Source organism: Caloenas nicobarica, chromosome 1 (genome assembly GCF_036013445.1).
Source record: "Caloenas nicobarica isolate bCalNic1 chromosome 1, bCalNic1.hap1, whole genome shotgun sequence".
Taxonomy (NCBI): Eukaryota; Metazoa; Chordata; class Aves; order Columbiformes; family Columbidae; genus Caloenas; species Caloenas nicobarica.
Genome location: NC_088245.1, coordinates 115,559,096 through 115,631,184, shown reverse-complemented (window position 1 = coordinate 115,631,184; position 72,089 = coordinate 115,559,096). Strand labels below are relative to the sequence as shown.

General features: G+C 42.0%; 2 protein-coding genes across 2 annotated transcripts; both read right to left on the bottom strand.

Annotated features, from left to right (window-relative positions):
- Positions 1–10,029: 10,029 nt before the first annotated feature.
- On the bottom strand, positions 10,030–26,032 carry XK (X-linked Kx blood group antigen, Kell and VPS13A binding protein). Its single transcript, XM_065658417.1, has 3 exons — positions 25,782–26,032; positions 17,029–17,291; positions 10,030–10,853 (listed from the first exon to the last, which is right to left on the bottom strand). The coding sequence occupies exons 1-3, from the start codon at positions 26,024–26,026 to the stop codon at positions 10,030–10,032; spliced, it is 1,332 nt and encodes a 443-aa protein (XP_065514489.1). The 5' UTR covers positions 26,027–26,032.
- Positions 26,033–33,143: 7,111 nt separating this feature from the next.
- LANCL3 (LanC like family member 3) lies at positions 33,144–69,055 on the bottom strand. The gene is made up of 5 exons (XM_065653907.1): positions 68,486–69,055; positions 39,484–39,607; positions 38,193–38,390; positions 36,020–36,227; positions 33,144–34,850 (listed from the first exon to the last, which is right to left on the bottom strand). Exons 1-5 carry the CDS (start codon positions 69,029–69,031, stop codon positions 34,691–34,693), a joined length of 1,236 nt encoding a protein of 411 aa, XP_065509979.1. The 5' UTR covers positions 69,032–69,055; the 3' UTR covers positions 33,144–34,690.
- Positions 69,056–72,089: the final 3,034 nt, after the last annotated feature.

The window sequence follows — 72,089 nt, the reverse complement described above, 5'->3', positions numbered from 1 at the left end:
GATTCAGCAAGAAGCCTATAGCTGCTGAATCATATTTAAACTGCTTCTTAATATAGAATTACACTGCTTCAGCCACACAATCAGTGAATTTATGTTTGCCTTCACCCATTTGTCATGATAGAGCTTTTTTACTTCTGGATTTGCCCTGATAACTTGGACACTTGTCTGAGTGTAGCTTGCAAAGCCCTACCTGGCCTAAGTTACACTCAAGAGAAACTTGAAGGCATTCATGGGTCCAGATGGGATGCACCCGTGGGTGCTGAGGGAGCTGGCTGAAGTCATTGCTGGACCACTCTCCATCATCTTTGCCAAGTCTTGGGAAACAGGAGAGGTGCCTGAGGACTGGAGGAAAGCAAAAGTCACTCCGGTCTTCAAAAAGGGCAAGAAGGAGGACCCGGGCAACTATAGACCGGTCAGCCTCACCTCCATCCCTGGGCAAGTGATGGAACACCTTATCCTTGGTGCCATCTTAAGACATATCAAGGATAAGAGGGTCATCAGGGACAGTCAACATGGCTTCACCAAGGGGAAGTCGTGTTTGACCAACCTCATAGCCTTTTATGAAGACGTAACAAGGTGGATTGACGATGGCAGAGCAGTGGATGTGGTCTACCTTGACTTCAGCAAAGCATTTGACACCGTCTCCCACAGCATCCTCACGGCAACACTGAGGAAGTGTGGACTGGATGATCGGGTAGTGAGGTGGACTGCAAACTGGATGAAGGAGAGAAGCCAGAGAGTCGTGGTCAATGAGGCGGAGGCTGGTTGGAGGCCTGTATCTAGTGGAGTGCCTCAAGGGTCAGTTCTGGGACCAATACTATTCAATATATTCATCAATGACTTGGATGAGGGAATTGAGTGTACTATCAGCAAGTTTGCTGATGACACCAAGCTGGGAGGAGTGGCTGACACGCCAGAGGGCTGTGCTGCCATCCAGCGAGACCTGGACAGGCTGGAGAGTTGGGCAGGGAAAAATGTAATGAAATATAACAAGGGAAAATGTAGAGTCTTACATCTGGGCAGGAACAACCCCAGGTTCCAGTATAGGTTGGGGAATGACCTATTAGAGAGCAGTGTAGGGGAAAGGGACCTGGGGGTCCTGGTGGACAGCAGGATGACCATGAGCCAGCACTGTGCCCTTGTGGCCAAGAAGGCCAATGGCATCCTGGGGTGTATTAGAAGGGGGGTGGTTAGTAGGTCGAGAGAGGTTCTCCTCCCCCTCTACTCTGCCCTGGTGAGACCTCATCTGGAATATTGTGTCCAGTTCTGGGCCCCTCAGTTCAAGAAAGACAGGGAACTGCTGGAGAGAGTCCAGCGCAGAGCCACAAAGATGATTAACGGAGTGGAGCATCTCCCTTATGAGGAAAGGCTGAGGGAGCTGGGTCTCTTTAGTCTGGAGAAGAGGAGACTGAGGGGTGACCTCATCAATGTTTATAAATATATAAAGGGTGGGTGTCACGAGGATGGAGCCAGGCTCTTCTCGGTGACAACCAATGATAGGACAAGGGGTAATGGGTTCAAGCTGGAACACAAGAAGTTCCACTTAAATGTGAGAAGAAACTTCTTCTCAGTGAGGGTGACGGAACACTGGAACAGGCTGCCCAGGGGGGTTGTGGATTCTCCTTCTCTGGAGACATTCAAAACCCGCCTGGACGCCTTCCTGTGTAACCTCACCTAGGTGTTCCTTTCCTGGCAGGCGGATTGGACTAGATGATCTTTCGAGGTCCCTTCCAATCCCTAACTTTCTGTGATTCTGTGATCCATCTCTTTGGAAAACTTAATGAAGACACAAATGACACACAACCTGGGCTTTGAACTGGGATGACTTTATGCCAGGCTAAATTACCACTGGATTAATAGCTACTGAAGCCTCCTGTTGCAAAACCGTTTACAGCGCTTTATGCATACATACATACTTCCCTCCTGTAATACATTTTTAGCACTTCCAGAGAAACCACTATTAAAAATGAAATTTAAATGAGTGGATCTGATTGTGGAATACAATTTCCACAATGTTATTTATTCATTCTCTTTCTTGCTTTTATGATATTTTCATATAAAATTTGATAGTTTAATGATATTCTGCAATTTTTGTTGCTCAAGCTTTCATGTGAGTAGCAACAGGCTGGAGATATCTCAGTTCTTTCTCAGTTGGATTTAGAGATCCTTCTCCTGCATAGTTTTCTGCCAAAGCTAAGAGAGCTGTGTCCACCTTGGTTGAAATCAGAGCTTTTGACTGCTAATTACAGTGATATCTAACACTTTCTTTTGTATTCTGAGACACCACCCCACCTCACTGAGACTTTTGCTACCTGGCAGGGAGAGTCTGCCAGATCATACTCCCATCCTTTGCCAATATTTTTTTTTCCATACAAATATGCTCTTACACATGCTAAAGTTGCATTTAGTTTTCTAGTACACTAGAAGATCTTGTGAATGAGTGATATGCTTAAGATTATTTAATTTTAGATCTCCCATTAGTAGATGTTCTCTTTTCCTTGCCTTTTTTTTTTTTTTTTTACTTTCTTGCTTTAAGACACTACTGCTCATTTGCTGTTGTACCCTGGAAAGAACAGTGATGTATAGTTTATTAAGACAGCAGCTCAAACATATAAGCCCTTGATTGCTATAGGACAAGTGATTTATAGGTGTTCACTAATGGATTCCTGCTTGGGGCTGTTGGGGGCTTCCATTTAATTTTGTACCAATGACAAATTATGCTGAAGAATCAGGTGTAATTGGCAGTTGAGTTGTTTGATAAGTTAGTGGTACAGCACCCTTTGGCCTTCCCTGAATTTGCCTTACTATCAGTCTTTATGGCACCACATCAACATCATTACTGAGGTCCATGTTACACAGCAAGGCAGAAGTAATTTTTCACTTACTACATGCCTTGCCTGTCCCTACCTGATAACCTGTCTCCTCCGCAATGTTTTCACTTTCCTCTTACTCTAAAGCAGTTTGGTTCATTTCTGATGTACACAGCCAAATTACCATGAATAAGACTTGGCATGTGCAATGTCTTAGGCTCCTCCAATCAATTATATTCTATCTTTCTGTAAGGAACAGACACTGATTTTTTTAGGGCATCACATCTTGTCAGCTGATGAAGAAAATATGATCCAAGCAAAAACGAGTCAGCTACCACATGGTCTTAAAAACTCTCTGATGTATTGCACAGGTCGTTGTTTTTCTTTACATTCATAAGGAAGCTGGAATTAGTCAAGCAAACCGCACATATTATGTCAGTGGTTAGTATTTCTGTTCCGACCATTAGCATAGAAATTGCTGAGATTTGTGCTGAGACGTGGAATCAAAACTAATGTGTGTACTGCAACACATTGTATATCATTAAGACTATACTGATATTAAAACAAACAATAAAGATATTTTTTGAAAAAATGAGGCTATGTCTAGATCAAGGACATCTTCTCAGCTGCCAAGGCTGGGGTAGACACTGCCTGGCTCTACCTGGCATCCTCACTGAGGTTTGCACCATGCACCTCAGAGAACACCAGTGGATAAATCCAGTGCACGCTCAATGCAGCATGTTTCTGAGTTGCCCCACACATTTCTGTGGGTTTGCAGTGACCTTTTATTTTTTTTTTTGGTAAAATATTTATTTTTCTCATGTTTGGTCTTTCTTCTCCATTTTGCTTAAAAAATAAGAAGGGGCAGAGGGTGCGGGGGGAAACCCACAAGAATCCATGAACACAAGGAAAAAAAACCTAATTACTCTGCAGTTGTAAGGCTACCTTGCTTTCCTTGTAGTACCAAAGTTGATGCTACTCTCTTTTGAAAAATCTCCTTTTGAATCTTATTTTTTAAAATGACACTTCCATGCTTTTGAATTACAGTACTGCCCACTACTATTAAAATTTTCAAAGTGGTAACAAAGAATTGACGCACTCCATGAGTTGAGCCCTTTTCAAGGCCATGCAACTTTGGCTCTCAAGAGCACCCCTACTGAAAAAAGCAGCTGAGAGTTTCACTGTGCGTTGTTTCTCCACTTCTGTTTAAAATCACCACCATGAAGCAGCAAAGAGGAGGGAGGAGCAGCTACAACATGTATTCTAAGGAGCATAACTGGTGCTATGAGGGCCACCAACTGCAAAACTAAAGCAACTGCAAGCACCTCTCCCTCCTGAGAGCTGTTGTGTTCAGTGCACATCTTACCACAATGCAGATTTACAAGAACTGCAAATGCACACAAACACAATAAAATGCAACATTGGTACCTTGTCTCAAGGTGCTTTGCTGCTGTTTTGATATTTAGCTCCCACTCTAGAAGACAGATACGAATTAATCTTCACCTTGACAACCTCTGGCATTGCTCTCCATCTGAATCCATCTCCGATCATTTTCCTGACAGTATCTGTGGCTGATTAAAGCTCTGCACTGACAGGGCACATTAATTAGATGAAAAGAATAGCTGATGAAAGAATTTTCAAAAGTAAATATCTGTAATATTTATTCCCTGACATTTTGTTTGCTCTGTCAAAATATGAACTTAAACAATTATGATGGCACAGAACATGTGTTTAGACAGGCTGTTTCTGCTTGATTAAATCAGGTCTCACCTTCAGGGCCAAGAAGTTAAAACTTGTGATGTTCTTCAGGAAATATCTCAGTAAGCAACATCCAACTAATTGGTATCTCTCCCCTGCTTAGATGTGTTTACCCATTAATGCTAGAAGCCTTTACACATAGCAGCATTCCCATCTGAATTTAACATCTGAAAGGCAAAATTTTCATACCTGAGTACAGACACTCATAATTTCTTTAAAATTTAATTTCAGCAGCAAGAGCTTTTCCTTATGACTGTGAGAAATACAGAAAAGGATAAAACTATTCTTTTTTTTCCAGGATATAAAGTTGTCCTTCATTCAAGGGAGAAATTCAGTAAACTTGTACATTGTCATTTTGAAGTAATTACCTTTCATTCTGACTTTAGTTTCGGAGTGAACCCAAGAGGCCTAACTTATTTTTCATGGTCAATAAGAAAGCACATAATCATTAACACCTCTTACTTTTCAAGTCTTCTGTCTCTGGTGACTCAAGCTTACCATCTCTGCCAAATTACTATATATTCATGTTTCTGTGATGATTTCTGAGTGGTTAGTGGCAGCCACTTCAACTGCATTTTAAAATACAGGATTATAAATATGCACTATGATGTTTGGCTTGCAAATATCTCAGGTTCAAAATCTTATTTTGTTTGGTACATAAACCCTTCAAGTAGGTAGAAGTAATATAAAATAGTTTATTGTTTTAGACTAGATATCATCAGCTGTGATAGAAAAAAAATAGGAACTACTGGGAAATTAAAAAAAAAAAATCTCCTTTCCTTTTTTTTTTTTTTTTAAAAAAAATTAGATTACAGTTTACCGACCCTAAGTATTTACCAATTCTAAGCCAGGCTGCAAATGTCACTGGATTGGCTTGCAAGTAATCAATCTTTTTTTTAAAAAGGTTCACTTCAGTTGTCATGCATTTTTAAAGTCTAACAGAACCTCATCTTTTATTAGAATGGTTATAAACTTACTTTAAATAAGTTGTTCTGCAATCAATGGAACAACACAGAAAGTAGAGTCTCCTGCAGAGTCCACACTGCATCCTTCAAACTGAAGTTACTCCTATTACCTCCCATGACTTTACTATGTTGTCCTCCTCCTCTTCCTCTCTGCATGTCTTCATCCCCACAGCTCCTAGTCCTGTTTCATGCCAAGGGCAAGAGGTAGCAGGTGTGTGGATCTCCAGGTGACACACAGGTTTATAACATGCCAGTTGTTTGGCTTGCTAAGTGGCCAGCCAGAAGGCCAAAGCAGATCTCTCGTGCCGAAACCTCTTATCAGTAAGATCATTTTATCAATTCCCATCTTTTCCTCCTGGAAGCTGATAGTCTTCACAAAGCTTGTATATGCCTGTTTTATTTCCTCAGGTATCTGTTCTCAGAAAAATTCAGTTTTAATGTGTCCAGTGAGTTTGATATGTACTGGGGAGAACAAGGCTGACAGAGAAACAGTGTGGTCATATCAGCTTTTCCTTAAGGAACTGTGTTAAAAACAAGTTATCAACATTGTGCCTAAACCTGAAATTTTTCATTGAGGTTTTAATCTACATTTGATTAAAAAAAAATATTCTGGATACACACTTAAAAATCATCCCTAGAGACTAAAAAGAATGTCTGCAAGAAAGGATTAATTACATCCTATGTTTTAGAGAATGCAGCTCTTACTAGCAGATAGTGGTGTCCATTGCCACCAGGACTTCTGAAACCCTTTCTCACTGTTCCTCATTTAAGTGATATGCACGCATTACAACTTGTTACAATGTATCTATTTACACCTATATTTTAAAGCTACATGCATATTATATGTATATTAATTTACAAACACTTAAACATGTTACAAAGTTTTTATGCATTCATATGTCCCCACAGTAGTCCTCAGTGTGGATTTTGCAGGCTATTCCCAAGGTCAGAGACAAGCACATGCTAAATCCAGATGGGCATGAAAGAAGTGTGCAGGAAAAAGTTACAAGATCCTTTATAACGTAATGATTTATTTCCAATTCCCAATGTAAGCCAACTAAATATTCTCATTCTGACAACAAATAACTTACACTGATCTTGTCTGCTAGGACACTGATCTCTTAAACTGCCTGCCTACTACAAAATTTTCTGCTGAGACCCCAACCAGCTGAACAGTATTGGAAGTACCACTGGCTGGATGCAAGGAATTCCCAATCAATCACAGCTCAACTCGGAAAGATTTCTTTCACTGCATGGTAACATGACAGTGTGCTGTATAACCTTTGCCTTGGATTTTTGAAAGCACAGGACTAATACAACTTAAGGGAGGTGTTTCAACATTTTAATTAGAGTTCTTTTACAAGTATAAAATAAAACCTGTGTATCAGACCTTGCATACTCTTATACACATGGATAATCTTTATTGAGCAATCCTTTGTGCGACTCCGGACTACTTAAGTGAGTAGTTTTTAACAGTAGCCCTATATACTTTCACTGAACACATGCGCCTCTAACATTCATTGGGGAGAATAAAACCACAGTTAACTTGCAGCAACAGATCAGTCATTCATACACATTGCATCCTTTGTAGCTAATACCATCCTCTCAGTGCAGCCACCGGGTGTACTGGTAACACCACTGCCTAGACTGTCACTATCCTGAGCAAAACTGCCTCTCCTAGCATTACAGCACACTTTCGAAAAATAAGCTCGTCCTTTAAACACCAGAGTTAACAAAACATCTTTGTGTCTGTGACTCCCTCTCATACGCTCTTTCTAGCAGCAATGGCAGCACAGCTAGATCAACATATACACAGAGCATCAATGCTAGCAGTTAATCTGCCCTCCATGCTGTGGTGACATGAGGGACGGCAAAAGCAACAGCCCTCATGGTCACAGAGTGTTTAAACTGTATTTGGTTAGTCTGCACAACTAAGGCAACACTATATGACAGTAACATAACCCACACTTTTATTTTTTTCTCTCCTAACAGTGATTTAAATATTCAGTTCCCTATGCATGCACTTCATGATATTGGTATAAAAATAGGATGTAATATGGCACATTCTCTAAAAATACGCATATACAGTAGTCTTCATCATTGGCATGTGAAGTTAAACAGCGCTCCCTATGTATACATACGGGACTCCTGGCTGTGTAACTCTCCCACTGTTGACTTCACTGTAGCACAAGCATTTCACTGGCTGAGGTTTGTGAAGCTTCCACTGTTTCCAAATAGCAAAATCACAATGGTACCATCACCTGCAGTATCCAAAGTCTGCTTTAAGGATTTGAGAGCTCTTTCGTCAGGTATGAAGTACTTCTACATATGAAACCACTTTTTTTTTTTTTTTCCAAAGGCTAACATTTCACACCTGGGTACATCCGTAGATAGGCAACAACCATAATTCTCTCATCATTGATAAGCATCCAACTACAAAGTCAGATGCTCAGTTTTAGCTAAGATCAGCTGAAAATTTGGCTCCATGTGCTAAACTCTGCAGGTTTGGAAGCAATGGTTACATTCTCACTTGCTCTTTTAACTCAATACTAAAAAAAAAAAATCTGAAATACTCTTCTACACCTAGAAAAGTACAGAGAAATATTATACTGTACTTCTACATACAGAAGTACAGAGAAATACTGTAGTGTATTCAAAGAGTCATTTCACTGTTCTGTGCTCCTCAGAGAGAGAAATTGGAACTGAGATGTTGGATGCCTTTCGCAGATACGTGAGGTACATTCCAATGGCAAGCTCAGGCAAAAAATTCCCACTGTCACCCACCAATAATTTAATGAGATCTACACACACACACAGACACATATTAAGCAAAATAAAAACATAACTCCATTATAAAACTGAAATATGAAGACATTCATTTACAGTGCAGTAAAGAAAAAAATAAAGCCAGCTTAGCTCTTTGCAGCATTGCACGTGACATATCTCATTATAAATGACCTCAGACCCAAACTTGAGACACTTCTAATATAATGATGCTGATGTCATCCATACTGAAGAACTTCACATCCTCTGTAATGATAAGATGGAGGCTAAGCTTAGGATACTAGGAGATGCTTTGAGTCATGAATTATTTGTTTCCACTAGCAGCCATAATGTGTAATACTCAAAAGAAATGCAAGGTGTTAAGAAAACAAAGTGCAAAAAGCTTTCACATAATTTTTGATTTTTTTGGGTGTATTTCCACTAGATTCTTGGGTGTCCATTTGCTAAGGCTTTCTCAGCAACTTGCAAGATACAGAAACACCATTATCTGTGGTGATATAGTGCACAGAACGAAAGTCAATGACTTCCATTTCCTCTTTCAGATTTCAAGCCTGTGATACGTCCAAGGTAAAGAAGCCAGAGGGTTTTGAACTACTGATATTAAACTAATCATAACATGTCACGGTCTGAAATAGAAGGACTCAGTGTCTTCTGTCCCCACATAACAAGTCACTGAGTTGCCTGCTGGGTGTACTACCAACCCCCTGACAATCAGGGCAGTGCTCATTTCCGAACTTCGGCCATCTGAAAGGGAGACAGCCAAAACTAATTGTCAAGGCATCTGGTTAACACTGACTAATAGGTCTCCAGAGAATTATTTATATCACCTGCCTTAGAGGATGTTTTAAGATGGGTTGAATCACTCCCTGGAGATGTGCTCTGGAGAGTGGCTACATGATTAGTTCACACTATCTGCCCAGCTTCTTGATATTTAAAGTTACATAAAGTGAACACCATCCTAATACCAGAACATCACAGATGAAGTATTAGATACATGATAATGTCAGAAGAAAATAGCTATTCCAGAACATCACAATTCAAGTGTTAAATTTAATTCCCTTACTAACAAGCAGCAAATATGAAGGGTAAAACAGTGCAAAGCCAGTAACCCCTCTGTCTGTTCTCAGTAACAGCATTATTGCTGGCTGGCTACTTGGCTGTTTCTTGGCAACCTAGATTACAATGCATTGCTGAAGTCCAATCCTTATACCACAGAGAGAAATATTATCTCATTACACTGATTAGAGTATAAAAAAGTCTGCAATTTCATCAAAGCAGACCACAGCTACAGTCAATATATAGTCAAGGTCTATGCACTGTTTCCATGTTAGGGTGGCATGCCAGAATGAGATCCTATCTGAAATAAAATGCATTTCCTTCCATCCTCAGATTTCCTGAGTAAGATGAGCATCAGGCCAGTTTTTGAAGGATGTCTCCTATAATGATTTCAAAATAAGCATGTGATAATAAACCTATGTGCAAAAAATTCTGAAATAGAAGTCTATAAACAATGATTGCTCTCTGTACACAAACACACACAGATACACATACTTGTACACTAAGTTTTCCACAAAGGTAGGCTTGTCAGTCGTCATGCAGTGCCACACCTGCAAGAAAGAAATCCCATCCACAAGACACAATGACCAAGAAACACAACCTTCCCAGCAGGTGATCTGCCACCTTCCAAAGGCACCTACTTGCTTTCAGTTGTACTAGGCATTGGAAGAAACACTTTGATGAAGATTCCCCTTTTGAGAATCTATTGTCTTGCTACTGCTCCATGCTTCATCAGTATTTTCAGATTTCACCTCTGCCTTGTTTGTCAGTACGGTGGATTTGGCAGGCTTGCAAATAAAGCAGAGGAACGTGAAACAGGACAGCAAACCTTCAGAAATGCTGGACGAGAAAAGCTTCTTGCATGGGTGGCAGAACTGGTAGAACACCAACATGAAGAGGACAGCCATGCAGTAACTTATGAGGAGCTGCAAGACCAACAATGGGGCGCAGACATACAGGTAGATATCGGTTTTATAAACGTACCACATCAGCAGGAGGAATGCGTTCTCAATGAATCGCAGTATGTAATACACAGTCAGTCGGTACCAGTTCTGGGATTTGTTAATTAAGTCAGGATCATTGAGCTTCACCTGTACTGCCGACCAGCAGAACATGTTAATGCCGGCGTACAGGAAGGTGAGAAGGCACAAGACGATGGTGGTGCCAACCCTGCTCAATGCCTTCTCTATGTTCTCAGGAAATGGGGACTTGCTCTGCCAGAAGAGAATCCATGGGTAGAAGAAAAAGCCAAAGAAATTCATGAGCACAACAGGGAGAATCCAGATTTGAAGGACTGAACTGAAAAGGACCAACACCGTAACCCGCGTAGCAATCTCAAAGCTTCTCCACAGGAATATGCAGAGGTAGGCAGCCGGTTTCACGCTGACATCGTAATCATCATACTTAATTTTAATAGCCAGGATGTTGCAGCGTAAGGCACCATATACAATTGACAGGAGAGAAAGCACCATAAAAACACCTACAAAGAGAAAAGACAATCAGGACCTTCAGCTTAGCAGAAGTTAAAGACATTGCATTAGAGTAGTGCAAAGATGTAGTTGTCTTCACAGCACTCCAGGGGATTCCCAGAAGGGTGCAATGACAAAAAAACCAAACAAACCACAAAAATCCACCCTCCCCAACAAAACAAAAACAAACAACCAAACAAAAAACCAATAAGAAAACAAACAAAAACATTCCTTGTACACACTTCTGGGTTCTTACTGTAACCCTACCTCCTGTTTTGGTCCCCATTTGTTACTTTTCCAAGTAACTAGAAAGAAAAAAAGGCACTTAACAATCACAAGTGTCTCTTCCTCTTCCCCCTGCCCAGGGCTGTTCATACATATACTGTCTTCAATAATTATACAGCTTGGTCATAAGAGTAAGTTGCTCTCAAACTCTCACAGTACCCCATGAGGCACAGGGGTGCTACTCCCTCTCTGCACAGATGATGGACTGTGAAACAGAAGCTGAAATTTTGGAGTTACTTGAGTCTGCAGATACCTCAGTGTTTGTGAAGTTCTATGTTGAAGCAAATTGTCTGAGCTCAAAGAATACATCTGCGATGGAGCTCAGAATTGGAAGCCAAAGGAATTTAAACCCAGAACCATCCGCACTTTTTCTGCCCGTATAGACAGAAATTTGCTCACCCGTCAACACTATGCATTTATTTTCCTTATACATGTATCTATATCACACATTTAAAAACAATACTCCTTTTAAAAATGTCTTTAAATTCAGGTCAACTTTCAGTATCTCCCATCTACCCAGAATCCTCCAAGTGAAGGTTTTACAGCATTTGATTTCTGCAGAAGTGAAGGTGGAAGACAGATGTTACCTGGCTTCCCCTCCAGAAGCAGCAGGAAAAAAGCTTTCTGGCACGGCAGGAGGGAGTCTTGTCTTGCAACATTAAGTAGGTACGGATGTGCAAGAACTCCGGATGCACAGAATAAGCATACATAGAGAAGTACTTTGATGTTCAGAAGTGCTCGCTTTTGCTTATACTTTCTTCACAATTTGTACCAACATGCTGAATAGCTGATTTAGGGGACTAATTTTAGGCACCCCTAATCAATACTTTTAGTTTCAATCTTAGCATTTAGTGCACGCAAGGAACACTTCAAATGCAAATGAGTTAAGCATAGTAAAAATGATTCAGCTGTTTCTTTTAGAAAGTTTCAGTGAAGCAAACTGTGATGCTACAGGGCATTATATTGCATCAGATAAAACAAAATCAAAATTGAAAATTCTTGATTATGTCAATTACTTTTGCAATGCTTAGCAACCAGCACTTTCTGCAGCCTTCAATTAGTTTATGTGTCAATATCCTACAAATGACCTGGATTCTCTGCTTTGCTATAGCTATATAGTTGTAACAATCCTGGGTTTTTTTAAAATTAAAATTATTAATTTCTAAGCATGACTTTGAAAGAAACAAGTGTATTTTATGATCCATAACAACTTTCTAACAGGGTTTTCTCTATGATTTTAGCTAACCTCTCTCCCACCATGATCCTCAAACACCTCTGAACTTTGGAAAAGAATTAATCAATCCTTTATATCTACTTTTCCAACAGCACTCAGTAAGCTGTAGAACATTTGCCATTTTATATGGTAATTTTGTACATGCCAATTTGTTGGTGCGTATATTCTCTGAAAATGGTTATGTATTTGCTTGTTCAACACTTAAATTTTTAATAGGTGTTTTTAAACATTTTTCTTACAGCAACATACTTGATTGGACAATTTTTAAATGTTATGTCTTATAACAACACTGGCTGAAAGCAGAAGAGCAAGTGAATGCAGTCAAGAATACTGCTTGATTTCCTGTGGCTCTTTACAAAAATCTTTCTGTAGTTTTGAGCTGGCTCTAGAACTGTGAAAGAACAAGTTAACTTCTATCAGCTAATGAGGCAAAAGAATATTCTCAGAGTTAAAGAAAAAAAAAGCAAACAAAAACCCCACAACTACCCACTGGGGACAGGATGCTGATGCTCTGGAACTCTGCTTGCTTTCTGCTTTGATAAGCTGAGACATCTATCTTACTACCCAATTTCATTTTAGGGATTCTATATTAATCTCAAACTTGTCTTAAACTCAAGCCTTCAAAATAAGCATTTGTCCGTTGATAGAAACTAGGTCATGCTGACTCTGGTCGTCCCATCCTGCTCCTTTCTCAAAAGCTCAGTACTGCCACCAAACCTTCAGTTCAAATATCACTTTTACATTTGTGAGAAAGATGATTTAAAGCAACCACAAAGGAAAATGTGGGAGGGTGACATTATTGTTGCTTTTACTCATCCTGAGCAAGCAAAGAAGTGAAAATTTAAAAGGCAAAGCATCTTCTCCTGAACAGTCCCAAATCCCATAGCAGTCCTCATAAGGGTGGCATTTCTCTTCTCCCTGCCTACTCCCAGCAGGCTGTACTTTTCTTACAAATCTGAGGTGCACATTCACAGCCATTGAGATAGACACTGTTACTTTTTTATTATGTTTCAAGTCTTTTCAAGACCTGGTCTTTCCCACTTCAGATATTGCTCAGAGAGTGAAATCTGCTCTAGATGAGCTACCTCATAAATATCTATTACTGAAACCTTACATTCAGCTGAAGAATCGTAAGTTATCTATTACATAAACTCTAGTTTTCTAAACTGACAATCAGAACCCTTGAAAAATAAGGGCACTTATTTTGTTACTCAGGGCAAGGCACCTAGACACAATATTTTTTTTTGCCTTAAGATAGAATTTCAATACTTAAAACCAACTATTAATACTCAAAAAGTACTCAAAGTATGTTGTTCATATAATGAGAAAAGTATTCTGCGCTCAGAGCTTTATGAGTTGAGAAGAAGCAACTGTAGAAGCTTGTTAATATATCTGGTAAGACCACCAACAAAGAGCAGTTCACGAACATTAGGAAAGTGACGCTGCCAACACCAGCAAACTGAAACAAATCATAAACCCAAAGCTTCTATTCTTGAAGATGGCAGTCGCGGCTACAAATTCTCACTTAAGAAATTAAAAAGCACCTTTTTCAGCAGAATAATTTTATTTTCAAATAGTAGGAAATCCACCTTTTGAAATTATTTTATGACTGTAAGCAGCACTTGAAAAAGATAACTTGACTGCTGTGAATGGCACAAAAACTTTCAACTTACAAAAACATCACTCTTAACAGAAGCACATCTTCCTCATTCAATACTGCACACAGAGAACTGGCCCTTTTTCAAGGGTGAGAGGCCAAGTCACACATCTCCCATCTCCAGCTAGCTGTTTTTGTAATTAAAGCTAATTCGGGTCTTTTTGATACCTCCTGGCCTTGTGCTTCTCCAGGTGGTACTACTTAAGGGAAGAGGTTCTGATAGCTGCCCAACAATACCTAAGTTGACCGGAGCCTGATGTCAGCCACCCCTCCAAAGCAAGGCTGTAGCTGGCCCAGAGGCAACACATGGTACCAGCAGATGCTGAAGGATTTCGTCCAGGGTGAAGTTCAAATGCGCATCCTTCAGTGTCTGTTCTGGGAGTGGGCATTTCATACAGTGACAAGTCAGGGACTTCTTCCCAGTTATGCTGTAACCAAAGAGCTGAATGTCTAGAACCAGGACTCAGATTAGGCTGTCACATGTGGGTTTCCAATGTTGCATTTCATCCAACAACATTTCTATACATTTCATGAAGAACAGTCACTGAAGCTTTACATCTTTCATCACTAACCTAGAGGCTGTGTCCTGCTTTTGCAATTCTTTTTAGTTCTCTTGATCTTACATTCTTGGCAGACAGTGAAATGACAATTTTGGAGAATGCCAGACACTGGCAAGAATCTGATCATCCAGAAGAAAACATCCAGAGAAATTAATGAATGCCATAAAATACAAGAGAAAGATGCAGAATGGTTCAGGTCGAAAAGGGCTAGGCAAGGACATACACTTTTTTCAGAAATATTCAATTCAATGTTGGAAGCACTAATGAGTTTCAAACAGATCTGAAAGGGACCAACCAGCTATGTAGAATGATGGTGAACAACTTTAGGTTCACAGGTGGTACCAACCAAACAGAATAACAGATGGAGTGGTGTAGGAATCCAGAAAATAAGAGACTGATGAGGACACAAGACAAAAAAGTGTGGAAATCAAAATACAAGAAGACAGTGATAATTATAACACAGATGAATGGAAAAGGGTGTGCACTTTGGAGGACCAGTGTCAAAGAACAGGGAAGCTGAAGACATCTGAAGTGTGGAAGAAGAGTTGGACCAGCTGTTAAATTACTTGGACAATGCTGCAAGATCAAATGGTTGAAGTCATGTCCTTATACATGAGAATCCTTGTGTACACATAAACAACAAGATGAACTGTGCTACGTATCATTCCCATTTACTCTGGAGATTGAATAATACTGGTGGACAAAAAGTACTACTGCAGAAATAAGCTGGCTAAAGAGATTGCAGAAAGTTTCAATATTTCACAAGGTAAAATACACACAAGAGGAATATGGTTAGGACTCTTGTTTTTGTGGGGTTTTTTTTGTTTTTTGTTTTTTTCTGACGAACGAGCTCTAACAGACATTGCCATTGCTCCTAAATCACTGATTTGCTTTTAATTCCTATATTTTAGAATCACACCTGCTATGGAGATGGCTCCTGAGAGACATGAGATTACTGCATTTGCTGGTGGGTTTACTGAACTCCCTGATGAGCCAGATTGTCTCTGGTTGTTTCACTTCACACACAGAAGGTCACTTGTCAGTCTGCGATTCAGAATTTCTCTCAGCAGTGACTGATAAAAATCAGAAGTAATAGGGTGTTACAAATCATTATTAAATATGCAATACCTTAATCATCTGGAACATAGCACTTCTCCTTGGCAATCATGACCAGTAAGGTCAACAACAGTAATAGAAGAAATAATAAAAAGGTGACCTTTCTGCAGCAAATGCCATCTACGCCAAAGTGAACGGAAATTTTGCTAATTGCACCGCTCAGCAATGGATTCAGCTGCTTGGTTCTCATCCTGTGCCACAGATGCCATGGTTATTCAAAAAGCCAACCTTAGCAATGAAGTACTCAAACTGTCAGGAGCAATGCCTTTCAAGTAACTACCACTATGACCTTAAACAAGTGCTTTTCTAGAAAGACTTTAACCTGTTGTAATATCTTTATGTGCTGACTCACCCTTTGGTATACTAAAGTTTTCCATTCCCTGAGCTGAGAGGAGCACCCTGATGTTTCTATAAAGGCTTCTCCAAAAAACTTAGTTCCTTACCTTGCTACACAGCCACCCAAGGCACCAGAACTGAAGAAAGCGTTTAGATTCATAACATGTCACCCCAGCCTCAGCCTCCCTGGCTGTGAATCTGAGAAAGACCTCAGCCTCCCAGGGCCTTGGGGACATAACAAGGGCTATTTTGTACCTCAGTGGAAACACACCTCCAGTTCACGCAGCTGCCAAAGTCCTTTTTTTTTTTTACACCAAAAAGCTGATGGTCCTACAACCAGCTGAAGTAGGTTCTTCGTTTAGCAGCCCGCCAGCAAATCAAGACTTTTTTTCAAGGAGCTGGAGCACATGATGGAGCAAGATTCAGAGTCCCATGGTAAGAGAGATGTGGTGCAGCACTGCTTGGTGAAGGCTTAACAGCTTGGGTCCAGAGGTGAGATGGCCACATCTGCATGCCAGCCTCTTCAGTCCTGCCTTTTGATTCCAAATTCAGTCTGGCATAAGACCGTTCACATCCTCAGTCCATATTTAAAACTGCATTCCTGAAAGTACACCTTCCTTAATGCAGCATGGCAAAACGCACTGTACACTGTGCCCCAAGGAATTTTCCAGAATGTTTGCTCAAAAACCAAAGTGGAAAAGTGGTAAATCTTTTTTTCTTCTTCATGCAGACAAGTTAGTCCTTCCAGCTGCCTCCCTCTCATGCCATAATGCCCACTTATCAAAATAATGTTTTTACAGCAACCCAAGTATGCTACAGAAAGCATCATAGGCTAAACCATGATAAATTAGAGAACAGCATCGCCATCGAAAGCTGTCAGGGACATGAAACTCATTGTGACATGTTTGGTTCTTGCCCAGGGTGGCTACACCTGACTGCTGACCCTTCTCCTCTCCCTCCCACCAAAACACAGAGGTGATAACAACAGCTCTACCTACTTCTGGCAGCCGTGATCTCCTGCTGCAGGACACAGATGTAGAGCTGGAGCGTGAGCTGGGGCGCTGAGCCGAGGAATGCCTGGATCACAGACGCCCTGCTGAACGCAGATCTGTGCGTACACAGCTTGCCTTCAGCCTGGCCCACTTCCTTCTCGATCTCTTCTGAGTACCCATCCTTAGGCATCTGCCTCTTCTTCGTGATGCTGACATAGGGCTCTTCAACTCTGCCAGCATGGAAGTAAATGTAAAAGACTTCCACACACCTAAAAGCAAATCAGTAAATAGAGTAACAGGGAAAAAAAAAAAGAAAGAAAGAAAGAAAGAAAAGCATAGATCTTCCCATCATGCACTAAGTCATCTGTTCACAGAGCAAAGCCTGTACATTTTCTCTCTTGGTAAATTTGGAATGTGACAGATTTCACCCTTTAAAACATGAACTACATGCAACTAGAGGATAAGAATCTGGCAGTGCCCTTTGCGCTGCCTGTAGTACTCTGACACAGGAGGTGGTTTAATTGTTTCTTATGAGCTGCTCTTGCTCTCTGCTGCCCCATTAAAGTCCTTAAACTACTCATCCACTACAATATTCATAGGCTCCCAACCTAGGACCCAAATTGGAAGTGTTTCTTCAGATTCTCATGTCTGTCTCTTGGTGTTATCTGTACATCTGTGACATGGCAATAAAACCACTTCTTATACCTTTGGCTTAAACAATCTCAGGACATTGGGGAGAAGCTCAGGATACATATGCACATCTCAAGCAATTGGACTCCAGGCCTTGCTTTACCAAGCAAGGGTCCCAAAACACAACTAACAAGCCATAGCAGCAGTAATGAGAACAGGCAGTTTAGAGCCTCACAGATCTGGATATAAACATTTTTTAAAAGACAGAGAAATACGAGCTTTGCTCCTTATGTTTGCTTACATTTATGGCACTGTTTAAGGAATATTAAACACAATCTTGCAAAAATATTCTAAATAAGAAGATGCAATGATTCCAATTGCTGCAGCTCTTTGTACTTCAAATCCAGGTGGACCAAACCCTCTTGTTTATATAGGTCTAACTCACCACAGACTAACTTCCAAACAAAACAAGAGGTGTGCCAGCACATTCATTTCTATTCTTAAATTACATATTGTTGTAATACACACTGCCTCTACCCATGCACATAGAATAATCCATACATTTGGGAGGGAATGGAAAAGGGCTAGAAGGGTTGGCAGCAGCAAATGCTGTAGCAACAAGGACAAGTTGACTCCTTCAGTATTAAAGAGGATAATACAGCCTCAGACACATTCACGAAAGGAAAGTTTCTGAAACTTCCTTCCAACGCCTATTTTCAGTTTGGCAAAAACTTCAGAAAAACTATTTTGAGAGAGTTGCTTGGCTATGAAGGGGTCAAGGGTTGGTCTGGGCAACAAGCAGGACCCAAAAACCAAAGTGGAACAGTCAGCCTTGTCTGGGAAGTAATAACAGGCAAGGATCTACTGAGGTACAGATGCAGTCACAACCTGAGGGGCAAGGGAGAAGAAAGAAACACTCTTTCTGTCACATTGCATAAAATACAGGGCCTGCTGTGGAGGAGTCCATATACAGCAGGACCAGAAAGGATAAATGACATTGACTACTGAAAAATAAAACCCTTAGAAGCCCAAACCCAGTGCAGACACAACCTGTTTTCTCTTTTATGCCTAAGACTGGTATGGACCTCAAGAAGAAAAACAATTGTAGTGTGAGCAACAGGATAGGTGAGGGCTGGCTTCCAGCCCAGAGGGAAGCTTGGGGGAAAGAAACCTCCACTGCAAGGGTGACCTGCAGCACTAGCTCTGGTCACACCTCCTCCCATGGCCCAACACGCATGGCATCTTCTTTTGTAGGCATCAATCTCTGATGAGGACTGAGCTGTCTTCTTTCCTTCCATAGTGCCTGCTGGGATTCATCGCCTCCACCTGGTTGCCTCTGTAGGTAACACTTGCTAGAACACAGCATCTCTGAGTCTCTGACAGGTCAGATTGGACCAGTGTGTTTTTGTAATGCACATATAAGGCTTTTCTTCTATTTAAAAATATCTCACAATCACAAAGCATGAAGCTATACTTGTCTGAGACTCTGAACTCCCTTTTCCTTCTCAGCTTGATTTTGTTCAACAATTGCTAAGTCAGAGCCTAACATGGCCTTCTAGGGGAAAACTCACAGACTGAATTGTAAAGAAGCACTGACAGAAATTCAAATAAAAGCATACTGATTTTTGTTTTAATAAACTTTATTTCATTTTTCCCCTAACTGGACCACTAGGAAGTTTCACCTGCTCTAGATGAAGAACAGTTTTAGGATCCTGTAGTACTATCCTTGATTTACTAGGCTTCAGCTACTATTACCACTAAAGCTATTTGAAGTGCCTGGTGCACCGGAGGCTCCATTCACAGTGGTTACGTGCTATTTTCCCCTTGTTAATCTTTTCAGTCCCTGCCAGTCTTGTTCCATGTGAAAGAATCCACACAGCCAAAAATAAAGTGTGAAAAATTAATAAAGCACAACAGCTTATGAAGCTAACAGAGATTCTGAAACGAAGAAATTGATCTTATTCCAAAAAAAATGATCCCAGAACACTTCCGTCTCACTTAGTATTCACAGCCGTCTATTCATCCTGAGCTGAGGGCAACTCTGAAGCTATTATGGAAAATGAGATCTCAGCATCAGCCTCTGAACTCTCACCATGTGTGATTAGAAGCAGATATAGTCTAGGGACCCATCTAACAAATAAGCAGTAATCCCATAAAAGAGACTGTAAGATTCGTAAGACTCCTGACTATAGCAAATATTATAATCAACAAAATGTTGGGGTTTAGAGCAAGCATTTGCTTTGTATTTATTAGCTAGGTATTAAGTAGCAGTATATCATTTGTGATGGGAAATTTTATGTCTATATAGAAAAGCAAACACAACGCAAAACAAATGGTCTGATGAACAAACTTTAGGGCCAAAGGGAACTTTTACCAGTACAACAGAGTAATAAAAATCGCATGTGCAAGCACTCAGATTACATCAGAAATTACATTCTGCCCATCCCCTTCAAGACTGCCTCTGGAGGTCATGCCTTCTGGGGCCAACAACAAATGTACTCCAGACTCTCGCTCATGCCACTGCCCTAGCAACAGCTTCAAACAGGAGCAGACTGGCAGCTGCTACACTACAAAGAGCACCAGTCTAAATGTTTAAATAATAAAGTGTAAGAGGGGCATAAGCACTTGAAGAACCATCCAGGTGAGAAGCGTGCCAGAACGGTGATGAACAATCAATTCAGATCATGTACCTGCACCACGTTATGACTTTGTCTATGAAATGCATTAGAAAAGTTGTCTTTAAATGAACTGGCTTGCTCTTTATTAGCATGAAACACAACTGAAAGACAATGCAAGCAGGTGACTGCTTCAAGCCAGTTTTCCTCCACACTTACAAACACTGCTACAGAACAGGGAACTTCCCAGAAGCTCCATTTGCTCACTGCTCATTGCTGCTCTGCTCTGGAGGGACAGGAATGGGAGATGCCAACTTCTGCACAACCCATCTTCCGCAATGCAGTGATGTCTAGGGCCCTTTCAACAGATCCTAACAGGGCATCAACAGCAGAAGGTGTGCAGCTGGCTGGCTTCTCTGCATGTGAAGCAATGACAGTTGCAGTGCTGGCTCTGAAGGAACTAAAATTACTTTGAAGGAAAAAAAAAAAAAGTCAGATCTACTTTCTACAGTGAAAGTTAAAAGGTAAGAAAAAGATGGTGCTGCTTTCTCTCCTGCTGCCAAATCTTGGCAGAAAGGAGCGCTGTACTTTTTCAAGGATCCTGATGGTGCCTACAAAGAGTGATTCAGCTGCAACACATTTGTCTTCTACACAGTCAGTAGGAGGAATAATCCTATCCTTATATGTCTGCTGAGGGCAAGCACCTCATTCCCTCTTTTAATCACAGATGTGTGGGATTTAAATACAGGCAAAATAACGGTGGTGTGAAGAGGGAGCAGGCAATGAAAATGGGGAACTTCCCACAGCCAACAAGTGCTCCAAGAGCAAATGTCTACTCGAGAGACGTATCCACACAAGCTCACTGCAAACATACAAGCAGCTTTCTCTGATGACTCAGTTTTTAATAACTCCTTTTCTTTAGAGCAGTGTGCAAAAGACTTATCAGTCCTGCAGATTTACTTACCTCTGTCAGAAAAAGGCTTTTTCCTCACTCATCTTTCTACCTTCCATCTGCACTGACTTTCTGTTCATCATATCTTGGACACCTAACACATCTGCTCAAGAATAAGGGGGAAAAAAAAAAGCCTGAAGAAGGTATAGGCATATTCTTCCCATCTGGAAAAGACGGAGATGCATCAACAGTGGTAAAGTTTAGAGCTAGCAGAATCTCCTACAGTAAGGTCTGCCAATGGAAGTCCTACAAAGAAGAAAGTCTCTTAGACGTGTGCTATTGTGAACTATAAAGCAGGTCACTAGGAAAGAAAGACTATCCACAAGGGACAATGCTTCTGCACAACGTGACTGAAGCATTAGCTGTGCTGTTACAGCTTATTAGATTTCAAACTGCAACAGTAGGTGCCCAAGACATTAGTGACTCTGATAATTTCAGCCTATAAGTGGGGGTTTTTTGTTGTTATTTTTTTTTTGTACTTCCTGCAGCTTACAGAATCTAGCTTTGGCTGTAACAGCAGCCCTCTGGCAGTTTGATGCAAACTTCCTACTGCATGTGCTTTGCTGCTGTCTAAACAGTACATAGACACATGTAATTGCTTCTCCTTATGCCTTGAGAAACAAAGCCAAAAATCCCATTTTAAAAAAGTCTATTGTTTATATCCTTGTCCCATTAAAATCTGAGGAAAACATTCATTAGCATTCTATATAGGGGTCTGTTATATTTGCTTTCGATTTTTTTCACAAGAGAAGTGCGTCATCCTGCAGACATGGCCATTTCCAAATTGCATGTTTCTTGTAAGGAAGAACCCGTAATTTCAAGGAGACCCGCAGTCACTCAGCTTTCCATGAAGTTGGTACCAGAAGGAAGCACTGCCAAGTTAACACCAGCCTCTTCAGTCCTGACTTCAATAAATGAGAGAGCGAGGAACCACCACATCCAGCAGCTGTACAGTACACCACCACCAACACCCGCTGCTTGTGACTGTAAGGCCCGACTGTTCAAGTCAGTTTGTTGGAAATCTGTACCACTCAGTTCAGCTCCTGACCTACCCAGTGCTGGCAGAATAGAAAAGGGCAAACAAGTTAGCAGGGGTTTCTCCAGCACCCTTCGTGAAGTGTTGTTTGCACTTGGAACAAATCACTAAATGAGGAGCAGTACGCTAGCAAAAATACATCCAGTTATTATTTATTGGGAATTATAGCAGCGCCTGGCATCTCAAGATGATCTCAGTGCCAGAAAGCTCATCATGACCTTCTTCAAAGAGAAGAAAAAATGTATTAAATCTCTCATTGGCATTAGTTATTGTTTCAAGTCTTTTTTTGTGTGTGTAATAAATCACTTGATGTGGGAAGAGAGTCTCCTCTTACCATTAAAAGTATCCAAATATATGTTCTAAGCATCCAGACAAATCAGTGTGCTCACAAGGAGTGGCACCAACCTGAAATGCTGCAGGAATCCCCCACAGTGCCCAGAAACCTGCAGTCACTTTGTTCCAGCCAACTCTCTGCATAGTCTCTGGCAGGCCTGCATCCTGGGGATCAGAGCCAGGCCACTGGGGGGGGTGGAATTTTACTTTACAAATTGCTCTGAAATTATAGAGAAACTCCTACGGACTGGGAGAAGGAGTTGAAAAAGAATGCACTAGCAGCACCCTCCAAGTACAGCAAAAGTCCTCTCCAGAAAGAGGGAAGCTTCCTAATTTTAGTGCTTCCAGTGGCAGCAGCAGGACAGCAAGTGCCTTCTGAACAGGTGGAGCGTGGGTGTTTGGGGAAGGTGGTGGTAGGCAAGAAGGTTTTATAAGAGACTACTTTTTTCTCTGTTACACAGAAGATTCAAAATAGGCTGGACCATTTGGCTTACAAAGCTAAATACCCTCCTTCCCTGCCAAGATATTTCCAAACCATTCCCTAAAATTTAAACTTAACTTTCTAAGGGAAAACGGAAGAGGAAAAAAATGTCAAGCTTTTATTAATAAGAGGATGAAGAAAACTCCCACAACATACATGGGCTGTCTGCAAACCAGCGCACTGGTATTTGAATATTTGAGTCTGAACAGAGAAATACTAACCATCCGGTATCGTGTCATGAACCCAACAGAGATGGTTAAAAAGCCAGTGTTACGTTTTTCAAAGCCAGACAAAGCAGACTGTCCTCTGTTGGAGCATGACCCTCTCACACAGCCTACGGGCTCCCTAACATTTAATTCTGATGCTGCAAGCAGACAGAGCCTGCGGTGGCTCTACTGTCTATGTGTCCTATTTGACCTCATTTGACCCTGTGCTCCCTAAAAGGCCCTGGGCTGTGCCAGTGAGATATAAGAGAGACAGAACACACAGGAGTGAGGCTTCATACTGGGGGAGCAGATGACTAACAGCAGCTGGAGTCTGGTGCAAAGGAGCAGAGGTTTGCCTAAAAGGAAGGAAAAAAAATGGCTTCAGGGACAGTGGTCCATTTCAGCTTACAATGGTTAAAACCACAGTGCAATGATGATATAGCCAAATAGTATCTTGCCTTCTAGCCATCACCTCAAACTCATGTGTATTCCAGTCCACACAGGACAGAAAGTCTCCCATACAAAGTAGGGAAAGGTATTTCATATGCTGAAAACATGTCAGGTTTTACAGTGCAGCTCTACACCCAATGGGAAGTGATCGGTTTCCTCTTCTGAGAGATAGAGCAATTTTTAGTGGCAGTGGACAGGAAGGCAAAACATAGAAAAAAAGACCTTTAACGTCTGTCTCAGACCAATCACTTTGCCTTCCCACACTTCTGTACTGTATCCTACAAATAGACAAATTTCCCTGAATTTAAAGAGAGGTTCTTTTCTCTGAAACTCTTAATTTGTAGAGCCCTTCCAGCCTTTAGCTGGAAATAAGTTTTTCAGGTTGCATGAATGTACTACCCTATTTTTCTTAGTAATTATAATTCCAGTTATCCTGGGTCTAGAGAGAGGTTAATGTGCATCAATTCAAAGTGCCTAAATGATGCCATGGGAACTGCGACGCAGGCACACAGTAACGCTGCCAGAACATCTTCAAACCTCCTGAAAATGCTGAGTTAGTAAATCTTTGAGAAAGGCAAAAGTGCAGAGCTGGTGGTGCACTCATAGATGGCAGCATCATGGAGAAGAGAAGGCTTCCGTATGCCCACTAGTTTTACAGCAGTTACTGCATCTGGGAGCTCCCCAACACAGCCGAAATCATGTTCTGCACAAGAGGAGACTTGTGTTGTAAACAGATAAGCTCGATGTTGAGAAAGAAAGAGAAAGTGAAATCATGCTTGGTGGTTAAGGCTGAAGCAGAAGTTTATGCCTCTTCCACAGAATTAGAAAGAAAATCCTCTAATTTGTTGCTGTTGCTTACATCGTTTGTTTGCTTCTTCCCATCTTGCAGCTTGACATGACATTCTTTCCTTGTCTGATCTCAAGAAATTCATTGAGAATGACAAAAGGCATGAACACCATTTTCTCTTTGATAAATGTTTTCTCTTTGGTGCCACTCTTATTTTCCGAATTATGTGGAGGTATTTTGTACGTAGCTTTTAGAAAATCAGAGCTCTTCATGAACTTAACTGTTAAGCCACAGCTTGAATCTCTTTAAAACAGTAACAAAAAACCTCAGCCACAGTTATAGAGGAATTCAACATTTTTGTGAAGTTTAAGATGTTCTGTAACATCCAAACCGTTCACCTTGGTTAGTTTGAGCATCATAGATCTCCCTTTTCCCCACTGTCCAAGAATTTCAAAAATTAGAGGATACTTCTCCTAACGTCTACTACAGACAGACTGTGTGAAACGATTTGAATATAAATTTAAAATGAAAGCCTCCAGCAAATGTTTTGTCACTGGGCTGCACCACCTCTGTAATGTTTCATCTAACAAGTTGTTGTGGGGTGGGGGGAGGTTGGTTGTTTGTTTTTGTTTGCTTGGGTTTTTGCTCGTTTTCCTAAGGACATTTTCAGTCAGAAGTTAAACTGAAGTTGAAAAAAAAATCTCAAAAGCAATTTGGAGCAAGAAGTTCACTTTTGGTAAAAAGAGACAGACTAAAGCATAAGTTATATTTCGAATTTGCACAGATGGGGTGGGTGCTACCGTTGTTTTAAACCAGCAACTAAGTCTTCATTTTTTTTTTTTTGGAAGCAACCTTGGAGTAAAGTGCTTTGGCTACACCAGGAATGAACAAACACAACCATTTGCAAAAAGCCACACAGAGAGAAGACAAGCTAAGAACCCGCCACCAGGCAGCGGCTCTGCCAGGCGCTCGGCGCAGCGCATCCCGCCCGCCACCTGCGCCTCCGGGGGGGGACTTGAAGGTCAGAAAGCACCACACCCCTCGCCGTGCTTCTCCCTAAGGATGTTTTAAAAGGAAACTATTCCTCCCGCGGGCTTCAGGAATAAGACTGGGGAGGATGTGATCGCGGCTAGCACCGGTGCGGAGCAGCAGCGGGCGCGCCCGCAGGGCACAAAGGCCGGGGCGCTCCGGGTGTCCCTGCGAGCCCCCCCGGCTGGCCGGCTGCGACGGGGAGGGGCGGCGGGGCGGGGTGCGACGGGACTCACCGACCTGACGAGGGGCCCCAGCTGCAGGAGGTGCAGCAGCAGCACCAGCGGGCGGTCGCGGCTGACGTCCCGATGGATGAAGACCAGGCTGAGCTGCACCAGCGCGCAGGGCAGGAGGGCGAAGAGCAGCGTCAGCCACTGCCACATGCGGTCCCCCGCCGCGCGGTACGCGCCGCTCAGGCACAGGGCGGCCGCCGTCTCGGCCACGAAGAGGACGAGGGAGACGAGGACCGAGCCCGGGAATTTCATCGCCGCCGCCGCCGGCACCACCACCCGCCCTCCCGCGTTTTCGCCGCAGCCGCCCCACGCCCCGGCCCGCCCAGCCGCCGCACGGCGACCGCTAGGAGGAGCAGCTGCGCTCTCCGCCGCCTCCGCCCGGGACGGGCCGGGGAAGGCGCGGGGGGTCCCGGGGGTCCCTCCGAGGTCCCTCCGGGGTCCCTCCCGGCGCGATCCCGGGGCGGGTGAGCTCGGTGCTGCTGGGGCTTGGCGGCAGCGTGGGGGCTGGGGGCGTACAGGGAGGAACGCAGGCAGGCGCCCCCTCCTCACGTCTGCTTTGGCCGTAAGATACGTTCTGAACTAAGAGGTGGGGAGGACTGGTCGGTGGAAAGCTGGGGCTGGTCTTCAGGGGGACCTCGGCGGGCTGGAGAGATAGCCTGAAAGAAGCAGGCAAGGGTAAAGTCCTGCACTCGGGAGAAAATAACCCCATGCGATAAAGGCGGAGAGACAGCTTATGAAAAAAAAATACCAAAAAGAAGCTGTGAGTCCTGGTAACCCTGCCCTGATGCACCTGGTTCAAAGACCTTCTTGCCAGATGAATGAACTTGCTGGTAGAGATACTGCCTTACCACTTTGTCAGGTAGATCTACCCTAGCCTGTCAGGCCTTTACCCTCAAAGGTTCCTAGGATCAAAGAACACAAAGCCTTGCTGTGACACCAGCTGTTGACCAGTCTACCATCCCTGAGTCTTTCCCCTTCACCAGAAGGAGCCAGGAGACCACACCAACCCTTTCTCCCTTGCCACCAGAGCTCTGGAGTCATTCTGGAAGTGTGTAAGGCCACCCTGGCAGTGTCACTGATGCCTGGATAAGCAGCAAAAGATAACAGCCCGAGAGCAAGACAAGCCTTTGCAGTCTCTCCACAACATCCTGAATCTGATCGCCTGGCAAGAAACAAAACTCCTGAGGTACCAAGTCAGGTTGGCAGATGGTGCCTGTATCCTGCACAGCGGGAGTCACCAATCACCGCCACTTCCCTCCTCCTCTTGGTGCAGGTTCTTGGTTCATGCTCAGCTGGCTCTGATGCCTCCCCTGACAGATCTTGTTCCTCCCTGCCTGTTCTCAGGCAATTGCAGGTCTGCATGTGGAGATTATCTGCAGACCTGAGACCTACTAGAAACACATCAGGAAGGCAAGATACAGTTTGCGATGCTATTAGCCCATTAAGGGGTTAACACTAATGGCTACTTCTGCATGCCTGCTACTGTTCATTAATGCAACTTACGTTGTCACAGATTATAGAGAAAATGCCAATAACATTTTATTTGGACCATTTCTTGAACTGCTGCATGGGAAAATCTGGAGTCCCAATGCTCAGTTAAGCTCAGCTGACGATGACAAAGATGGAAACCTTGTTACAGGTGGGTCTAGGTGAACTTAATGCTCTAACACTCATCACTGGGGATGAAGGAGTCTTTTTAGAAAGAGGCCACATGTACTGGGCTTGAAGCAGGCTGAAAATTAGCACCTGGGGGTAATTTTAACCTACATGCCAAAACCAACCTGTCTTGTGCTGTCTTATGGGAAACTACCATGATGTAGTTTTACCTGACCACTATGTGCAGCCTGGATGTTTTATCTAATTCTCAGATGAATTATTTTACCTTTGATAACATGGTACCACTGAAAAGCTTTTGGAGCCCTGAGTCATGACAGCTCCAAAAGGAAAAGCTGCCAGGACCATGAAAGTTAAGTACGGAAATAAGCAATCCACCGCAAAATCATACTGTTCAATGTTGGGCTTTTATTTAAGGCAAAATATAATCACAGCTTCAATATTCATAATATGGATATACACAGAGTTTGTTCTGCCACTATGAAGCTTATTATCATCACTGCTTTTAAAAAGCTATAAAATCTAGTTTCTATCTAATCTACAATACAAAACTAATACAATAAACACATTCTGAAAGATCACAGTGTTTGAAACATCAGAAGAGCAGGAGTCCTGCTTTGAAACGATAAGGTGCATTTCTAAAGAATCAAATCAATCTTGATTCTATAGGACCTGTACCATATTATGGCTGCAAATGGCTATTACACTGAGAAACCAATCTAGGGTGCGGCAGGTACTCAAGAAATGAACACTATATGTTGGGATACATTGAATAATTAAGTGTTACCAACACAAACTAGACATGAAATAACACCTTTGTTAGTAATGCCATTTAAGTTCCCTGTACTTTTTATTGGTATTGGCATTCACGTATATTGCTGACATATTGAGGGAAAATGGGAAAAAAAACCCTACTATCAAATAGGGCCCTGCATATACAAACACCTGTGCTTTCCTCTTACTATACAAACAAACCTTACTAATTCCACGGGACTCCTGTGTAGAGGAAAGTTGGCAGGCTTGGGGTCCAAAATGATGCAGTTTTGCCCCTATTTCACAGCTGTAGAGGCAGCTAACCTTGCATGCCTGAAATCAAGTGGAGATTCACCATTGACATCAGCAGGTGGCATGTCAGGCCCTTAAAATGAGCACAGGAGGCCAAATCAGTAGCAAAACCAGACCATTGTTAGAGAAAACCTTCTCTCGTGTGTGGTCATGGCAATGAAGACAGAAGCAGAGTTCAATTTCTGGTTAGACAGACCTTCTATGTGAAGTAGAAATAAATGTTTGAATAGGATTTGTTTTCTATTCACTATGGGATATAATTGACTTCAGGACTTCTTAATAAAATTTTCTGGGCAGTATGCAGGTATAGTCATGCAGTGCTGTTGCTGAAATATCACTGCATTATAAAGTATCTTTTATTCAAGTATCATTATATCACCAGGCAAAACGAGTTTTTAATTAATTTTCTGCCATTCTAGTTCGTATTGCTGTTCTTGACCTAAATGCCTCCACCTTCTCTTTCAGTCATGCAATGAACAAAGTTAAAGAGCTCCCTTGTAAGTATTAAAAACAATTAATGTCCTTGTGTATTTTCAAGCAGATTGCTATTTATAAATTGACTTTTTTCAAAGGATGATGTAAAATTTTAAATACACAGGGTACAGGACCAACACTGACATCAGTGATGGTACAAATTAGGAGACTGAATAGCTCAAAGGCAGGTCGAAAAGTTGGTGCATGTTGGCTTTTGAGATCTGTTTTTTTAAACTGCCTAAGCATCGATAGTGTATACCACTTTTATTCTGCTAAATGCTAGGAGCAGGCTACAGGCAAGTCCTTCCTAGGCAGCCTTTTTTCAGCATATGATGACTTTGCTGTAATGGCAACGAAGCGTTGTTCGAGGCAGCTAAAACCTGTGCAGTGCACACTGTACTACTATCTGTGCAGTGAAGCAAACTGTGCTGTTTTCTTGGAAAATGCCTATTAACATCCCTAAATTGCTGCATTGTTTCGTGGGCCCTGAGCATTTTTGGTATATGGCTTTGAGATATGTTGTTCCCTCAGTAATGTGATTTTTGGTCATCTTATTTCTTTTCAATTTAGCTTTCTGCTGCTTACTACTTAGTCCAGGACATATATATATATATATATATATATATATATATAAACTGAAATGTCTTCTCAGAGCAATCTAGACTATGTTGTTGGCCAGCAATTGCGCATTGGTGTAGTTCTTCACCGGAAGATTGCTCTTTAAAATCTACAGGGCAATTCTTATTCCTGATATACTAATCTTCCTACAGATTAGAATATGCACTCATGCTAGTGAATATTCAAGGTATGTAGGAAAAGACTACCACACCTGAGATTTACTAGGCAGACCTCAGAGATAGATACACTCTGTCCATGGATCTTATAGGTCCAAGTAACAAGGATATATTCTCAAGATGCATGCACATGCTAAAATAGGTCACTGTTTGCATAAAACATGCAGTATGTTAACAGATGCTGTAACTGTAAATGCAGATAACAATGCAAGTACAAAAATTTGATTGCTTATGAAAGTTTCCATTTGCACATATTGCATTTGTATGTTCCTGAATACATCAGATACCTACATTCATTTTTTTCCACGGTATTTAAAAAACTGATCAGTATTCTTATAATATTCTCTGCATGTCCATGTAATTATTATTAGAACCTCAAAGTGGCATTACTTAATTTCACAGAGTAGTGAAAGGGTGACCACTTTATTTGCATTTGTCTCTGCATATATCCCAGAACTATATAAATGTGTTATTTTTGGATCTTTAGCCATTTCACTTGATTTTGATTGTCTTCATAGAATTGAGATACTAGAGAAGTGAACATGCTCCCTAGAAAGTCTCTGTTTTATTTAATGATGTAAAACATCAGTGACAGTTGTTAAACAGTATAATGATTTTTCCTTAGCAGGTGGGAAATGGCAGAGCCAGTGAGAAGAGACCACCTGGGAGTCTAAAATAGTGTAATGCAAATAAGTGGAACACTCCTCTTAAGCAAAATTAATCAATCTTATTTTCAAGAACAAAAGACCTGGGCTGCTGCTTCAGTCTTCTGAAGTTATTGATAGGCTGGGAAAGAAGAGGCAGGGAAACTGGAAGAAACAACAATGCAAACAAAGCAGATTATGTTGTCATGCTGAGAAGAGTGAGTAGCAGGAAAAAAAATAAGATGTATTTATTAGAACTGTACTCTGTGCATCTGGCTCTATGAATCCTGAGATCACTAAATCTGGACATTACAGATCTAGTTTCCCTCAAAATTATTCTGTGACAGTAGTCTATGGATGACATACCAAAAGTCATGAATAGTATATAGATCCTTAAACTGAATCGTAATCTACAGCTTTACTCACAAACAGCACCACACAAACACGGATACATCAAAAACAAGCACCAATACCCACACAGTGCATCCTCTTGGCTTTAACAGCATAATCAGAAATATGATTATATCACTTAAATTCCTATTGCCTACACTTTAGAAACTAAACACAGTCACGAAACTAATGTGCAAACCGGATGTAGTAACTTGTGTTTTACACTTTGAAAGAGGCTTCTCACGTTGCTGGTAACACAGTCTTTTGTCACAGCACCATGGCAGAATCTGTTCACGAATACACTTTTTCAGTCTATCAGGGCCTGATTCGGGAGCAGGAGGAGACAGTGTACAGCTGAGATCATCTAGCAAAGGTTACCTGATCGATTTCTCCAAGCAGTTAGGAGGGAACACAAAGGACCTTAATTTTTTATTACACTGAAAAGTGCTGACGGCTCTGCTCAGGCTGCTTTCCTGTCAACGTCTTAAAAGCAACAAATATAGGTTGCAACAACATGTATGTAACAGCATATATAGTACAAAAGAAAAAAAGGCAGATAGACAATTAAAAGGAGGAAAAGGATGAACCCCCCCCCTGCTCATTTAATGATTGGCATTTTCAGAGGAGCCCTAGGATATATTTACACCGTGTTCAGAAGCTGTGGCTACAGCACCTCTAGTAGCCACCTTAACCTAGCTAGGTCAGGAAAGAAAAGCCATGAAGCTCTAAAAATGAGTTCAAACTGCCATGTCTGATGAAACAGATGAATAATTATGTTCCAGATTGTACAAGACGTATCCCACGAGACTAGATGTTTATATTGCTGTTACTGATCTTAAGCATCAGGGAACAAAATCTGTGTACTGCCCTGAACTCGCTTAACTTGCAGAGAGATATCTGGGACCTGGATTTTGAAAACTGGGTGTCTGTGTGGGTTTTCTCACTCTTGAATGGACTAATTCTCACAGGATTAGTATCAAATGAAGCCAAACACATGGCTTCAGATATGGAGAAGGGTTGCAGAGACAGAAGATTGTTTTGTGGGCGGTGTTGAAAACAACGAAGAGGAGCAGAGTCTCCTCTGAATGTAAATCAGAAGGATTTAATTCTACAAAGAGACGCTAAGGGGAAACCACCAAAAACCTGACACTGAGTCCTTAATGCGTATTTCCTGCCATTTGCGAAGAGTTATATTAAAAAGATAAATGCAAACACTGTCGTTAGAAGTTAAGCATAATGAAATGGAGTGGTTTAATTTAAACCTCTTATGGTAAATTTTAACATATATGTGGTATATGTTACAATATCAGCATTCGTGACTTGACTAGGATCTAAGTTATTGTATTGATTTATTGTGCTCTAGATTTATTGAGGTTTTGGCAAAGATGTTCTTCTTCAGGCGTCTCCTGAGAAATTACTAACTGGAAATAATTAAATATTTTGGCCCAGTGATAATTAAAAAGCAGGCACTGGGGACAAAATCTAAAGGTTGTGATTACTATGCTGATACACGTAGATTCTGTTAAGGCTTAAGTTTGGAGTTGTTTGGGGGTTTTTGACTGTGTAGTTATCAAAACACTAGGCCTTTCTGTTTTACTTTGCACCTCCAAATAAAAGGATTGGCAATAAATGTAGGATTGCAGCAGCTTGAGTTCAGATCATGGCAAAACCTATTTCTCTGTCTTACAATAAGACAGAACACAGTTAGTGGCTATCTAAATGCTATGGCACAAATGTTGTTACTTACATCTTTTAACTGAGGAACATTACCCTACAATAAAAATTGAGACTGAAAAGCTGTTGACCACAGGGAAAGAGTGGATAGACCTTCCTTAAACATTTGTTTAAAAGGTTCCAGTTATGAAATGTATTAGACACCTGCATTACACGAAGCAACTAGAGAAGAATCCTGACAGACTTGGGATCTTCACTGCTGACAACTGACCTTGCCCTGATCTAACAGGAGTGCTGAAACACGGCTGGGCAGAGCCCATGCACATCTCCACTGACTTTTTGATTTAGCCTCACATGTCTACCTCCCTGTGAAATACATCCTCCTATGCATATGCATCTCACTGCTCAGAGTAATGAAGTTTAATTAATGGCTTTCTTAAAAGACCTTTTACCCCACAAATAATGAACTCATAACAACTGTATATTGAATTTTAACATTCCTGTTCACCAGAACTGCATTGCTTTATTCACCAATGAAATATGGTTGCTTCTGTGATTAAGTAATTAATTAGAGCTGCACAGTGCAAGACAAAATAACAGAAATCCTAATCTGCAGCTCATAATAATGCAAGCCATCTCATTAAAATAACAGTGGCAGGAGTAAGAATGGGATTACTATATTATAATAAAATGCGGAAGGATTTTAAGACCTGGCTCTAATTTATAGCCTGATCAAGGCCCACTAAAATTAAATGGGAACTTTAATCCATTAGGCATTAAAAAAAATAAGAAATTGTAATCTCCTCCAGCTGAGAATGCAGGAAGAGAGACTGCATTGTTTGGCAGTGCATGTAGGGCAGCTTTTTCACCCTAACTGCAATTTTTGACATACTGGTCTCCCCAATCTGTCTTTAAAGGTAATTGCATTACATTATTCCCCCATAAATAAAAATAAATAAATAGTAAATATATTTTAAATACATATATTGATTTTATAGGTTTTTAGTACAAACCTATGTTAGCATTTTCTTTAGCTTTCAAGTACCATATAATATATATAATACATATAAATCAGCATATAATTGCAACGTTAAGTGCTAGTGCAACTAGTGTTAAGCAACCCATTTATTTCTCTAGCTACAAATCATTTGGGCGTATACATTATTTTGTTAACTAGGAAAAGAAGCAATTTTGAATTTTGTTATCATTTTTTTCTTAAGATCAGTATGCCATCCAAGGTTTGCGTTCAGTTTGCAGGGTTTGTACTGAACAATTCATCAAGGAAAATAGATTTTCCGTTCTTTGAAATACGTATGTTATGGTTCAGAAATGCTGCTATAAATAATTAATTTTTAAAGGAAGCTTTTGTATCACTGAACAATACTTATCCAGCAATGCTGTACTGTAAAGAAAGCATCTGCCTGCTGTATCTTCACTGTAGAACTTTTTGATCCAAGTCTTCTCCATGGATCTACTCATCATCCCTGTGACAGGGAAGGTATTGACAACAAGTGACATGGTTACAGTAAATCGGTAAGGAGACCAGCTCCTCGCCACAGACTGAGCTCTGAAAGGAAGGGTCAAATTCAGTTCTCATTTATACACATGAAACCCCACTACCTGAAATGAACAGTGACACTGCAGGCTGAATATATAGCTATCTACGTAACTGCCTTTATATGCATATGAAGATGAAAGAGCTCCAAGATACAGGTGTTTCTAATACATATTACTTGAACTAGTAGATGTGGTGTAGGTAAAAAATCCCAGATTTTGCCTTTGTGCAGTGTAGTGACATGTCTATGACATCCTCCCCAGTAAGTGCATTGCTGCATGAAGACTTGTTTTTGCAGGTATCTTTTTAAAACCTACTGGATGCATCACTGTTTCTTTGCATGTCCCTGTAATTCTAGCTTGCCCATTTTTTTCTCCTGTGTAACCACTAAACTAAAAGTTTGATAATGCCCCTTTCTGTCTCACTTGAATAATTAGATTTTGCTTCTTATTACAGCTAAATATCTAACACATCAGATTCAATCACTTTCCCCCCCTTTTTTTTCACTGACCCACTTTTTTTGAGCGCACACTTCCCTCCCAAAGCCCCAGTATATTTTCTTTTTCATCTGACTCCCAGCTACATTAAGGCTAGCGTTAGTGGTACCACTGATTTGTTTTGTAAATACCCTCTCTTGACAAATAAGTGAAACCGCAGGTGCCCTCTCCCATCACCACCAGGATGGTGGCCTGGAGAATGTTACTCTCTAGACAAAGACACTGAAGAGAGGAAACTCAGCTTGGTTGGGTTGCAGCAAGTCAGTCAGGAAACACACAGTTCCCGAGAAGCCTTCATACAGACTATATACACTTTCTAATGCCCGGGAACCAGCCTTAAATTCTTCTGTAAATAAGAACTCTGCAAACCTAAAGAACAAGAAAAAAAAAAGTTTATTATTATTCGGTATCCCTGCATGTCTACTTACTTGTTGTTTGAAAGCATCATTTTAATAACATTCCATGATTAAAAATTAGAGTGTTCATTATTTAACCTTATGTGGAAATATTACTCTCCAATTTCCACAATAAACTGTGTTCCATGAGATCTAGAAAAGCCAAACCTTTGCAATCTGTACATGTGTTATGCTTCTTTGAGAGCTATAAACTTTCTAATGTCTATGACACATATTATTAAAAAAATACTTTTAAATAGCTTTTATGCTGGTTGTTACTTCAGCAGCAATGTTTCACATCGATGCAATAAATTCTGTAATGCTGAAATAACTACACAAATAATATGTTCCCACTTCAAAGCAAACGGCTGAAAATAAGTCACCCTAATTACTATACCACTTCCCCTCATTATTCTATGCTGTAAGGAAAACGGTAACAAACACTGAATACTATCTTTTTAAACGTGTGTAGTGAATTACAGGAATAAAAGCAAAGATAGTTGCAGCACTGTGACAGTTTTCAGTGGAATATACTTGCTTGCAGCAGGACAAAATGGAATTAACCCCACTAGCTAAGCTGAATAGCACAATGTCAAACTGGCTAAAGCTGGGAATGGTAAATTAAAAAAACCTCAACCCAGTAAAATAACAGCAAAGCAAGTCCTGTACTTATTTTCCATGTTTAGTAGGAAGGGATAGTGTTAAATGCTCTGAAAATCAGAACAAATCAATCTAATGAATGGCATCACATTTTACTCAGCTCCTGGACTCAGGTACTCAACTTGGCTGTTCTGACCGCATGTCAGGATGAGACTAGATGCCCAACGCTCCTCCCCATCGCCCCCAGTTCCCTCTGCAGGAGCACAGACTGGGAGGGAGGAAGCCCAGGAGAACCATGGGCAGGGAGGGAGGGAGCCCAGGAGAACCCCCGATGCTTCTCCCGGCACAGGCAGCCTGGAAGCAGAGCCGCAGGGCTCCCCGCAGAGCTCCTGCCCCACAACTCACAGGCACAATTGCACCTGAGGCTGAAACACTCGGGTTAGTTATACCAGAGGGTGGTGATCACAGACTCTTGAGCAGCTTTATAAACGTTCTTGCAACTTTCCGGCATCACCCTGGACGCAGAAACGTAGGAGTGCTAACCTTTGTGCCCTGTAAATGTATTTTGAGTTTCCAGTGAGCCTGTACAGCAGCAGGAACACATAAGCGCTACCAGCCACTCCATGGCATATTCCAGGTCCCTTCTTCAACAGGCCTTTCTGCCAAGTCAGCTCTCCGCAGCGGATACAAGTGTCCAGATATTGAGGCTTCTTGGAAACCAGGTAAGCTTTGGCAAACAGATACGCAATGCCTAGGAAAACAGCAGTGAGATAGTCTTTTGTAACAAGCAGATCAAGGGTTTTGTAGAACACATAAAAAAATAAAGATAAATACACTAAAAAACTCCAGTCTCGTGCTCTACACATGTCAGTGTTACATATCTACATGCTACGTTTGGAGGGGAAAATATCTAGTATACTAAAAAGCATATGGTAAGATGAACTTCTCCACTCCCTGCGACAACACCTCTTTCAATCTTTTCAATGTATTATTGAATTTCAAGGTTTACTTTAACATCCTCAGTCTTTCACAGTTGTCACATTTTTGCCTTTAAAACAGTAAACTGTTAGCAATGTCTTCTATTGGTTTCAAACCCCCATTCACCTCACCTGTTTACAGTCAGAAACACAGGGATGGGCAGGATAATTTCTTACATTGGCAACACATACAATTTTTTACTGAATGAGGAGAACAAACCTGCCCCTTTTTTTTGTTTGTTTTTAGTAGGGCCCATGCTGCTTTATTCTAATTATAAACAGCTACACATAGTAACTTCTATTGAAAAAAAAAAGCTATTTTGCTTATTTTTAGAGGGGATTCAAATAAATTAACCATGATCTTCAACAGAGCACTGCACAGCTCAGTTTATGGTAACCTTAAAAGAATGCATATGAGACCTAACCAAATCAAGTGCCCAAGGAAATGTTTAGAATAGCTCACTTGCGGTCTGAATATAATACAGAATGAAGTAGCTGAAAAGTGTTGTTTTAAACTATATGTGCATTATTACCCAAGAACAGTGATGGAATACAAGATTTTCTGTGGAAAAACAATAGCAATTAATGGATTTAAATGTATCTAAATGTCTCCTAAAGTAACTTCTTTATGCCCTTTTGGATTTTGTCACTTTGGTCGAGTCTCACTGCACACATCTCCACTAAGAGTTAAACCCAGGTCAAAGGCCACTCTCAAGATACTGCAGGTTTCATCACTAGGCCAGCCATGCTGTAGAAGTAATTTTTTCCTCTTAAAAATAAAAAAGATTGGTAAGCAAAAGCTGTTTTCACTTCATTGTAGTGTGAAAGCAAGAAGCTTGTTCCTTAATTGTACCAACGAAAAGATAATGCATCAGCAAAAGAGCACATTTAAGGGATGTTAATTGTAATGTACTCTTTGTAATTTAAATAGAACACCTTTAAAAGCAATGCATCAATGCTTGTGGACATTCTTTAATAAAAGTTTTTCTGTAACCTTCTAGGCTTATGCTACCAAGCCAGTATGACTAGTTAGAAATAAAAGCCTGCCTGGGGGTAAAAAAGCAATTTCAATATACAGCACTACTTGCCAAAATTGCTAATGTATGGGACTAGATTCTGAACTGACAGGCATCAGCCTTCCTCAGGAACTCAAACTAAGGATTGATTCTCTTCTTCTCTGAAAAGCAGTTTTTATATGGGTGATTTTCAGAGAAAAATGCCCCTTTCTAGTACAAACTCCCCTTCACATGAAAACACTTTGGTCAATTTATGCACTATCCATGTAATAAGCGCAGCTTAAACTTTGATTCTGATGAGGGCAGAAAAAAGCTATGCTGAAGGCCTTCCCAAAACTCACAGATGTGTCTATATCTGTGTTCTTTTGCATGCTATTTCTCTGCCCAGCCATATGCTGTCTTTTGACTCAGTTATAATATTCTTTGAGGTCTTGTCATAAAAGGGAGCAAGAGCAGAAAACATACATTTCAGGATCACGAGAATTCTTTCAGCTGTGATCACCTATACTTTTAAGGCAGAAAATAAACCTATCCTTCCAGCTGCTTCAGCAACAAATAAAACAGTCTTAACTGGAAGAAAAAGACTTAATATTTTGCTTGCATCTCATAAAGTGTCCAAACCAGTCAAATTAAACCTGGGATAATCATCTACATGGAGTCACCTAACATGGAAAAGCAATGTGATCAGCATCTGGCTATTCATAGCATCAACGGGAAAAGAACCTGGAGCTCCATGACACCAGTGCACAAGCTCATTCTCCCGCTCGATGGTCTCTCCCAGCTCAGGAGGCCAGTTGCTGTTCTGTTCTTGGTCCATAAGAAAATCAACGCTCTGCCACACAAGCTCCTGATCTGCAGGCTGCAGGTACTCATAATAGGAAAGCAACATCTGAAGGATGGATGAAAGCCCATGTGCTGCACCTGCAAAGAACAGAAACAGTCACATTAGAGGGCAGGTCTAGGTCCTACCTCCATCTCACAACAACCTTCCCTTGGGACTGAATTCCTTGTTAAGCGCATGGCTCTTTCATCTTCTTCATGCATATACGATAGCATTTGGAATAAAAGTTCTCTAGGTGCATGACACTATGATTTGTTACTACTTCTGTCATTTCCAGTTCCCTTAGCTGTGCAAAAATACATATGAATTTTTTCTGCTCTTACTCTGATATGACTGAAACTCAGTGTATGAAGTTAAACTGAACCTAAACTGAATGCTGTTACAAGATGTTATTCTTCTTGATACAGTACTGGACTATTATTCTGATGTCTTTGTTGAACTCAAATTGAAACTGGAACAGAAATGGTATTCCCAGGTACTGACTGACAGTGTCAGTCAGCTAAAGCCTGAATTTCAGTGGAAGAATTGTCTGTACCTACCAGGGTTTGTGAAGCAGCACCACTCACTGACTTCTCCCTCTGCTCCCCTGCCAGAGAACTCACTAACATCTGCAAACTAACCTCACAATTTCTGCAGCGTGACGTGCCTTGAGGACGCCACTAGGAACCTTCTCAATGGCCTTTCACCACTGCTTCAGGTCAGCTCCAACTAAGCTGCTCGTGATGGGCAGGAGCTGACCACATGCTTGAATTGCATGGCTATGGAAAAAAATGCTTCGCAAGTCTGTGAGTGGCAACAGCAGCTAACAAATAACATCCCCCGACAATTCTCTCTGGTAATCATTTCCACACAGGTGTGAGCACCGCACCGCTCGCTGCCTCCATCTGGCAAGGTCAGATTTATCAGGGCAGAAAGGAGAGGAGGGGATGAAGCTGCTGCCGGCTGCTCCCCTGGTGCAGCACAAGCACCTCCTGCCTTCACCCCCCAGCACGAGGCAGCATCGCTCCTTCCCTCCAGCTCCTCAGGCCCACTTTGCAGTTTTAGGAGGTTGGATGGTCCCATCTCAGGAGAAATCCCACACTGCAGGTTTTATATATTTTATTTTTGAAGCATCTACTGGCTCAGCATCTACACATGGCATCACTTTAAAAGCAGCCGGTGTGTTTTACTCACCAAGATACTCTGTTCCATAGTAGGAATACATGAGCGGGAACGGTTTCCTCTTCTTCACTGCGTACTGCTTTCCTGATTCTAGTATGGCCACGCAAATAGATTTTATTTGTGCTGGGGTCAGCACCTAAACAGAAACATCAAAACAAACATGAAGTCTATTATAATAATTTTCTTTTTTAGGCATTTTTCAGGACTCTGCTTTTTTGCTGGTGCACAAGACAAAGTACTGCGTTTAATCTTATGAGTGTAGCATATGTACATCCTTATAAAGAGTTCCTTACACAAACCAGTAAATTTACATAATGTTTCTCAAAAACAGAGCTTCATCCCATCTCAGGAAAGTGAATGTCAAATCTTTGGCAGCACAGATGAGGTGAAAAGAGGCTCCCTAAGAGCTCCTGCCTTTCCTTCCCAGAAATCCATCAGCCTGATGGAAGGTGACAAGTACCAGGCAAGCTGTAGAACAACACATGCCAGACTGGAGGAAGAGGCATTAAGAGAAGACAAAGGAGAACAGGCTTATACAAGATGGAAATGCTACAGGCTTTATTGGGACATACTGAGATAGACAGATTTTTCCCAGACAATATAAAAAAAAAAGGAAGCAAGGAAGAGGTTACTAAATTTTATTGAAAATCAATACTACACATGTGGGTCAGAAACATCTTGGTAAAAGAATCAGGCCTTTTAAATTCAATAAAATGCTAAGAAAAATGAAGTGCAGGACAGTTTTCTATGAAGAGAGACTAGCTATGTTTATGGAACTTTATCATCGTGAACAGGTCAATGTTGCCTTTAATGCATTCCTAAGAAATGACTAATGCCCTACTCTTAGTAGTGTCAAAAGTAAATGAGATTGATAAATTATATATTTCACCAGACATGAACTTTTCCAAGTTACTGACCTAAGGCATTTGGTGAAGGAATAAGTTTTACAGGTTTTAACTACAGCTCTACCAATATGCAATTCACTGCAACCATCAGCATTTTTCCTCTGTCAGCCACATCTGTACATTGCTGACCAATACCTACATCATCAAAATAATTTAGTTGAAGTGGTGTTTTGGCTTTAGAGGAAAGCTGTACTTTGCACAGAAAAATATTTCAACTTATAAAAAGGGAACTGTGAAAGAAAAAAAGGTAAAATGAGGCAGAAAAAAAGAAAAAGTGTGTAGAAATAGCCTTGACAGGATAAATAGCAATTCTAAAACTATCTGGAATCTTGATAGATAATGTCTTTAAAACATTCTAAACACGCTTGGTTTTGCTATAATTTGTATTACCATAGTATTTGCAAGTACTTCCTCAAGTTCAAAAAATACTGTTAGCATTAAATATGGAGGCAACCTCTGTTATCAACTATGTTCTCTGATTTGAAATGTAAAAGATGCTACAGATAATTAATGTAACTTAGAACTTGACTGAAAACTAATGGTTGAAAAATCTTGTTTGCCTATCTTACCTCTCTCCCTGATACCAAGGCATTTCATTATAGCCACTCCAAATGACTATGATATTTGTACAACCTGGAGAACAACCTACTTCTGATCTTGATTGTGTGTTATTTAATGTTACTGCAGTACAAGTAAATAAGCCGTTAACATCTGGAGACTTCACTCATTTCCAGTCATTTTTAAATGAATTGTTTTAGCCTCACTGTATTTAAAGAAATGGCTTAAATCCTAAGGCAGGGGTGTCAAACTCATTTTCACCGGGGGCCACATCAGCCTCGCTGTTGCCTTCAAAGGGACAAATGTAATTTTAGGACTGTATAAATGTAACTACTTCTACATTTATACACTGTATTCTCTCCAGAGCTCTCATTTTACTGTCCTGCAGTTTGGGTCCTAGTCCTCCAAATCCTGTACTTCATAAAAGAATTAGTAAGGTAACCCTTTAAAAATAAATGGGAAGGATAAGATCTCCTAGTTGTAATTCTGGAAGGCAAAGGCATGCTGACGAGAAAAAACATAATCAGTTCATTTTCTGTATATAATGGTTCCTTATACTTAATAAATCAACTGGCTTGCAATACAAACCATGTTTTCCTAAGCTTATTTTTATGTTCGGTGCATTTAATTTTTAAATTGAATGCATATTTAAAAACGTTGATTGTGTATTTTGAATGCATTTACACTTCTACCCAAATCCAGCCTTGCACAATGCTGCATAAAGAAGTATCATCTACCAAAAATGCATTGCTCACCATTTTTTTTATATAAAGTAAGTGTAAAAAGTCAAACACTTAAGCACTATGATTACTTAAGTGTATAGATAGTATACTCTTCTGGCTGATATAAAGAAATATGCTAAGTAATATCACCTCTTTTTCAGTATGCAAAAAAAGCCCACATGCAAAGCCAGATGAAAAATGGTTATTTAAAATCATTATTAGACTGGATCACAGAACTCAACCCATCCTGACCCACTTCCACATTACCAAAGAAAATAGAAAAGAAGATAACCTATATATCTTGGAAGAAACCTTCTCTCTGGCCACTTGGACTGACCTGTACATTTAAGGAGGGTGGGAGATGTATCCTAACTAACAGCTAAGTAAGAAAATTTTTGTGCTGACTCCAAGTATCTCTTACCAAGTGCCTCAATCCACAGTCATTGTAGGGCTGCTGCCTGTTTTCCAATACACTTAAATACAATGGTTTTATATTTGATCCTTGTTCTAGGAAATCGTTGGCTGGAACAGAGACCCTCACCATCATTATTAGTGGCCTTCCAAAGGCTGAATGATCAGAGATCACATTTAAGATCTCCATCAGCTTGCTACATTTTATTTCAACCAAATCTGTGTTAAAATCTCAGATTTCTTTAACCTTGCCAAGAAGTAAAATCTGTGGCTGGTCTCTGTATGTTCCCTCACAACATCTTTAATATAACATAACAAACTAATGACCAAAGCAACAATCATAGATGACATTAATCATAATCATGGACATTGTAGCTGCGGTTCTACAAAGTTCATTTTCATTTCAGTGTAGCCTCAATGCCTTCTTGCCCCTAGGAATTACTGAAGTGATATGTTTAATTAGGGACAGCAAAGAAATAGACTGAAAGGCTTTGAAAGGATATATTGCATATTGATATCACGTCCTCTGGTGAAAGCTGTCAGCTGCTTTTGATGAAGAATAAAGACAATATGAGAATCTGCTACCCAGAACAAAATTTCATGCTTGAGAAAGCTACATTTTTTGAGAAACTTATTGAATGTCATTTCATATGAGCTGGCTACACAGTGAGTAAAATTATTCTTTATCATGTCAGTACTTAGCCAGTAGACTACTAAGTGATATATAGCTGGTGGTCTAATATTTCAGCTAAAACTCTTTTTGTATTTTTAAAGACGCCAGAACCTGTGCTGTCACGTTAGAGGTGTTCATTTTAGTCTCCTCTCTAGACCAAAGTTTGCGATACATATATTCCACATTTCCCCTGCAGTTTCCATATCAATTGGTTGGTGCAGTTCTTAATTTTCTGGTTTAAATCATCGTCCAGTGATGCTGTGTGCTGTTAAATAACTGTTCCACTCACACTAGTGACAGCTGCATTCCCATATACCCTGTACTTTAAAGACAATGTTTAAGCAGCACTACACTACTTAGTATTTGTACTACTGCCTGTGCCTGGGAGCCCTACTTACAGTAACAAAAAGCCACTGTGACTGTTTCTGAGATCTCTCCATTTTTCTCTTGTGCTACTGCAGACAATATGCCTTCTCCCATTAAGGCACTCAAAAAACTTGTGAATTATTTAAGGTGGGTACTTTATTCAGTAAATCTGTGTTAAAAGTCAGCAACGAAGTGCTATGTCTACAGCAATCATAGAACGTTGTCCTTTTTGTTGTTAGCAGTCTTTCCCAAACTGAGATTGTTTAGTTGGAAGTATAACATTTCACAACTCCTTTTAAACTACCAAGACAGATTTCATAATATATTGGTTATGACAATACTAGGCCCTAGATATGTGTTTCAAAAACTGTAGACAGAAATCTTGACCTTGAGGATTAGGCAGAAGGAAGCAGGACTAGCTCTTCTTTGCTTTTGATTACAACATTTTCACTACTTGATCATTCCTCTGAATGCTTGTTACAAGCCCTTTGGCTCATGATTTGCCTTTTGAAAACCACTGCTACATAAAACTGCATACTGTATTGAGTATATTTGAGGAGTGTAAGCTTTTGATTCTTTTAAATGATCTGTCTTTATTTTCTTAGAGCTTATTCCTGTATGGAAGTAACAGAAGGTATTACTGAATGTCAAGTATCATTATCTTTTTATAGATGCATCAGTACTTTCAGGAGGTAACAGCTACGCTTACATTATTGTGGAAAAAGCCGCCTTCTATGCATACAAAACCTTTTAAATATGCATCTAACACATCAAACCCCTCTCTATCACACTTCTAAAAAGCCATTTACGTGTATTCAATCACGCGCTTTTTCTGATGCTGTAGAAAGTGTCAAAAATAAGCTGAAAAAAAGGGTCAGTCTACAAATAACCTAAAAGGAGCTTTGCCATTAGCCTCCTATGCTGGAAGCCCAGCAGAGGGAGCTTGTGAATTAGTTATAATACTCAAAAATGCTGTAAAAAAAATATATATATATACATAACTGTGTTCAGCAGGACAGCTGACTCAAGCAGAAAGATGCTGGAGCCAGCTTGGTAATTTAATGATACATTATTGCACCATGTGATGTTTAAGTTCACTCCTTAAGCTTGATCTTTTTCTACCAAAGACAGGTTGGAATTGTTCAAGGACCTTTCTCTGCAATGTCATGGCCAGTTTTTTCTTTCAGATGTGTTAACGCTAAATCCATGGAAGAGTAGCAGGTACAAGGACAGAAGGATCTGCCTCCTGCTAATGTTACTGCAGTTTGACTGATGTACCTCTCCTGTAGCACAGTGGGAAACCCAGCTTCAAGTGCACAGCTGTCTGCTTTCCTTAAGAGCAGCAAGTACACCCTTCTTTTAAAAAAAACCCCATATATATATATATATATAATTTTTTTTTTTTAAATGTCTTGAAAACTTTGTTCAAGGAATCGGATTAGTTCCTGAAGTTCCACTACTGGTCCCAGCCAGCACGGGTTCATGAAGGGAAAGTCTTGCTTGACCAACTTAATTTTTTTCTATGACAAGGTTACCCACCCAGTTGACCAAGTGAAGCCTGTCGATGTGATCTTTTTGGATTTCAGTAAAGCCTTTGATACTGTCTCTCACAGTATCCTCCTGGACAAGAGGTCCAGCACACAGCTGGATAAACACACAGTGCAGTGGGTGAGCAATTGACTGATGGGCTGGGCTCAAAGGGTTCTAGTAAATGGGGTTATGCTGGGCTGGTGACCCGTCACTAGTGTGTTCCACAGGGATCCATCTTAGGGCCAGTGCTCTTCAATGTCTTCGTGAATGACTTAGACTCAGAGCTTGAGGGATTGCTTAGTAAGTTTGCTGATGATATAAAATTAGGAGGAGCTGCTGACACTCTTGAGGGCAGAGAGGCCCTGCAGACGGACCTGTACAAATTGGAGAACTGGGCAATCACCAACCGCATGAAGTTCAAGAAAAGCAAGTGCCAGATTTTGCACCTGGGACACGGCAACCCTGGCTGTACATACAGACTGGAGGACAAGATGCTGGAAAGGAGCTCTGTGGAGAAGGATCTGGGGGTTCTGGTCAACAGCAAGTTGAACATGAGCCAGCAGTGTGTCCTGGCAGCCAAGAGAGTCAACCATGTCCTGGGTGCACCCAGCCCAGCATGGCCAGCCGGGCAGGGAGGGGATTGTCCCGCTCTGCTCTGCACTGGTGCGGCCTCACCTGCAGCACTGGGTGCCCTTCTGGGCAACACAGGTGAAAAAGGACATAAAGCTACTGGAGGGTGTCCAGAGGAGGCCTATGGAGTTGGTGAATGGTTTAGAGGAGAAGCCGTATGAGGAGCAGCTAAAGTCACTGGGTTTGTTCAGCCTGGAGGAGATTGAGGGGAGACCTCACGGGGCTACAGCTGCCTCACCAGGGGAGGAGGAGGGGCAGGCGCTGAGCTCTTCTCTCTGGTGACCAGTGACAGAACCTGAGGGAAGGGCAGGAAGATGTGCCAGGGGAGGTTTAGGTTGGACATGAGGAAAAGGTTCTTCCCCCAGAGGGTGGTGGACACTGGAACAGGCTCCCCAGGGAGGTGTCACGGCCCCAAGCCTGACAGTGTTCAAGAAGAGACTGGACAAGGCCTCAGACACATGGTGTGACCTGTGGGGTTGTTCTGTGCAGGGACAGGAGTTGGACTCGATGATCCTTGTGGGTCCCTTCCAACCCAGGACATTCTGTGATTCTTCTATGATACTGATACTGTTGCTAATGCAGTATGTTTCGTGCTGTAACACCACCAGAAATAGTACTTTCTAGAGAGCATTTTTCCTATTAACATGACAATATGTGTAGACTCAGCACAAGTACTAATATGATTGTGTGAGTTCATTGGAAAATGGTATTTGATTGCAATCTTGAGTAAAACAGACCACTACAGATTCTATTGGTTTCGCTTGTTTTTAACATGTAAATTTGGGGTTTTTTAAAGCTTGCTTTTTGCCTCAGCAGCATGGAAACAGCAATGTCAGTCCTGTCCTGTTTCATGGGTCACTAATCGTGAGTAAAATCAGAAACTGAAGGCTGCATTTACTCCTGATGAATCAGATTACTGGTAAAAAAGACAATATGGCATTTTTGTTATTGCTAATGGAGGACAGAATTTCCACACGTCTCACTTGCCAGGACCATGCAGCACTAAACCCATCAAATTCTGCTGTTAGACCTGTCCTTCAGAAGGGGAAAATTTCAGACACGGCTGCAAATGAAGTGCTGTGGAAAAGGATGCAGCACAACTGCTACTGAGAGGCTGTCTGAGAGGAGCTGGTGCTGCTACGCAGTCAGTCAAATGCAACGAGCATCTCTGCTCATTGTGTCTCAAACACTGGAGAGTTTCAAGTGAAAAACCAGGATTGGCCTTTCTTCAAGCTCCCGCTATCTTGAGTCAATGAAGAGAGAGGGAAAACCTGAGTTTCTCCGGTTACACTCAGGCCTCAACACCTTTCATGCAGCTGCACCAGGAACACAGATATTTAGTTCTAATATATTGGCTCTCCTAGGCCTTGGGAAGGAAACAAGTGGTCCCTGTCACCTCCTTGAAGAAAGCAGGGAAGCACAACCCGCCTGCTCTCTGCTGCTGGGGAACTGAGGCATGAAGGATGTCAAGGAACAGATGTAAGAGCAGTTCAGATAACCAACATGACTGAGGAGGTATCATTCTGCCTATTGAGAGCTTGGGTGCTGTTCAGCCCAAGGTAGCTGGTCAACAGCAGAAACAGCAGGGAATTGCTCAGGAGGCCAAGTCCCATCATGGAAGAAGTGAGGTGCCCTGGGATGCACTCCTGTGTTACGGCTTTCAAATGGCAGCTGTCTGTACCCCAGCTGCATGTTCTCTTCTGCCTAGTAGTGGGTTAGTGTTACCACAGAGCACAGAGAGTCAACAATTTAATTTCAAGCACTTCTCCCTAGAATTGCACCTGAATTTGAGAGCAGGAATTGAAAAGCTTATTTAAAAAACAATAAAAATATAATTGCAAATTAACTGAGAAACAAACCTGGTGCTGCTTGGAGAGGCTTTTTTCTACATTATAGAATTCTACTCCAACTTTCTTCCACAAACAAGTAATATTCTTCTTTTCTCCTTTATTATTATTATTATTCGCCAGCTTCATAATGCACAGCTGAGCCATTCTGGGGGCACAGATCTTGGGAACTGGAAAAAATGCATGTATCTGTGATCACCTGTCTGCAATCCAAACCCCTGTCTGGAGCTCCTGTGTGTCAACCACACCTCCACCAGCCTCCAAAGCAATTTATGACAGCTGCAAATGAGTCAGAGATTAGTGCTGCACAGATACTGCTTTCCTTCCATCTATGCTCCCCGCACAGATAGCAAGATTATTCATGTAAAAACCTCTTCATCCGTGGGAAATCCTTTGACTCTGTTTAGTCTCAGTCAGAAAGCACATCAGTACCCAAGTGCTGTACTTAGCTCATGCCAAAACTGCAGCGCGGAGCTGCCATTTCCTGACGGGAGATCTATTTTTCTGCTCTCTAGATACGTGTCTCTGACAATTCTGCGTTATGATGATAAACATCTTCAAAGCTGGGCACCTTGCTCTCTAGTTTGAGTAACAGGAAGCCCTGCGTGTTGTAGCTGTGCTGCCCCAGGATCCCATCCCACTTTTCATACTAGTAAGCAAGGAACATCTGCTCTGTCTGTGTATTTTGGATCAGCTTACTTCCCCTTAACAGCAGGTCTGCTCGTTCACTGGAAGTGAGTCCATGCCTTCATCTGTTCCACAGATATTTCTTATCATAGCAAAGCTGCCACGGTGCTTGAACTGGTTGATGCATGCAGAGGTATAAGAAGTACTATCCACTCCTCTGGCTCCAGAGGAGCAGGAAACAGGATTCATGAAACAGCCTTTGCAAAAGTTTAAAACTTTGTAACATGGTAAAGAGACCCTCCCCAAACATTACAGTAACCATGGCAGTGCCTTTAGGTTGAACTGGAAAATTATGCAAGTCCAGTTTAATTGGGCACCACCATTTGCTACCAGAAACTTAGGCAGACTGCTCCTTGGAAAAATGAATTTGTTAGTGTTTGTTCACACCTGCAGGTCAACATGAGATGGGCAGAACTTGATTTTGAGTCAATCAGTAAAGGCTAATATTTTTCACAGGGAAGCTGACCTAGGTTTAGAGTTCTACAAATCGCAAGGGCAACTGTATTTTGAAACCAAAGAAAGTCAGTAAGACATATTCTAAGATGTCCTGAAAGTCTCCTGAAAGACTGGACGCTTCCATTCCTTCATTCCTTTACTGGAAAGAAGAGACCTCAGCATCTGACAGGGCACTTATCTAATGAAATGTAATGTGTTTACTTCTGAGGAGTACAAATGAGCAAAAAGAAATGTTCATGCTAGGACCTCTAAAGATTATGAATTCTACTGCTGCCAAATTCATGAAGACATAATTAATTTTGAAGGTGCCACTAAATATGGAAGTGAAACCAGGCACCAGAAAGCACTGTTGCAAGGGGTAAGAAAACCACAGAATCACAGAATGATTAGGATTGGAAGGGACATCTGGAGATCACAGAATCACAGAATGTTAGGGATTGGAAGGGACCTCGAAAGATCATCTAGTCCAATCCCCCTGCCAGAGCAGGAACACCTAGGTGAGGTTACACAGGAAGGCGTCCAGGCGGGTTTTGAATGTCTCCAGAGAATCCACAACCATCCTGGGCAGCCTGTTCCAGTGTTCTGTCAGCCTCACTGAGAAGAAGTTTCTTCTCAAATTTAAGTGGAACCTCTTGTGTTCCAGCTTGAACCCATTACCCCTTGTCTTACTGCTGGTTGTCACCGAGAAGAGAAGATCATCTAGTCTAACCCAAAATGAGGACATCTCTGGTTCATCTCCAAAATTTAAGCTCTGAAAAACTTAGTCTTGTTTTCCATGGAAAACTGGTAACACCTGTAAAGTTCCTCCAAGCTGATTTTTGGTTAAGGTAAAGGGACAAGAACACTTTGTACCACTTCATACATCCGACTTAACAAAACCTGACTGCTGTAGTGATCTCCCCGGGGGTAGAGGCCATGTGCTGGGTGGCGGCTGCTTCCTTGTGTTCCTTGTCTGGGCTGGGAAGGGCCAGCTGGGTGCTACAGGGTAAGAGGTGCCACAAAACAAGAGACAGGCTGGTGTAACTGGCCCTGAGAGAGAGTGGAAGGGGGTAAAGAGGGATGGAGAGAGAGATAAAAGGCTGGAAGAGCTCCTGGGCCCTGCAGGCGATGGTAACTAGCTGTGTCTGAAGAGAATGGTCTACATCCAAATTCAGTGTGGCACTGGCCTGGAGAAAACAGTCAGCAGTTTGCATACAGTGTATTCGGATGTTTACATGTTTTTCTACTGCACCCTTCACTGAGGCACCTCTCTGACCAAATTACTGCACAGAACCTGTACGGTCACACAATCTTTTATCAATTTCCAGCTGATCCCAAGTACTATTGTCATGCTGCAATTGTACATAACATTAAAGATTCACTTGTTTCAACAACAGTAATTATGTTGTTCATGTGAGATCACCAAAAAAAAAAGAATAAAACAAAAAGATTACACTGACAACATCTACATAATACAATTTAAAAAAAAGTACAGGACATAGATAAAGAATGATTGCTAGTTCCTTGACATTATCTCTAAGGATGTTCATATCTCAATTCATCTTAAGTAATACTGTCATCTGAATCACTCAGAGTGATGGAAAAGGAAAAAAGCCTTTTCAGTCCCATACAGTATTTATTTTTTTCAATTCGTCAATGTTATTTCACCTATTAGATCATTCATATGGCTTTTAATATCAAAGTCCACACTGACCTGATTGGGTCTTGACTTGGTGGGGTGTTACTCCTGGCAAGTATTCTGTAAGAAATGCTGGAAGTTTTAACAGTTGGCATAATGTTGAACATAGATATAAAAACGGAGTAATTTCATGAGCCCCAGGAATGGAGTCCAATAATTCACTTGGTTATCAGGTCGAAAAACTAGGGTTTCTATGCCATGTAATTATTCTTGTAAATTTTTGTTATTCCATGTCTTGCCAATAACACCATGGGGCTGGCTCATAGTCTGTTGAGAGCAATAATAATTTTGTCTGAGGTAGCAACCTTTAAAGGTTGAAACTATGGGAATATGCATTAGTTGACAGAGCGAAATGCTGACTTTGCTTGCAGAAGCTGAGCAGAGAAACGTAATAGACACAGCTAAGAAAAACATCTAACTCTTCAAGGATTGATCTTACTCTCATTTTAGTCAGTTTGGAGGGAAGTGACTAGTGGATGCATTCTTGTTCATTGCTCTACACCAATGTGGAGTGCGTGAATTACATGCAGAAAAAAATATTTGGTGTGTTTTTCATCATTTTTTCCTCAATTCAAGGCCATGTACTTTATGCCTCTATTGAATAAAATTGCATTTATAAGCAGTAGTTCTCCCTGTAACTCCTAGAATAATTTTGCTTCATGTCAACAAATATTCTCGAGGAGATTGTTTCCTGTGACTAGCTGGACAATATACCATCTTCCATATCTAAATGAAAGCGGATTAAAAATTTCAGTCATGGTATGAGTCACCACTCCCCTGCAGCTAGAATTCCAAATAATGGTTTATATTTTGTGTAGAGGCAGAGCTTTACATTCTTGCTGCAAAGCTTTGCTACTGCAAATACATTGTTTGAGGAACTAAAAACCTAGCAATAAAATGAAAGATTGCAGTTTATACACCCAGCATCAAAATGTACTGGACAGAACTATGAGATCTTGCTCAACGTTCAGATTAACAGAAATTCATTTGCCTTTCAAGCTGTTATGCCAGGTCATGGTTCACAGATGCAGCTGTGACTGCAGGACACAGGTCAAATTTCCAGTTTTCCAGGGGGAAATTTTTACTGTAAGGACGACACGTTCGGGCCTGGAGTACACCTGTCAAAACTGTTTAAACACTTTTCAACTAATCGAATATGACGACGTAAGCAATTGCACATCCATTTACTTAGATATATATGAAGTGGGTTGCTGGGTATCACCACTTCTTTGTTCCTCCTTGTTTTGGCTTCCTCAGAGTTTTGTTTAACATTGTTCACATGGCTGCAACTCACAAAGTATGCTGGGTACATTTGAAACACAGGAAGACAGAGTCTTCATTCTATACATTATTAAGCAGCCTTATGGTTTTTTCCTCCTCATGTTAAAGACACTGAATTCCTCATTTTCCTTCATCATCCAGAACTCTCGTCTTCCTCATGCAACAATTCCCAGTCTACATCTAATGCCTTTAGGGTTGTTTTGTAAGTGTTCAGACATCCTCCCCCTATACAAGTGAACACACTCCATTCACAGGCTTAGCAAACTCGGTAAGAGAACAGAGATACCTCCTCAAAGCTTCACAGCAGAAGTGTCAGAAACAAACAAACAAACAAACAAATTATGAGGGAGGAGAGAGGCTGAGAGGAGAGGCCAAGGCAGAGCATCCATTTCATGCTCTTCTACCCAAACCCCAACCATTTTGTTCCCAACTCGGAACCAATTGTACTGATTGCTAATGAATTCTGCTGCAGAAAGCAGCATTCGGAAAACTATCCACAGAAGACTTTATAGCTTGTTACTGTGCTAAACTTGCGGAGATGGACTCCAGAAGAAGAGAAAATCAAATTAATATTATTTTTTTCATCTGTTTCAAATTAAGGTTCAAGAAAGAGAACACAGTTGCTGCCAGTTGGAGGGTCCCAAGTGCAATGCTTTTGATGTTTTCTTTTTCCCATTTACAACCAATAAAAGCTTGTTTTTACATAATAAGATGCTAAATAGGGATGCAAAGAATGCCCCGATAGTGGCTGTATAATATGTGCACAGTTGTAATAATTCAGTACCTTAGAGGAGTCCTTGACCTCCTCAAAATCTTATTCTCGTGGAAGAGAAGGACCTAAACTCTGTGTGACAATTCTCATAGTGCTGTGAACAGCTCAGGGAAAATCTCTGCTTAGTGTATTGCAGCACTGTACAAAGCAAACAAGACGTGTTAGGATGCATAAGAATAATATTGAAATGGTTATTAAAAAGCTACTTTGGCAGTCATTGCTTTGTTCTTTCTTCTGATGTTTCTCTGGGTCTGTTCTCCCATTATCTAAATATAATAAAACAAAAAAATCAAGCAGAAACAGGTATTTTACAGACAAGTAAGAGATTACCCTAGAAAGTGAAGCTAAAGACTGCAACATTTATTTCATGGACAGAGGATAATTAATGTGATAAAGCACACAAAAAGTTATTTTATTTTGTAATATAAGAACAAAATGATAGCTTGTGAAAAGCAGCAAGTTTAAAGACACAATATCTCTCTGCTCACCCAAGACTCAAGTAAGCTAGGCAATATATTTCTGCAAAATTTATCTGAGAACAATCGCATTGTGGAATTTTAACAAACCAACTGAACCTCTCTATAATTAAGGTGAGAATTTTTTAAAAATATTTTTGAGTTAACTGCAAGAAGTTCCCCACCACTCCAACCGAATTAAATTTCAATTCTTCAGAGCCTGTGTTGTTTAAATAAATATTTTATCACCTTTTAACACATCAAATATTATGATGTATGAATATTGTAAGGCCAACTTATACAATCAACTCCTAGAACTCAGCTCAACAGTTCTGGAAGAAAGGTAAACCCTTGTGCTTCAGGGCATAAAACCCGTCCTTAAGAAGTGGAGGTTAAGCACATTACCGACAACACATTTCAAAATTACCTTCCATGGACATTCGTGCAGCTACTCTGAGTCATCTAGTAACGGCACAAGATATTAAACCAGGTGGAGGATTGGAAACAAATCCTGAAGAAGAAAAATTTGTTTGTATACTGCTGTGCTGCTCACCGCAAGCAAGTGGAAGCATTCAACTGTTTGGACAACATCCATGTTGTGCTGTATGTAACACAGTTTGAAAACTGTTACTCAAATCTGTTCTGCAATTAGTGTGTCTCTGTCATGCAAGAACAGTTTCTTTCCATGCTTACACGTTGGGTGACAAAGAAACAGAGTGACTTTGGGACACTTCCCTGCACGCCCTGCTCTGAAAAGCACTTGAGTGTTTTATATAAGTAATTTCAAACAGTGCTGCAATAGGAGACACTTGCTCTACCCATCAGCACATTCAGCATAGAGGCATCAGCTTCAACTCTTGCACTGTGGTAGAAAAGAGAAGGGATGTGAATTTGAATCACCAGGTTAGTGATGAAATCTCAAGGTTATCGCATATAAAAAGGAAGAGACTATGACCCCTACTGGGACTGTAATTTGCTCAGAGCCCAATTTGGTCTTAAAACCTGTAAGGCTGATGAGAGATGAACACATCCTGCCCTTGCTAGTGGGAAAAGACACGATGCTCAGTTCGCTTTTACTCCACAGCAGGCCAGACCCTGCCTGGGGCTGTGTGGGAAAAGCACCTCCAGCAAACTGGGAGACATCGCAAGAGGGAGAGAGGAGCTAGATGGGACAGGTGGGACGCTGGGACGGTGGGGCAGTGGGATGTGCTCCCCAGCTGCAGCTTTACAACCTCCTTTGGAGAAGGCAGAGAAGAGTCACAGCAGGTGAGCTTGAATGCAAAGTGCTGCTGCTGTGGGAGGGCAACAGGAAGGAATTGTGTAAACACCCTGGAGAAAAGTGAGCTCTATAAATCTGCATCAGAGCTCTGTGGATTGTAAGTGATGTAGCTGCTGACTTATGGATTCTGGTGTGGCTTATGTGCCCCACAACGCAGCACTCTCAGGATTTGCATGCTTATCAAAAGATGCCCAGAAGACTCAAGGGCATAAACTAGATGACTTGGACACTTAGGCACACCCAACCTTAGTCAGCAGCAGGGGGAAATTTTGACTACAAAACTTTCAAGTCTTGGCATACAGAGTGGGTTTTAGGCAATGGAAAGGCCTGAAGAATTATAGAGAGTGAATCCATAATGTCTCTACTGCGTAGGCAGTTCAAAATTCCACTGACCTCCTTCATGCCATGTTGTGTTAACCTCTGTCAGGGCTGGTTATGACTTTTCATTTACATTAGCTGTTCGTTCCCATGCAGAATAAATACAAAGAAATGTAACATTAATTTACATTAGAATAAGCCTAGAACTCTGATGTGCTATCATGTTACATCCAGATGTACAAGCAACGATGCAGCACATGTGCAGATAACACACTAACACTCATGTGAACTGCGCACATGAGTAACTCAAGCCCTGTCATGTTCAGCTTAGTTGAATCTCAGTTTCTTCCTAGCATAGAGGATAAGTGTTAGACATAATTCTTCCAAGATACGTGCGCTTGTACTGCTAAAAATAAACCTTATTTTAGCTCATTTTTTAATCTCCTGAGTTGTTTTCATACTTTCCCTCTGCCTGCATATGGTATTTGGCACTTGTCTCAGTTTAAAAGCCAAAGTGATTCTCATCCAGTGAGCTGCCTCTTCTGGATCATTAACGAAGATAATAAATAAGGCTGGTTCCTACATCAGTCCTTTATTAGTAGTTACGATTAGCTTTGCTTGTGGTCTTTCAGCCAATTCCAAATCCACAATGTCCCCATCCAACACAGCATGAATTACATTTTCAAGGAAGATTATCTTTGACACTGCATCAAAAGCCCTATTCAAATGTAAACAGTGTATTGGCTACTGCTCTTTCATCAGCCACCGATTTTATAATTCTGTTATTTACAATGAGTGATCTTGTTTGTCTCGCAAGACTTCTTTATTCTTCTAAGTCATGCTGCTTTATCTGTATCATTCTATTATACAGATATTTATGAGGCATGTGACATCTGGAAATATGTCTAAGTATTTGCTGCTGAGGAACAATGTGGCTATCTGCAAAATTAGTTAAATGAGGTAAACGACAAACTGGCATAATTCACAGGCTAACAGAAGCATGAACTAGTCACTTTAAAGTAGCACCAGCATTGCTTTCAAGCAAAGGTAATTCTAGAGAACTCCATGCTGGCATCACGCTGCTTTTACCTTGTGTGATGATCTGCAATTTGTGCCATGCCAATAAGCCACTGAACGAAATATCAACTTAAGCTACAAGAAGAATGCTGACAATGTAATGCAGGAAAACCAGATGAAGGTGATCGAGTCCTCTGAACCACCTGAATTTTACCCTACTCTTAAGACTGTGGTAGCAGCTTGATGTAGTAAAAATCCTGATGTGTATGTGACTGCAAGGTCCTCCCAGGCACATCGACAAAGACAGTTCTGAAGCAAAAGACAGTAATGAAAGAGTTTCCAGTAGCAAACGGTGCCATTAGCATTACCTGGAAATATGCCCACAACTCCAAATACAATTCAAGTCATACTTCAGATACAGAGAGTCACTTATAATTCAATACTGCCACTTTTCAAGGGCAGAGTAAGAGTCATGGGATTAATGTGAGGAAGTGTGGGATACTGTGCTCTTTAAAACGTACTTTACTCGGTAAGCAATGAATGGGATTACCATCTGTACTCTTCTCCTGGTTAAAAGATTGCCATTTGTTACTACAATAAAATTAGGAAAGTGTTATTGATCTTCCCTTTGCACTACTTATTCTCAGTTGTGACTGTGTATAAACCAAGCATGCCCTGGGAAAAAAAGACTGCTGTGCCAGAAGGCGCAGTTCAGATTACAAGAGTTCAAACCCCGCACAGAAAGGAGGAAGAGGAGGAGGAGCCATGAGACAAATCCTACCACCACCACCAGCAATAATAAACAAACATGCACTGCACTTGCATTTGAAGATTTCAAAGTGCTGTATAATTAACTAACAGGAATTACTTACTATTAACTCATGCTACAGATTACACTGTGGTGTGGCTGCCCTGGGAGCACTCAATGCCATGCTTCTCTTTGGCTGGATTTGTCATTTTACATGAGTGTTCTCTGCAGCCATACAGAAGGAACTGTGCAAAATGAGACAGGAGGGCCTAGCCGGCTATTTCTGGACCTATGGATGACAACATGTGTTTTCCAAGTAAGCTTGTTAAGCAAAACTACATGTATTTAAAATTACTTGCCAGATGCCTTTCTTACCTGTCCTTTGTGCTTAATATTCTGATGACCTTGGAGTGAAGCAGCTTCACTGCAACGGCCCAGAAGACATAGAAGTCCTCTGATGCCTGTCTTGCAAAATTTGAAAAACATCTCATAAAAGAAAAAAACACACACAAAACCAAACCAACCAAACAACAACAAACAAAACCCCAACAAAACAAACAAAACCAACCAAACAAAGCACAACAGAAAAGAACCTCCCTCACAGGCCCTGTGCCTGAGGGGTGTCCTGGCTATCTGCAGACAGCAGGGAGAATGTTTTATCATCCCTGGCGGGTAAATCAGCTTTCAGAATGGGGTTTTGCCTTCTATCCCCCAATGTGTCCTTGGCTCTTCACACATGATATGTGACAGGGAACTCCCCTCCTCCACTGGCAAACAGCAATTTGTGGGGTTTGATTTATATGGGTGCTTAGGAAATAATCTTCCCATAGCTCAGGGGGACAGGTACTTTTAGGGTATTTCTTGTCTTCCTTTAACTGTGGGGCATGGTCCACCTCTTACAATCACCCAGACATTGTCACTAACAGACGTTCTCAGTTCAAGGCACTGAGAAGCCATTAGGCTGCAGCATGCTCTAAGATTGCTTTGTTTTTTTTAAAAAAAATCTTTACGCTAAAGCTCTTCAGATTGAGAACCTTCCCAACTACGTGCAAGAGCCAGGAACAATTTTGTCAACCTTAATACTTAGCTACTGGAGGAAGATTTTGCCCTCCCCTGACACAGCAAAGATTGACAAGGAGGGATGCAACCAGCGTTTCAGGCTCTGCGGCAGAGCAAAGCTCCTTTCGACCCTTCAGACTTCAGGCCCTTCCCGGCTGGCAACTGCAGGAGAAAAACCTGCAACTCTCTGCCTGTCCAAGGTACCAGGGGACGTCCAAGGAGGTGAAATAGCATTGTGAGCCTGCTTGTGGGGAAAGAGGCAGATGGAGCAGGAACTACTGCAATTTATGGGAATCTCATTTAATTTTTCTGGCTTTCTACGGGTCCTTTCCATGTACTAACACAGAATCGATTGTTCAGCCTGGAGGAGAGAAGGCTCAGGGGAGATTTTATCAATGTGTATGAACACTTGATGGGAGGAAGTATAAAAGAAAGAACCAGGCTCTTCTCAGCAGTGCTAGTGACAGAAAATTATACTTAAGTATAAAAAGAATGTTTTTTTTACTGTGAGAGTGGCAAAAGACAGGAACAGGTTGCCCAGGGAATTCCTGGAGTGGATGGAGATAATCAAAACCAAGTGGACATGGCCTCGAGCAACCTGCTCTTGCCAGCCCTGCTCTGAGCAGGGGTCTGGACCAGAAGACCTCCAGAAGTACCATCCAGCCTTGGCCATTCTGTGACTCTGACCAAGCCAAATCCAGATGTAACTGAGTATGTCAATACACTGTTCAGCCAGATGGTGCGGACTTCACTCCTCTAGAGATATTCATATTCAGCTCTGAGTTTGACTCAGCTTACCTGGTGTTTTTTTAAAAATTTGCCTCACAACATTTGTTTTACCAAAGTAAGCTAGCAGTCCCACAGTGCTTAGAGAACAAAATCAAATTTGCCTCACAACATTTGTTTTACCAAAGTAAGCTAGCAGTCCCACAGTGCTTAGAGAACAAAATCAAAATAAGACAAATGCATTCCTACTATAACTCTGTCTCAGTTTTGTCTTCTGGATATGGAGCAGTTGTATAAGCATTATTGCCAGATATTTTTGCTGGCGTAATAAAAAATGTGTATGTAGGAAAACAGCAGCCTGGCATAAGAAAGCTCATGATTGATTCAGTTCTGCAAGACCAAGAACAAACAAATCAATATTTATTTAAAGAGCCTGAAGAAGTTTGCTTTGCTGTTCTACTACTAAGAATCTTCGCCAAGTTCATATTTGATCAACTTACGTCTGTTCAAATTTAAACAGCTACATCTGGAATGTGTATCTTGGGGTTCATTGCTATTATAACTAATTTTGACTAATTAATCACTGGCTTAGACTTAGAAAACTAAAACTATTAAGTATAACATTAGCCATTTCACAGATGGCAAGTAGAAATATCTAGAGATCAGGAGTCAGCTTTACAAAGGGATGAAGTTGAAGGTTTTCATTTTGCATATCACAGCACAGCTTCTGCAGTTCAATACTTCCTTGGCTTTACATGACCCCTACCTACTTCACTTGTTCAGAGGCCTTTCCTAATGAATACCTGTCCATGTAGCAGCAGCCCATTAAAAGACCGCTGAATAATAGCAGATCAGGAGCTGGATATGAGTCAGTGTCACACTGGTGTGAGATACGAACACCTTAGTGAGCTGTAAAAATAGAAACAGGATCTGGAAGAAACGCAAAGTTGTCTCTCAACTCAGTTAGAAAGGGCCTGTGCCAGAAACATCTGTCCAGCTTCTGGCACTCTTCAGGAGAGGCTGGAGGGACTCTGGCAGAGTGCGATGGGAATGACGAGAGGTGTAGAAAATATGACACATGTGGGAAGATTGGAAAGATTAGGATTGTTTGTTTAGAGAAGATTAAGGGTAGAAATTATAGCAGTCTTCAAATACATAAAGAGCTTCTGTAAAGAGGAACAGAATTTCTCACTATTTCTCAATGGACAGGACAAGGAATATCAGCCTTAAATTACAGCAAGATTCAGATTAGTCTTTAGGTTAGACTTCCTAATAGGGAAGCTAACAAAACAGTGTCTCAGACAGCCAAGGTAGACCTCTCAACGTCCCTACCAGTTCTTTGATTCTGGTAGGGATATCATTTGGTTGTCAGGACTGCGTAGACAAACTGCAGAACACTGCCAGTATTTGCAATACTCACCATTTTCCAATTCTGCACTGACCCACCAGCTGAGAGCTACTTTTTCCTGCGCTGCTTCTAGCCCTGGGCCCACACTCTTTTAAGAGCAGCTTCCATTTCTTTGACACTGAAATCTAAATTTGACTAGCACATCCCCAATTTATAATCCTCAGTCATGTTAACATTGTACCAATGAGGGAATAGAAGTATCCTGTGAAGCAAAACTTTAGTGACACAAAATAACCAAACGCCTTGGACAGCTAGAAGGTGTCACATCTGTCACATTTTCTTCCTCTGGATCATTCAGGCTCTCTGACATCGATTCCACCTTGCTCACGGTCCACTGCTCTTCAACAAGAAATATTAAACCATTAAAATGAAGAATTCAGGAATGCTGATCTGCTGCAAAAATAGAGTTACGGTTCTGCTCTCAGACATCAAAACATACCCAGCTGAGAAAGACCAAAAGACTCAGCAACTGCTATTAAGACACTTCTTGATCATGTTTGCCTGAAATGAAATAGCTATTTCAATTATTTTGCCTTGCTACTCCTAGAAAAATTAACCAGCTCACTATCACTTGAAAATAATCCTACAACACAGATAAGAAATAATTGGTTTTGACAGAGTATCTTCATTGAGCTTTGTTGTAATGGAGTGGACAGAAGGTTACACAACATCACTCGGTGCTTAATCTCATGCTTGTCGGTGGTCAAAGAACTGCATGACAGACACAGACAAAGAGGCATTTTGACAGACCGTCTTATCAAAAGTGGTGACCTGATCGCATATATTGAATTCTGATTTTTTTTAAAAAGTGGGTGGAATAGGCAAGTTGGTTGACAAACCAAACCCCTATTGACAGCAAACACCTTACACTGCACTGCGCTGGGATGGGATGCTCTCGCAGCAGAGCAGGACCGCAGGACTTGCCCATTTTAATTGCCCCCCAGATCTCTACAGGGCTCCTCTACCGCTTGGAGGTCAGGCTGGACGCAGCAGTTTACTGGCTCAGTAAACTGCTCTGCAGTCTCTATACAGCCTGTCAATAGGGTGGTGGTTGATTAAGACAGTCTGGCCGAATTAACAGAGAGAAGTAGGTCTATTGATTTAATGGAGGAGAGAGGAAAGAAGAGGATGGTTTCTGTATATAGGCCCTGCGAGTTGCGGTGCATAGCTGTGCTATGATTTATGTACGAGTCTAATGTTATAACGACGTGCATTAAATGGCTACAGAGAAACTTACAGCTTAATTTTATCCCTCCATTTCAGTGCTGTAATGTGCTGAGGATGTTACACTTTCACTGATTATTGCTGTTAGCCTTGTGCTCTTTTCCTCCTCTGAGGAGCAGCTCAGTCTTTCAAATTTCTGCTTCTTTAGCCTGGTATCAAAGTAAGGTTTACTAATGGCATTACCATTTAGGTTACATACTAATTTATAGTATTATATGCACGTAATAGGAAAATGTCAGTGTCAGAAGTAGTACAGCAATGTTCATGAAAATGCCCATATTTCTTTCCAGACATCAAGTAGCTATCTCAGTTATTCCTTAGAGGAAGAAAAAATGCAATATGAGACATAATGTTGTGCTCTGAATTTGCAAGAACTGAATGTGATGACAGCTATTTTTATAAGTGTGTGATCCTATGCAAAGAGAATATGGTGACAGAAGAGTGACAAACAAAAACCAAGCAAAAATTGTAATTTTCCTCAACAAAATGTAGTTTACTCCTCTGTCTGCTCCCTAACCTGTTTTCTCCTTGTCCCTACTCTTCTGTTGAACCTTTATCTTCTTCTAAATTGAGTACATTAGCCACCAAATACACATCAGTTTGCCAGACAACCTGATTCTAGTTTTAAACTTCCCCTGCTCCAGGGTCTGTTATTTCTTTCCTTTTCCCCTTTGTCTTTGAATTCTGCTACGCCTCTGCAGCCTTCCATTTTTATATTTTGCCAGTAACTTACTCTTTTGCTTTTTTATCATCTTTTTCATTGGCTCCCTTTTTCTCCTCTCTGTTCAGCCACTTTTTTCCCCATGCCTGCCTTTTTCCCCTGCCTTCACACACTCCACCATATACGCATGTTCCACACATACACTTGTTCTTCCTGTATGTCATCCGGTGTCAACTGTGGCTTTTAGTCCTTTGTGACAACCATGCCAAAAAAATCACTATTAGCCTTTGTCATGGAGGAAAACATAAGTGTCAATATAGCTGTCTATAGAACCACAGTATTGTAATAAAGTTCTTTGACATATGGAGAGTGCAAAGACACTTGGCATTCCACACCTCTGCTTCCAGCAGGTGAAGGAGCGGTACAAACTCCAAATGGTGACATAAAAGTTCTCCATGATGGTGATGAGGAAGATGACTGAACTGACAAAGTTCAAGAGTTAACTTCCAGTATGTGAAATTAAGAGGAGTTAGCAGAAGGATGGCAAAGTAGAGATCTATTTTGGATACAAGAGACGCCTCTGGATAAATATATTTCCTTTTTTGTTAAAAACTGATATTATAACATCAGTATTACTGCTTGGGCTGCTTTTTCAGCAAAAAGATGCTGCTCATAGGCAAACATTCTTCCAAGAGCACAAAGCAGTACAGAGATATGACACTGCTTTTGTATAAAACTGTCTTTTTAGAAGATGATGGCAGATTAATAGCACTCTTCAGCTATAAGCTGTTGAAATCCATATTTCTGCAACAGAATATATAATGTATATAGCTAAACTTGCATCAATTGAACCTTCAGTCCTGGCAGGATCCACACCAAAACCTCTGTACTACAGTGCTTTTTACCGGTAGTTAAACAATACACATGAGATTCAACATTTTCAACCCCAAATTTTCTGCTTTATCCCTACAACTGGATATTCAGTGTCTACTGTGTTGAACTGAATCCAGGTGGCCATTATCAAGGCATCCTCATCTCAGAATTTGAAGGCTGTTTAAAATAAGAAGAGATTTGTGTTGCCTTGCTGAAGAGTAACAGAGAAATTCTGAAATATAGGCCCAAACTATTCCAGAATGCTTTCTAAAAAAAGCCAGATGTAAATAATTCCCTTTCTTTCACTTTTTACTTTAGAAAACTCTCATTGTCAACTCCCAGAAGAAATACAACAATTTAAGCAAATTAATGCAAAATCTAGCCCCTGTGTGCAGTTTGAGAAACCATGGCTAGAATCATACATTTAAAACAGGTAGGCTAGGATCAAGATTTTTATCTTTACTGGTATCTTATTTAAATCCTCTGTGGCAAAAAAAAGATATCCTGGTTGTGTAGTGGCCTGTGTAAAATGAAATAATGAAATCAGTACAGCCCCAGCTAGCACCATGATATTTGACATTTCAAACACTACAACACTTCAGACAAACTGGCAAAGTCTTTCACAGAGAGCGACGACTTTAATAGGCATAGAGAAGGAATGAAATCTCACCTCAAAGGACAACCTCTCCTTTCAGCTGTAGGTGAGATTAAAAGCCCGACATGGGGAGCCTGTGCTACAGCTCTCGGAGGTGCATCTCTGCTGTGGGTATTTTACAGACCTGCCTTTCTAAGATCTGTCCATCAAGTGTCTTTCATTAAAAAGATGTTCAGCGTAAATACACTTATATCCCACGTTAAAGAGTCTCAAATGAAATATGTTCTAGGCAGGATTCAGGAAACTCCTTCCTCTCACACTTCCTGATTTTTTTCTGAGACTGAAAAAAAACCAGACAAAAATGTGAAGTAACGTAGCTACAACAGTGTTTCAATATTAGGTGGAGGGAAGACTGAGGAACAAGTAACATCATCTAAACATGTCTAAGGAGTTGAAAGAAAACAGTTTCATTCATTTGTATCTTCTCTTGCAGAATATTAAGAAATACACTGACAGGACCTGTCAGGTCTCATGCACTGCACATCAGTCTGTTCCACTACCTTTGAAAGCCAGTGCTGCTCACACCTCCCTTGCTCTGACACCCAGAAATCACACAGCAGTGCTGTTTCTGTTTTCCATGTACCAGGTGAAGTTGGTATGCTTGATTTGCAATCTTGTGAGGTACAAGAGAAAAGAGGCTCTGGTGACAGCAGCCAGGGTAAGCATGGTTTTTAGCAGGGCCTGACACTCAGTGGAGTGCTGCTAGAAAGACCATTGCCCTTTCTGGGCATCCTATAACAGAATAACATCAGAATTACGCCCCCCCTGTGACAGGAGAACAACCTCAGAAACACACACCAAATCATGACATCACATTTATTACAAAGGGAAACTGAGATGCCGCTCTGCCATGGAGACAGAAAGCTTCACTGTGTAATGGCATGAAAGAGCGCAAGGTCTCTGCAGGCTCATGAGTCACCTCGGGGGCTTGGCCCCTGAGGGAACTGGTTTGGACATGCTGCAGGCAGAGTGTGCTGGTCCAGCTTGCCAGCACCTCAACTGCAGGCAAGGGTCTCTTGTGGTGTCCCCAATGTCTTTCAAAACCACATTCTCTAATGAAAACACAGCATCAGGCAGTCATGCAAAATGCTGCCCTGCTCCCTGCGTGGTACCATTGCTGGACCACTCTCCATGATCTTTGCCAAGTCTTGGGAAACGGGAGAGGTGCCTGAGGACTGGAGGAAAGCAAATGTCACTCCAGTCTTCAAAAAGGGCAAGAAGGAGGACGCGGGTAACTATAGACTGGTCAGCCTCACCTCCATCCCTGGAAAGGTGATGGAACACCTTATCCTTGGTGCCATCTCAAGGCATATCAAGGATAAGAGGGTCATCAGGGGCAGTCAACATGGCTTCACCAAGGGGAAGTCATGCTTGACCAACCTCATAGCCTTTTATGAAGACATAACAAGGTGGATTGATGATGGCAGAGCGGTGGATGTGGTCTACCTTGACTTCAACAAAGCATTTGACACAGTCTCCCACAGCATCCTAACAGCTAAACTGAGGAAGTGTGCTCTGGACGATCAGGTAGCGAGGTGGACTGTGAACTGGCTGAAGGAAAGAAGCCAGAGAGTCGTGGTCGATGGGGCGGAGTCTGGTTGGAGGCCTGTATCTAGTGGAGTGCCTCAAGGGTCAGTACTGGGACCAGTATTATTCAATATATTCAACGACTTGGATGAGGTGATCGAGTGTACAATCAGCAAGTTTGCTGATGACACCAAGCTGGGAGGGGTGGCTGACACGCCAGAGGGCTGTGCTGCCATCCAGCGAGATCTGGACAGGCTGAAGAGTTGGGCAGGGAAAAATGTAATGAAATATAACAAGGGCAAGTGTAGAGTCTTACATCTGGGCAGGAACAACCCCAGGTTCCAGTATAGGTTGGGGAATGACCTATTAGAGAGCAGTGAGGGGAAAGGAACCTGGGGGTCCTGGTGGACAGCAGGATGACCATGAGCCAGCACTGTGCCCTTGTGGCCAAGAAGGCCAATGGCATCCTGGGGTGTATTAGAAGGGGGGTGGTTAGTAGGTCCAGAGAGGTTCTCCTCCCCCTCTACTCTGCCCTGGTGAGACCTCATCTGGAATATTGTGTCCAGTTCTGGGCCCCTCAGTTCAAGAAGGACAGGGAACTGCTGGAGAGAGTCCAGCGCAGGGCCACAAAGATGATTAAGGGAGTGGAGCATCTCCCTTATGAGGAAAGGCTGAGGGAGCTGGGTCTCTTTAGCTTGGAGAAGAGGAGACTGAGGGGTGATCTCATTAATGTTTATAAATATGTAAAGGGTGAGTGTCAGCAGGATGGAGCCAGGCTCTTCTCGGTGACAACCAACAGTAAGACAAAGGGTAATGGGTTCAAGCTGGAACACAAGAGGTTCCACTTAAATTTGAGAAGAAACTTCTCAGTGAGGGTGCCAGAGCACTGGAACAGGCTGCCCAGGGAGGTTGTGGAGTCTCCTTCTCTGGAGACATTCAAAACCCGCCTGGACGCCTTCCTGTGTAACCTCACCTAGGTGTTCCTGCTCCGGCAGGGGGATTGGACTAGATGATCTTTTGAGGTCCCTTCCAATCCCTAACATTCTGTGATTCTGTACACTGCCATCCAACGCTGTCTCTTCTGCTGGAACCCAGAGCTTGTGCAAGTCAGTCAAGCCCATCAATTCATCTGATTATTAAAAGAAAACTCGAGCTGTGCTAAAATGTTGTAATATCTTCACAGATGGTGATGCAAGAAGCCACCTGAAATTCTGTACCTTTTCCTCCATCATCTGACAATTACATTGCTAGAACGAAGTGCAACTACTGAGACACAGTATGCTCCATCAACCATGAAATGGAACAGAAACGTCACTGAGAAAAAATAAGGAAGGGTATATACCACGCAAACAGGGGGATGGAACCACTATTTTAATGGTGTCTTGCACAAGCAAATACAGACCGAGTGAAAAGAATTAAAAACAGGACTGACGGATTTCCCCAGGAACACATAGCAAACCAACACTACAAGCATCAGAAAAAAAGAGGTACCTGAAGAAGACAGAACAGAAACAAAATTTTCCCTGAATGGCAATTAAGGACAGCTAACATACAGGCACCTTATTTATATGTACTTTATACAAATGACACATTGTTTCTGCCACAACAATATTTTACGCATCTCTGCCTGGAAAGCACTGACTACAATGCAATGGAAATTAAGGAAAGGATTAAAACAAACATCTTTCCTAATGCATGGTGCATCATGAAAGTCAGATCCTGTTAAGCCCTGGCTGTTGAAGAAATCCTCACTCATGCAAAAACTCCAAATTAATTCACCAGGGAAAAATGCTGCATTAGCCTAAAACTCTGAAAACCAGCTGAATGCAAATGCCTCCTTCACATGAGGTCAATGTTATTCAACAGACTGGATCCTTCAGGACAGTCCATTACCTTTCTGAAGAACATGTGAAGCTTTCAAACACTGAGACTCTTTAGCAAGAGACTCAAGCATTAGGGCACAGCAGCTGAGCTAAATTGGTGTTTACTGAAATAAAGCAGTTTCCTTCCTTCCCTGCCTGAAGAAGACAAAACCAAACCAAAAACACAAATTGTAAAATGTGCTCAAAGAGCCTTTCTTCAAGGGCAAGCAATTTTTTGTATGTAGGTCACCACTTGACTTCTTCAGAGGAAAAAAACAACCATATGGGCAGCAGCAGCTGTATTTCAATTTAAGGAATGGATTTCACTTTGTGTTGGAAATACAAAGCATCCTCAAAAAAAACCAACAGTGGGAAACAAGAAAACGTGCTGCAGTGAGCCATGTGAGACTGTGCACAATCAAATTACAGGAGGTAGCATTTTCCAGTGGTTTGAATCACAAGACATTGCTTCTATTCTGGGCTGTACCTGGCTTATCGTTTGACCTTGGGTAATAAACTACATGCACTCTTTCTGGGCATCCCTTTCTTCATTTGTAAAAAGATGCAGGGTCTAGTGTGGCAATGTACTAATTAAAATAATTCTGTATCAGAATGGGAACATTTATCAATGGATCTAAATTTTGCTCAAGCATGAATACACATAGACTAGAGATCATTACCATTTTCTCCAATAAGAAGCAAAATATTTTAATTAAAAGTTTTATTTTTTATTAAATTAAAAATTAAAGATGGTTTTATTAATACTTAACAGTTTACATGATTTTGATTTATTTCTTGTACTATACATTTAAAATTACAATGTGGTGTCAGAATAAATAATACTAAGGAAGGATGTTAGCTTGCCAATTAAAACGTCAGCAAGGGGACACAGAATATGCTTCATTGGCAAAATAACCCCTTCTGTGGCTGTACTTAACCTGTGTGCTAAACAGATTCCATAATAAGTGCATACCTGTGCTCATCTGTGGGGATGTTTAACTCTTTAGAGTTGTGTAAAGTATAAATTTTCAGCAAGCAAGCAAGCAGAGAGGAGAGCTTCCCCCTGCCTGTCAGTGGTGATCGCACCTACTCTTGAAACTGTTCAGTGATTGCTCTCAAGGATGTAAGACAGATGAAGGAATTAAATGAAGCAGTAGAGTCTGAGGTGCCACCTCATTCAGCTGGTATGTTACGACACCATCACAAGCACTGACATGGGTACTAGACACACTCCCCCAGTGCAGACTGAACTCATAGGGATGGCTTATTCCTCTGTGAGGAACCGTCCCCACAGGCTGGCACTGAACGTACGATGGTGATGCATTTACAAAACTTTTCTCGCGTAGAAAATGCTATCAGAATGAAAAGTTTGGTAATGTTATGGTGGCAAATAACATAAGCATTTTTCTGGTTATGACTGTCAGATGATCCTATACAAAGAAACAGCACATATGGTATGCTACTTTAAATGCTTAGTGCTGTAAAAATTTTTGTTCGAGGCAATCAAAACATTCAACTGACTTAACATTCTTCTTGCCTTCTCTGGATACCCTGGAGTCTCCTGAGTCCTCCATTAAATGAATTTCCTTGGACTCTGATTGCAGTGACTGGTATTGGATGGGGCAGAGCCATTTGTTTTTACATCATTTATTTACTTGTAATAGTTGCTTCCTCTCCCAGGAGGAAAGAAAGCCAGAAGCATATGAACTTGCAAATCAGTGATTAACAGAGGAAATATAGATTGGACCTGACAAGAGGACAGGAACAAAAATCTAACAAATGCCTGCACTGACCACTTAGTAACGAACACCACAACAAACAGAATCAATTGCATTAATTATTATGCTGTAGTCAGTGGAAGTTTTGAATGACATGTCAGCACTGATAATGACAATATCCTAGGGTAAAGTCCCAACTACTGAAACCAACAGCACACCAAACCATAATCACATCTCATGCTTCCAAAAAAGAAAACAGCTCTTGTTCATGAAAAGCACCAAAATACATGACCAGATTTCCAAAAATCTACCAGCTTCTGTAGGCTGGGGTTAGTAAAACTAAGTGCCTCTGAAAATCTGGTTCCTTGCTTGCAAATTATAGCACAGCACCACTTATAATAATAAGGTTCCTTACTCCATTTTACCCAATGCTATTCCTTTTCTTACCCACTTCATTTTATGGAAATATTCTTGCATAGCCTGGGCTGGCTCAGGCCAAACAACTCACCACCTGGCTACCAGGAGCTGATGCTCTAGGCATGCCCGGGAGCGGGATGCAGTGCCCTGTTCCTGGGGCTCTGCCCCAGCAGCGGAACCGCATCCCACATGGCCTGTGCCCCCCAATCCCTCTCGCAAAAGATGCATCTTTTATGTTAGGAGAGGCGCACTGCAGAGAAACAGCTACTAGAGAAAGCCTCCCCGGGGGTCTTACTGAACCGGTTGGTTTTGGGGTTTTTTGGGGGGGAGGAGGTTGTGGGTTTTGGAGGGGTTTTTTTGGTGAGAGCCACTGATGCATCCCCGCTACCGCGGAGCAGAGGCGAGGGCACTGCCCCGCCTCGGCAGCAGCCCGGGGTGCCAGCCCGGGGAACCGCCGCCAGCTCCCAGGGGCCGCGCCGCCGGCCCCGACGGCGGTACCGGTCCCCCGGGGGATGACCCGCCGCCCCCCACCCCGCCGCTGCCGCCCTTACCTCCATGCCCAGCCGCTGCTTCAGCACCAGGGCGGCGCACAGGTACCCGGCGCGGCCGACGAAGAGCTCGTCGGAGCCGCACTCGAGGAAGGAGAGCGGGGCGCAGACCTCGCTCAGCTCGCGGAACTTGCCCAGCGGCCGGGCGAAGTCGGGTAGCCCCAGGGCGCGGTAGACCAGCGCCGCCACCGCGTACACCCCAGCGCCGCCCAGCAGGAAGGCGGCGCGGGTGTCGGCGTCGGCCTCCCCGCCGCCCTCCTGGTAGCGCAGGCAGGCGTCCACGACGCGGCGGGCGGCCCGCAGGTAGGCCTCCCGCGACGGCGCGAACAGCGGGCACTGCGCGACGTGGTACAGCATGTAGGCCACGCCGGCCACGCCGCCGTACAGCCCGCCCTGGCAGCCGCGGGGGCCGCCCAGGGGCGGCAGCTCCCGCAGGATCCGCTCGATGGTGGCCGTCACCAGCGGCACCGTCGCCTCCCTGTCCGGCGCCGCCGCAGGGCTGCCCGGGTAGTCATCGAAGCGGTTGGCGAAGCAGCGCTGGCTCTCCATGCCCCCGCCGGCGCGGCGCTCTGCGCAGCGGGGAGCGGCGGGAGGGAGCGAGCGAGCGAGCGGGGAGCTGCCGGGGGAGGGGGCGGGGGGAGCGGGGAGGAGGGAGCGCGGGGGAGGCGGGAGGGAGCGGGAGAGGCGGGGAGGGGGCGCCCCCGCAGCCGCCCACCGCTGCCCGTGAGGGACGGCGGGCGAGGCGTCCGCTGCCGAACCGCCGAAAGCGGAGGTGGGGGCGAGCCCGGCCGATCGGCTCGGATCTGCCGAGGACCGATCTGTCACAGGGCGGCCGCTGCCTCCCCTACCCCGGGGCGGAGCGGGCGCCGCCGCCCCCTCAGCGCCCCTCGGTGCAGGGGCCGGAGGCCGCCGCCCCACCTGCGCTCAGGGAGCGCTTCTCAAGCGGCCGCCGGGCTGGGGGAGATGTGAGGGTGACTGACCGGATGGATCTCCAGAGCGCTGAGCGGAGCCGTGGAGGAGGCCGGCCCGGTCCCGGCGTCCGGCTCGTCCTGCCGGGGGTGTGCTTCCTTCCCACATCGCAGGCCGTGCTGCGCCTTTGCCCGACCCATCTGCTTTTTCCCTGAGGAAAGCGGGTTTATGGTGCTTTTTATCCTCTCCCGCCCCGCTGGTGCCGGAGGATTTGGCTCAGGGCTGAGTGCTGGGTCCGCAGGAGAGATGCAGGGCCGGGAAGGGTGTCCAGAGGGCTGCTGGGTTATTCCTGGCTGGGGAACAGCCCCTCGGGGGCTGCTGCAGCCAAAGCTGAAGGATGTAGCCAAATCCAAAGGAGGGCAGCCCGGGGACAATTTACATAGAAAGCTAAGCAAGTCCCCGGCAGACCAGGAATGGCACAAGGCCATCTTTGGCCCCTTTCCTTCATGCATGAGCCAAGTAGAGCTTATGAGGAACAGAAAATTTAGGCCACTGAATAGATTCCCAGTTAAAAGAAAGGGAAAAAAAAATTCGAAGCAGTTACAAAGACCAACTCTTACCTGATACAAATACGCAGTTGTTACATGTTCCCCTGATGATGTGAACTGGTGCAGCATAAGCAAATTTATCATTAAAGACCCATGACTTATGGTCACCTGGTGGTCTCTGGTACTTTCTCTAGAGAGGAAGTCTCCGTAATTGAGGGTCTCCTCAAAGAAGAGTGGAAGGACCAGCTTGCTGGAGATGTCAGCAGCTGGCACAGCAGTAGCCAGAGTCAAAGCACTGCCCTTTGAACACTGAAAGATCTTTCCAGAGTTGTGGCTGGCTTTTCTCTGCTTCGTGCTGGCTGCCTGTTTCAGCAGTTGTTCTGCCTCCCCCTCAAAGTACCTTCAACTCCATGCAGCTCCTTGCCAGCACTTTCACACCCTCTTTTCATTTCAACTCACCCTTCCTTCCTTCCTTCCTTCCTTCCTTCCTTCCTTCCTTCCTTCCTTCCTTCCTTCCTTCCTTCCTTCCTTCCTTCCTTCCTTCCTTCCTTTTCATGATCTGCTCAGAAACATTTGTTTCCACCCTCCAGTTTTGGTTTCTACACTTTCCTTCGGTTCATTTTTACCATGTTTATGTACATTCCAGGTACCACCTACTAGTCTATGTTTGTACAGTGTTCCTTAAAGCCTCATTTTTTGGCTTATTCACAACTGTACTGTGTGTGGTTTCTACTGCACAGATCTTGGTGAACTAAAGTATTGAAAATGTGAAAATGCCCTATCAATGGATAGGACATCTCATTCTTATATTATTTTCTGTTATAAACTGGCTTCTGTTGGACCTTTGATAGGGTTCAGGGTGTAGCTAAGGGTTTTCCAGCATAATTTCTGTTGGTTGTAGAGAAATGTATTCCTTAAGTGCTCTTTTAAGTGAAAATTTGGGAGGTTTATTTTTCATTCTGACACCACTGATTCAATTTTTTGTGGATGCTTGCTTCATTTTTTCTTTTTTTTTTTTTTAGATTAAGAGGGCTTGTATTTTGCTTCAGTCTTTTGGGGCAGAAGGTGTCTCAGACAAGGTCCTGCCATTGATGTGAAGGAATCTTGTCACTGGAGGTGCTTGTCTCCCTCCACTGAAAGTAACTGATTGAGTAACTTGCAGCAAAGGCTTTAAGAAAATTATTGAATTTACAGGAAAATCAGTTGGGTTAGCAACACCTTTCTTTACAAGGGTCTAATAAGACAGCTACATTATTTTTTAAAAAGGAGTCAGTAATGATGTGCCAAAAAGCAACAACTTCTGTGCTCATGAGAGTCTTCTGACAAAGGGTGCTTAGCCACTGTGGGGTTCGCAGATGTCATATAGCAATCAGCAAGAAATGAGGATGACAGCTTCTGCTCTCTTTTGTATAAGAGTATTAAACCACAAAAGCCAAAAGGAGGGGTAAAGAAAAATTACACATATGCTTTTTGTGGCTATATAATTATAAAAAAAAAAGCCTTAAACTGCTCATGTTTTCATCTACAAAAGTTTCATGCTTTTAGACAGGATGCGTTCTGTATCTTTTTCATTCAACTAGGCATAGATGCTGTCCTGATAGGAATGGAAGGTAAGTCGGAGTGATTCTCAGGTGTAGCTCATATGTATCTCATCAGGTCGTTGTTTGAGGTTTGCCCTCCTTTTGGGTCCCAGAGTAAGTGTGGGCCTCCAGTGTATGGCTTCAGCTTGTGAAAAATATTGTTCCCCCCTCTTGCCCCTCTGCACTGCTGCAGCTCCCTTGTTTCTGCTCCCTGGGCATGCCGTGCCTCCTCTTTGGCTCTGTACGTCTGACAAAATTACTGATTATACGAGGGAAGGATATACTGGTGTGGTGGTTGGAGGTAATGGTGGAGGAAGGAGCTGAAGCCTCAAAGCTGTTTCTTCTGTTCTAGTAAATCCATCATTACAGAACTCATATTCTGGAGATATGCTTGTTGCATATTGATAAAATGTAGAATCATGGAATAATTCAGGTCGGGAGGGACCTTAGGAGGTCATCTAGTCCAACCTGTGCTCAAAGTAGGGCTAACTACTTATTGGTGTACTTGTTTGTGTATGCTTGTTCACTTCTACTTGTCCAACAGAGCACAGCAGTCTGTCCTCAGTTGTA

Bases quoted from the DNA above. Each gene is read 5' to 3' on its own strand.
- XK (XM_065658417.1), bottom strand. From the start codon at position 26,026: ATGAAATTCCCGGGCTCGGTCCTCGTCTCCCTCGTCCTCTTCGTGGCC. The intron at 17,292-25,781 runs GTCGGTGAGTCC...ATTTGCTTTTAG, and splicing joins CAGCTGGGGCCCCTCGTCAG to GTGTGTGGAAGTCTTTTACA. The intron at 10,854-17,028 runs GTAGGTAGAGCT...TTCTCTTTGTAG, and splicing joins GGAGATCACGGCTGCCAGAA to GTGTTTTTATGGTGCTTTCT.
- LANCL3 (XM_065653907.1), bottom strand. From the start codon at position 69,031: ATGGAGAGCCAGCGCTGCTTCGCCAACCGCTTCGATGACTACCCGGGC. The intron at 39,608-68,485 runs GTAAGGGCGGCA...GTTTCTGTTTAG, and splicing joins AGCAGCGGCTGGGCATGGAG to GTGCTGACCCCAGCACAAAT. The intron at 38,391-39,483 runs GTGAGTAAAACA...TGTTCTTTGCAG, and splicing joins CTATGGAACAGAGTATCTTG to GTGCAGCACATGGGCTTTCA.